The sequence below is a fragment of the Haliotis rufescens genome, unplaced genomic scaffold (genome assembly GCF_023055435.1).
Source record: "Haliotis rufescens isolate VD_foot unplaced genomic scaffold, xgHalRufe1.0.p SCAF_3, whole genome shotgun sequence".
Classification (NCBI taxonomy): Eukaryota; Metazoa; Mollusca; class Gastropoda; order Lepetellida; family Haliotidae; genus Haliotis; species Haliotis rufescens.
This window is the reverse complement of record NW_025964001.1, coordinates 2,168,904-2,240,992: the sequence shown is the minus strand read 5'-3', so window position 1 is coordinate 2,240,992 and position 72,089 is coordinate 2,168,904. Positions and strand designations below refer to the sequence as shown.

At 40.0% G+C, this 72,089-nt stretch overlaps 2 protein-coding genes and 1 long non-coding RNA gene across 5 annotated transcripts; 2 read left to right on the top strand and 1 right to left on the bottom strand.

Annotated features, from left to right (window-relative positions):
- Positions 1–2,892: 2,892 nt before the first annotated feature.
- LOC124148492 lies at positions 2,893–16,277 on the bottom strand. The gene is made up of 2 exons (XR_006862971.2): positions 16,136–16,277; positions 2,893–3,171 (listed from the first exon to the last, which is right to left on the bottom strand). It is a non-coding gene; the product is annotated as an uncharacterized LOC124148492 (long non-coding RNA).
- Positions 16,278–33,578: 17,301 nt separating this feature from the next.
- Positions 33,579–37,335, top strand: LOC124148490 (transcription factor kayak-like). Of its 3 annotated transcripts, none has more exons than XM_046519597.2 (4): positions 33,579–33,845; positions 34,889–35,218; positions 35,749–35,859; positions 36,312–37,335. In XM_046519597.2, exons 1-4 carry the CDS (start codon positions 33,711–33,713, stop codon positions 36,768–36,770), a joined length of 1,035 nt encoding a protein of 344 aa, XP_046375553.1. In that variant the 5' UTR covers positions 33,579–33,710; the 3' UTR covers positions 36,771–37,335. The 3 variants fall into 3 exon arrangements, with proteins under 3 accessions (XP_046375553.1, XP_046375554.1, XP_046375556.1); XM_046519598.2 differs by lacking the exon at positions 33,579–33,845 and adding an exon at positions 33,900–34,167; XM_046519600.2 differs by lacking the exon at positions 33,579–33,845 and adding an exon at positions 34,221–34,678.
- Positions 37,336–58,963: 21,628 nt separating this feature from the next.
- Positions 58,964–70,940, top strand: LOC124148491 (activating transcription factor 3-like). Its single transcript, XM_046519601.2, has 4 exons — positions 58,964–59,095; positions 67,401–67,831; positions 68,413–68,520; positions 69,052–70,940. The coding sequence occupies exons 2-4, from the start codon at positions 67,403–67,405 to the stop codon at positions 69,190–69,192; spliced, it is 678 nt and encodes a 225-aa protein (XP_046375557.2). The 5' UTR covers positions 58,964–59,095; positions 67,401–67,402; the 3' UTR covers positions 69,193–70,940.
- The last annotated feature ends 1,149 nt before the right edge of the window (positions 70,941–72,089 follow it).

Genomic DNA, 72,089 nt, shown 5'->3' with positions numbered 1-72,089 from the left:
AAACTAAAATGTTTTTAAATATTTGACCTCTACGTTTTGACGACAATACAGCGTCTGCGACTATTGCCTGGCCCCCGACATCAGGTTCTCTATAACATGTATACGTGATCAACAGGCGGATCTAAACATGCAAACACATTATCTTGTATAGCGGTTACATTGACTGTATCGGAGAGTCAGTATATTTAACCCCCCACCCACTAGCCCATCGCACGTACGCACGCACACATACACACATCACATACACACACCACACATAAACACTCACACGCAACATACACACACCACACATAAACACTCACACGAAACATACACACATACACACATGCGCACACCACAACTAAACACTCACACAAAACATACACACACCACACATAAACACTCACACACAACATACACACACCACACATAAACACTCACACGAAACATACACACATACACACATGCACACACTACACCTAAACACTCACTCACAACATACACACACTACACCTAAACACTCACACACAACATACACACACAACACATAAGCACTCACACGCAACATACACACACCACACATAAACACTCACACGAAACATACACACATACACACATGCACACACCACACCTAAACACTCACACATAACATACACACATGCACACACCACACCTAAACACTCACACATAACATACACACATGCACACACCACACATAAGCACTCACACATAACATACACACATGTACACACCACACATAAACACTCACACATAACATACACACCACACACACATGACATACACACACCACACCCAAACACTCACACACAACATACACACACATACACGCATGTACACACACATACATACACTTTCTGACAGTGCAATTTCAGCCAAGTTCATCATTTTGCAAATCTGGAACACTATTTACTTGCACTGAAATTGAAGAAGGGTGTCAATCTGTAGACTGTAGATTACAAACAAACTAGACGATGACGTCAGCAGCAAAATAGGCTTACGCCGTCTCAACATCAGACCGATTAGACGCCGGTGTGTAATCTATCACTGGGCCATGAACTACAGTCTTTTGCTTCGAAAAAGACATAAGCTTTATACCATTTTGATGTTTTTAGTGAATAAATGGCATCTCTTCAGTGACCCGCGAACAAGGAAGATTCAGGTAGCCTCGCAACTTACTTTACATCACCATGTACGACGTTATCGTTTGGAAGAGATTGACGAGGATCTTGTCAAACACACAAAATGTGCTCTTCTCGTCTACTTCTTCTTCTTCTGGATTGTCTGGTCCAGACGCGATTATTTACAGACCCCCATCATAGTCCTGGTGTGTTGCTGAGTGCGGCGTTAAACAACAAACAAACAAACATTGTAATTGTCTACAACCTGCGTACCTTTGGCCTGTGCTCCAACATTAACGGACACGCCGTGATATAACTGAAAAACTAATCAAATTGACCTTAAACCTCATTCATTAACTCTGGTGAAAGTTGGCCTTCAGCAACATTTGTTGATCGAGTTGATCAGGAGAGCGAGACAACCTCGCAGATTTAACGATAAGCATTGACCCCATAAACAGCAAAGTAATGATCGCTTGTCGCCTGTAGTTATTGTCATCTGTTGTCGGTGGTGCCATTAACACTACCGTTTAAACCAACTATCTTTACACCTGCAATCATTGCAGTTTCGTGATGCATTAACCCTTCAAAAGCTAATGAATACAGTCTTGGAAATGACTTTTCCGACGTAAAGTATTTCATCGTTCTGTAACTTTGTAAGATATGAAATGTAAGACTTTCATTCGGTAGGTTTCTATCAAACTTAATATGAAAGCTCGACGAATAATTTATGTGATGTGCAATATGTCAAGCAATACCCAGTTTGTATCATTGTTTGGGGGAAAACCAGAGGTGGGCGACATACAGTGTACTCATTGGGGAATAGAACCCTATATTCGACTTTGACTACTGGGCTATTCCACTCTATATTTGTTTGTTTGTTTGTTTGTTTGTTTGTTTGTTGTTTAACAACTATGCACTATGCAATATTCCAGCTATATGACAGCGGCCTATAAATAATCAAGTCTGGACCAGACAGTCCAGTGATTGACATCATGAGCATCGATCAAAGCAATTTGGATACGATGACATGATGACCAGATCCCGCCAGTGAAATCGTTCGGATCAACACACTTCTGGAGAAAGTAACATCTTCACTGAGCAATGAATATATGTTCCTGAAAGTAATCGACAGGACAGCGGGGTTCCTGATTAAAAGGGCTTCACTGTACATGTTACAGGTATGACAACATCTGTATATTGCTTATATAAATACATACTATTCAAACAAAGTTAAAGGTCACCCGATATTTTTATATGACTATAGTTAATATTTCACAACAGGTGGATAGTGCAACACACAGTCTTCCAATTGTGGACGTTTTAACTTGTTTTGAGTGGTATATTTTGAAACTACAAGTATAACACATAAACTAAAACATAACTCTGGAATTAAAATAACTCTGTACACAAACATAACCATTCAGTAGGATGAAAAACGCCGGAAATCTATCGAGGAAATATTTTTATTGACTAGTCTTGTCACCGTGACATATATTAAGGTGACTACGTACGTGGCCTGACATTGTGAAAGCAGAAACTAGAATGTCACTTGGCGTACATGGAACTGAAGCCTCGTGCTTCTCCAAGTGTTTGATAGGTGGCGCAGGTCGTGAATAAGTATATATTTTGATATGCCTGTCTTAAAAATTTACAGATCGCATGGTAAGGCTGCGTTCCTCCCTTAAAGGATTTTTCTATAAATATTTCATGTGACAGATATAATAATTTTAAGGAAATGACAGTTTATTCAATCGGGTGAATATTCTGGGGGGGGGGGGGGGGGGGGATGTGTCATAAATATAAAACATGGTTTATATGAAAACTTCAAAGCTGAACATACCACATTAAAATAACGAAAGCGTAAAGGTTTCATAATGTGTGAATACTGAATACCAGTTCTGCACAACACGATTGTTCAAAGCGGCTTTAACTCATTTACTCAAAAGGAAAGTTTCACAAACTGTGGAGAACCTTTTCATCACGTTGGTCTAGAATACTGACTTCTTTGGAGTTCTTGGCGATTAATCCAGCTTCCTTGAGCGGCATAAAACCTCTGAAAGATAGAATAAGATCTTTAGATAGAGAAACATATATGTCACATTTATATATGTAAACTGAAATTTGCACAAACATATACAACACTATACACTAAAGAAAGTCATATCCGAGGTTCACTCAGAACAATCACAGACCAACGCAGTCAAGTCTGTTGTGGGTAAATGTCTCCATGTGTTTATCTGGAGTTCCTCCTACATCAGCGTACATGGCAAACATACAACATTTCAGTAGCCACGAACACCTTCAGACTGTCACCATATGGACATATCTAGACCACTCCAGTAGCCACGGGTACCTCAAGACTGTCACACTCTGGACATATCTAGACTACTCCAGTAGCCACGGGCACCTTCAGACTGTCACCATCTGGACATATCTAGACTACTCAAGTAGCCACGGGCACCTTCAGACTGTCACCATCTGGACATATCTAGACTACTCAAGTAGCCACGGGCACCTTCAGATTGTCACCATCTGGACATATCTAGACTACTCCAGTAGCCACGGGCACCTTCAGACTGTCACCATCTGGACGTATCTAGACTACTCCAGTAGCCACTGGCACCTTCAGATTGTCACCATCTGGACGTATCTAGACTACTCAAGTAGCCACGGGCACCTTCAGACTGTCACCATCTGGACGTATTTAGACTACTCCAGTAGCCACGGGCACCTTCAGATTGTCACCATCTGGACGTATCTAGACTACTCCAGTAGCCACGGGCACCTTCAGACTGTCACCATCTGGACATATCTAGACTACTCAAGTAGCCACGGGCACCTTCAGATTGTCACCATCTGGACGTATCTAGACTACTCCAGTAGCCACGGGCACCTTCAGACTGTCACCATCTGGACATATCTAGACTACTCAAGTAGCCACGGGCACCTTCAGATTGTCACCATCTGGACGTATCTAGACTACTCCAGTAGCCACGGGCACCTTCAGACTGTCACCATCTTGACGTATCTAGACTACTCCAGTAGCCACGGGCACCTTCAGACTGTCACCATCTTGACGTATCTAGACTACTCCAGTAGCCACGGGCACCTTCAAATTGTCACCATCTGGACGTATCTAGACTACTCCAGTAGCCACGGGCACCTTCAGACTGTCACCATCTGGACATATCTAGACTACTCAAGTAGCCACGGGCACCTTCAGATTGTCACCATCTGGACGTATCTAGACTACTCCAGTAGCCACGGGCACCTTCAGACTGTCACCATCTGGACGTATCTAGACTACTCCAGTAGCCACGGGCACCTTCAGATTGTCACCATCTGGACGTATCTAGACTACTCCAGTAGCCACGGGCACCTTCAGATTGTCACCATCTGGACATATCTAGACTACTCAAGTAGCCACGGGCACCTTCAGATTGTCACCATCTGGACATATCTAATGATGATCAAGCAGCCACCATCAGGTTGAGGTATCTATGAATGCATTGATGGTATCCCATTTTCCAGATCTCATATGCCAAACGGGCAATATATGTTATCACCGTTACATGAACTGCCTTAAAGATCTAATGCTTCCTGACAAAGTGATTGCGTGGAGATCCATTGCGTGCACTCTACCATTGAACATGCATTCGTCTCGCGCCGAACAGTCATTTCCGATACATTTACAGGAAAGTATACCTGCTGAATTGAAACTAAACAACATATTCACAGGCAGAACATGGTCATACAATTGTTCCTGTGTACCAGTAATCTGTTTAGTTGACGATATGCTCACGGGTCCCGGGTTCTGGTTGAATTTCATATCGGCTTTGACTTTTTACAAATGGCGTTAATATTGTAAAATGTGTATATAAAAACAGATTCCATTGGGCGTAAAAGACAAAATAGCATTGAAAATAATATGAATATGGATCACTGAAAAAGCGTTTTGACACCAGGTGTTCGCGAAAAGAAATGATGCAGTCGATTAATAAGGCACATCTCTACCAGGTTTTTTTAATAATCGACACTCTTTTATGTCTAAAATGGATTCACCGATCACTAAAGTATTGTTTTGTACAGTTTTTACATCTAGCGATAATCCATTGTTACATTCTCCCAAGAGCAATTTGTATAAGTGCATGCCCCAATAGAGTAAGTACTCAATAAGAATTCAATAAGAATTTTCATTATGTATTCTTATTCATTATTCTTCACTGATCACAATGCACAGTTTATGGCCGACCATCGAATTATCTGCTCGAGTGTTTCGCGTATGTGAGAAATAACCATCTTCCAAAACCATAACTTCATATCTATTTTCCGATCAGAAAAACACTTAAATACAAAATGCACTCCAAACAAACCTGTCAATACAGTCGTCTATGTTTATGTGCTGTTAGTGCATACACAACGCAGACAATCACAACAAACAGTCTCTCAGTGGGGAAAATTACAGGAACACATTTAAACGTAAATGTCGCCATTAGTTCCACTAAATGGCACAGGTCACATGCCAGGCTAGTGTGTGTTGACAATGGTGACAGATGACAGCGTGTAGGTTGCATGTTGGAAGTCATATGGTATCAGCTACCTCTACCCTGCAATCACAGTAGCTATCCGGCTGGTCCGACCCCCCGGGGTCCGAGTCTGACCCTAATGACTCACCCCAAAGGCATGTGTAACCCTTTTTACTGCACACGGTCATATAGTGGACTTTACACTTGGAATATCTCTTACATTGTACACGGAAACATGACAGTGGTCCAGGCCCCAGAAGAGAGAACGCCCATTGCGTGTGAAGTTAAACCAGAGTGAGACCATTTTATATGTAACGCTACTGCACTGGGTGCATTCATGAGCATACACACGTACACTAAACACAGTGTAACACGAATCAACAGCAAGATCAGAATTATCAATGACATTGTTTACATTGCACACTTTAGCTGTTTAAACTCATTGTGTAGCATAGTCGTTTAAGTGTTCGCTCGGGCAAATGACAGGTTCGCTTCATATAAGGGTGCAATACATGAGGGCGACCTTGTGTTAATGAAACGACTACATTTTAAATAATCCTCAGCGAGACAGTTGTCCGCGTTGCTTCATAACGGTGTTAAGCTGACTACAGGATGACCATGATCAAACTGATCGTTTAGCTGCTTCTTGTAAGATGTGAGAATGCTTTTCTGAACATTCAGTACAAACAGTTTCGTTAATGGTGTCTGGCTGCTTATGTCGGCCGCCCAGCGTCAATGCCACTAAGGCTGGGCTCTGTATAATAACGGCAATTATTTAATTACTACAAATATACAACGAGCAGCAACTCTAGCAGAAGTCTTTGTTGAAGAGTGACGTTTCCTACTGAAGTTGATGCTAATAATTTCCCCCACCCCCGTCTGCACTTTTCATATGTAGAGTTAATGCATTTTGAAATATCAAAGTGCAGACCAGCATGTGCGCATTATTCAAATTATCGTCCCACGCAATTAAAATCGGCTGTGATAAAGCTCAAGAGAGAACCTATGAAAGGTCAGCTGCGATATGAGAACACACGATACAATGACAACAAATAATTGTCCTTGGTCATGACGAACAGAATTCGTGACTGCGCTAAAATTAAAGACATTAATTCCATATCATTGAGACAGTCATTATCAATTCATTTTAAATGTTGTATTTTGTTATTGAAAAAAAATATAACCATGGGGGCTAGTGTTATCATTTGAATATATTGATGATATAAATTTACCTTTTCTAAAGTTATGTTGGGAATTAAACGAAGGTGGAATGATTAAAAATAAAACCGCTTGAATGAAGTGTCTTGTTCTCATCCCGCTATCCCCTAAAGATGTCAACGTCTTGAAATATTAGTAATCATACCAACACTTACGACAACAATAAAGGCGGTTTAAGGCAGTTAGTTTTTGCAAATGTTAATAATAGGTATAAACGAAGTTTGTACAATTCAACTCTTATATAGTTTACAGATAAAACATTCAACTTGGATTAAATTAATCCTTTTTAAGCTCCAAAGAACCTCAGCTCGTATCAAAGGAGTAATTAACTCCAAATTTATATATGAATATAAATTAAAAAAATATATCTTACAATACCATGACTAGATATTACAACTAGTTAGTAAGAGGGTGAGAACCATTACAAGATACGACTACAGGTGACTTACAAATGATCTTTAAGCAGACATTTCTTGTGGCTATGGCAAGGGTTTTGTCCCTTTTATTTACATATTATCTCCAATATAACTTCCAGTGATACAAACGAAACATATGCAAGTTTTAGCATATAAACATTTCGTACACAGCTTCAGTTTGTTTTTCAGCAACGCTGCTACTTTACATCCGTCATTCATAATGTAGGGCGGCACTTCATGAAACAAGGCAATGGGCTCTGACTGGATTCCTGAACAGTGAGCTGTAAAGTATAAGACTAATTCCGCTCATTCTGATGCGATGACAGTTTAATCTTACGAATGACCCTTGCAACAGAATAACAGAAAGGGTTAGGACAAAACATTTCTCTTTTCCACATGCGACGCAATATAATTGATGTGTTTAATTCGTTGATTGATTGACTCACATTTAACAACAGCAAACCCTTGTTAAATCAAAGTCCTTCACAGTTTTCCAAAGTTTGAAACAAAAGTAGTGTCAATCCACCCAAACGTCCATGATGTTTTATATGTTTTCACTGGATTCCACCCAAAAGTACATCGATGGAGGTGTTTTATCCATGATGTTTTATTTGTTTTCACTGGATTCCACCCAAAAGTACATCGATGGAGGTGTTTTATCCATGATGTTTTATTTGTTTTCACTGGATTCCACCCAAACGTACATCGATGGAAGTGTTTTATCCATGATGTTTTATTTGTTTTCACTGTATTCCACCCAAAAGTACATCGATGGAAGTGTTTTATCCATGATGTTTTATTTGTTTTCACTGGATTCCACCCAAAAGTACATCGATTGAAATGTTTTATTCATAATGTTTTATTTGTTTTCACTGGATCTTCCATCGATTGAGTTAATAGAGTGTGGTTTAACTGCATTCGTAGTAAGATTACTTCTGTAGATCCGTTACAAACGGAAAAACTGTTTTAGAGACTGTTGATGCAATGAAACATGTTTATATTTGATGGTAGATACACCATCTGCAATTAGAGGTAGATCTCCACACACCCAGTGCCATAACATATGGAGAATACTGCCCTCTGTTTAATGTGTAAATGCCTTGTGGACATGTAGATCAATGAAATATCGGTTACACAACACATAGAAATGATCCGTTGTTTATGTTATAATGTTGAAAACAATTTTCAGGCCGATATCGGCTATAAATTCAAAAATCGTTTCTATCACAGCGATAAAATTGTGAGGCATGGGAGGCCAAGGGCCGAAAGTGAATATTTGATGACAAGTTGGTTATTGAAACAGGGGTGCTACAATTTTGTTCTTGGCTGGTTATCTGCCGGTTAAACCATGTATTTTTAAAATCAAGTGGAATCTATAGTGTTTTTCTGTGAATATATCAAAACTAAATGAATTGAAAAGCGGTATAAGTAGTCCGAAGACCCCTTTTATGAACGATTACTGTTGCGAGCGTCTCAAATATACAAAGTGTCTCTACTCCGTACCGATACAGAGATCGTACTGACGTGTCCACTATGGGCGATGTCGTCGACATTTAGGAGCTTTCCCAGTACACATTGCTACAACACTGTGACACTTTGATACTCCAGCATATTGTATAACACATGATGTATAATTTGAATGATTCATTGAATCATCAGCCTCGCTACAACACAGCCGCATGAAACTTTTGTCAAGGATTGCTTGTATGAGTTTGTAGCGAGGATATCCCCGATGAACACAAAGCCACAAGAGGATAAGCCCCACAAATCCTTTATGATAGACCCACAGCAATATTTCATCGACGACTTTCATTATGATTGTTGAAATATGGATCGATGCGATGGTTATCTTGACAATAATTCAGTCTTGTATGGGCCTCCTCGGTCTGGTGTTTAAGATTCAGGAGAGTATAAAAAATGTTGTCAGCGCAAAAAAGTATCATCTTTCTTTGAATTTTGACAGGTCTGTACCAGGAATGGTCTTTTGTTGCATTGCGTTATGGTCCTTTAAAATACAGTGGCGTGTAATTTCATTGCCATTGTCACCAAGGATAGGGAGCCATAAATAAACTGAAATAAATCAACTAGTCATTTTAAGTGGTACAGAATATCCTGCAAACTAAGTTTCAATTACAACATTCAAGGTTATATATTGTCACAGTTGGACTGTTGGTAGATCATGCAAATATAACTGCCACAATTAGACCGCGGGTTGATCATGAAAATATAACTACCACAATTAGACCGTGGGTAGAACATGAAAATATAACTTCCACCATTAGACTGTGGGTAGACCATGAAAATATAACTACCGCAGTTTGACCGTGGGTAGACCATGCAAATAGAACTTCCAACATTAGACTGTGGGTTGATCATGGAAATATAACTACCACAATTAGACCGTTGGTAGAACATGAAAATATAATTACCACAGTTTGACAGTTGGTAGAACATGAAAATATAACTACCACAGTTTGACAGTAGGTAGAACATGAAAATATAACTACCGCAGTTTGACAGTGGGTAGAACATGAAAATATAACAACCGCAGTTTGACAGTGGGTAGACCATAAAAATATAACTACTACAGTTTGACAGTTGGTAGAACATGAAAATATAACTACTACAGTTTGACAGTGGGTAGACCATAAAAATATAACTACCGCAGTTTGACAGTGGGTAGAACATGAAATATATACTACCACTATTAGACCGTGGGTAGAACATGCAAATATAACTGCCACAATTAGACCGTGGAAAGAACATGCAAATATAACTGCCACAATTAGACGGTGGAAAGAACATGCAAATATAACTGCCACAATTAGACCGTGGAAAGGCCATGCAAATATAACTGCCACAATTAGACCGTGGAAAGGCCATGCAAATATAACTGCCATAGTAAACTGTGGGTAAATCAAACAAATATAACTGTGGCGGATGGATCTTGTTTTTGATAAATCAGATATAAGGATCAAGAAGAAAAGACATTTTTTAACCAGACAAGATAAATGTAGGGGTGACTGTTTTCATCATATACACACCCATGTCACACAACAAGTAAATCTTCCACACATGTTGTATGAAATATTTTCAAAAGGTACCCATGATTTCACTTTTCACATAAATTTCTCTTTGTCACTTTTCGCAAACTAAATTATTTCCATCCATCGAAATACTGGCCAAAGAATACCACCTTCTATTCTTATTTGTATTTTGCATGCATGACATAACCTACAGAGTTGTTGTGTGAGAGTGGATTATCTGCCACATGATACTATACAGTTATATGATACTACTATTCAAGCTTTCCTATACAGTGTATATGCAAGTGTATAACTGTGTCAATACAGCCCCTACCTCAACGACAGGGGTATGATATATTAGAAATGTAATCGATCTAGGTATTCATATCCCATGATTGGGATATTCTTGTACCAGGAGTCTACCCGTATATGCCACCCGAGGAGACCTAGTTCCCACACTTCGGGTTTACATCTGCATCCTCTGACCCGCATCATTACCAGGTCACGTGTTACCGTATCATAAACACCAGGCAAAGCCGACATTTTGTATAACATAGGTGGTATATCAGGTCACCTGTAGATGCTTGAACGATGACTCATAGTACAGGGTTACTTCAGCCTATCTACCTGCGGCGTTCTCTCACCTGGCGCGCACTGATTGTTATTCACCTGAGCGTTGAGGGCATGACCTATCGGCTCTAATGCTAGGTGAAATATTGAACCATTATAAAACGAAATATCATATTTACGTTGTGAGCACACGTGGATAATTTTCATGCATTTTCATGCATTTTCATGTATTCTGATTCTTAGTGGAGCGATGTAGAATATATATTATATCAAGTCATGTAGGTTGTATGCATTGCATTAATGATTATGTCTTAAGAAATATTCAACTGCATGCATGATGCATTTACGTAATGCATGCACGTGGGGGGTATGCATTTATTCATCACGCATGTTGCATTTTGAATTTGTTTTGTAGTCAGTGGATGAGATGCATCTTATATAACTGTAACAATGTGCACATAGACGTCTTTAGAATGACAAACATATACTGGATTGAACACTTGACTTGCCTGTGCATGTGTTTGTGACGGGTGCCACCTGTGGGGCAGGATACGCTCACCTTTTCGTTAACACCTGGTATCATCAGTATTTGACAGTAATTCACAAACACGTGCTTTAGATGTGCTCGGAATCGTACAATCGTTTTCGTATGACTTTTAGAACTGTCGACCGTGACTTTAGGATGAAAATAATTTGAGCGATGATTGTTCAAATGATATACATTATGTGCAAGACAAGTTTATGCACCATGCATTTATTTATTGTGCATTTCCAAATGAAATTCGACCGCCTCCGTGGTCTAGTGGTAGAGCGTCCGCCCGGAGAGCGGAAGGTCCGGGGTTCGATCCCCGGCCGCGTCATACCAAAAGACGTTAAAAGATGGCACTTGTTGTTACCCTGTCTGGCGCTCGGCATTAAGGGGCTAAAGCAAGGACTGGTCTGCTCAGAGTCAGTATACTGTGTCTGAGTTGGGTATTCATGTTAAACTGCGGCATGGTATCTCAGTGAGCTAGCACTATATATCGGCATCAGTCCGGACTAGTACAAGCAGCCACACAAACACACACACGTACATGCACGTCGCTATATAAGTGCAATAATCTTGGACGCGACGTTCAACCCAATTTTTTACCTCACCTCACTTCAAATGAAATTATGAGTGACGTACAATAAATGATGTCATTTGACATGCGTCCTCTGCATTACACAGTGTGCGACAGTGTGGCTCGTTATCAAAATATGTCACCTACGTCATATGATCTGTTTGAACCTTTGTACACATGGATGTTCGCTGCTGCATAGTTGGGCGGGATAACGTACAGCCACTTCGAACTTTGAATACTACGTACTACGTATGTCTCCGCAGTGCTACGCATCGTTAAGTGAGTGAGTGAGTGAGTATGGTTTTACGCCGCTTTTAGCAATATTCCAGCAATATCACGGCCACCAGAAATGGGCTTCACACATTGTACCCATATGGGGAATCGAACCCGGGTATTCGGCTTGAGCGAACGCTTAAACCACTAGGCTACCCCACCGCCCCTATCGTTAAGTAACATAACCAGATGATATGTACTTTGTGCATGTTGCTTTTTACCAGAAATAAAATATATTTCGGCGCCATGTTTTACGAATTAACTGCTTGCAAATAAAATTAAAAAACGTGAAAACATTTTGGACATAAAACCTCTTATACCCAAAATGTAAAATCGCAAAGATGTATAAAATATATTTCTAAAAATCACAATATTACATTTAATAATATATTATTGAAGGATACAAATGAATTAAGTTATGTCGTTATATGCCGGATGAGAATTACATGTTTCTATTTAATATAAACGTCAACACCAAAGAATAATCAGTCTCGAATATCCACCGAAACAGATTCCACTGGGCGTAAAATGCAAAACAGTGGTGAAACTTATATGAATGGATCAGTGAAAATCACTGACACCAGGTGTTCGCGAAAGGGGTAAACATGTCCTGTTTTACCGTTAGCACCAGCTACTCACACAATGTGCTTAAAAACGTACGTGTATGTTTGTTGCCTGCAGCCGCACACAGATACTGAAGCCACGCGACAGCGGCATGTAGACAAACACGACAATCAGGTATTGGGCCAGAAAATCCAGTGACACGATTGCGCATTAGCTGATCTTGTTAAAAATAAAAACCGTATGTTAATTTTGAATTTGGTCTGCTGGTACAAGTGAAGAGATTCTGCCGCTTAAAAATTCAACGTTTTAGTAATATGTTCATCTTTCAACACAGTGTGTGTACATGTAGGTATGTGTGTGTAGGTGGATGGGGGATGGGAGATTTGTATTTCCTTAATCGCAGTTGATGTTTCATTCAAATATAATGAGCATAATGACAATATTGCCCCTAAGTATACTATGACAAGTATGTTACAGGAAAGCCGATGATTTCAATGTTTATCAGACTATGTGCATCATTGAAATTCGACTGCTCTCTGCTAACCCACTGCTTTTATGTGGCTAAGTTCTGCAGTGGAAGACAATAATGACATTATTACCCCTATGTATACTGTGACAAGTATGTAACAGGAAAGCCGATGATTTCACTGTTTATCAGACTATGTGCATCATTAAAATTCGACTGCTCTCTGCTAACCCACTGCTTTTATGTGGCTAAGTTCTGCAGTGGAAGAGGAGACATTGATGTGGTGAGTGTTTGTCATTTCCTATGAGAGGAACTACTTCCCCAACAGCCTGACACTGATCTCATGCACAATGACACATTGGTAGATGTTTGACCATATTAAGCTATTTTATTTTTGCTTATTTCATTATTAAATATGTTTGATAACCGTGAGATTGAGACATGGCAAACAATTGTGTTACACTCCCAACTATATATTCTCAACAATAGGGAAATGCAATGCCAGTCACAAATGTTCTTTCAAAACTTATTTAAACGAAAGCAACTAAAACATTTCCATGATCATAAGAAGTGTAGAATGGAAGAGCCCATTGTACGATTCCGACTATATCATGTGGTTATGAATCAGTATCTAATAGACATATATTCTGTGGAGGAGATGCTGGGATTGCTCTGGAGACTATGGCGACAATGATGGTATTACCAAAGACAGGTGTACATTGAAACCATAGTGATCTTTTTAAGACTCTTCGTGATTATTCTTTCTTGTGTTAACTGTATTAAGCAATCGATGACAACTACAACATACAACGTCTTTACAGAAACAGTTTTTGTGTGACATAGACTCCCATCTTTTGACTGTCAGTACATCAAATATAATATTCTAAATATAAAACGTCAATGCCAGAGGATAACCAGTCTCGATTATCCGACTAAACAGATTCCCATGACCGTAAATGTAAAATAGCGGTATATAAATGGATCACTGAATATCCACAGCATATTCTGCACAAATAATTAGACTTGTAAATATAAATTGTCAGTGCAAGAGATTAGATTGCCCGTCGAGACATATTTCATTTGGCCTTAAAACATAAAGAGAAATTTTACATGATCAGATTCAGATTCACTCTTCCACACAGCCAAATGTTACACACTTCCACACAGCCTAATATTACACCCTTCCACACAGCCTGATATCACACTCTTCCACACAACCTTATATTACACACTTCCACACAGCCTAATATTACACACTTCCACACAGCCTGATATCACACTCTTCCACACAGCCTAATATTACAAACTTCCACACAGCCTAATATTACACCCTTCCACACAGCCTAATATTACACACTTCCACACAGCCTTATATTACACACTTCCACACAGCCTAATATTACACACTTCAACACAGCCTGATATCAAACTCTTCCACACAGCTAAATATTACAAACTTCCACACAGCCTAATATTACACACTTCCACACAACCTAATATTATACTCTTCCACACAACCTAATATTACAAACTTCCACACAGCCTTATATTACACACTTCCACACAGCCAAATATTACACCCTTCCACACAGCCATATATTACACTCTTCCACACACCCTAATATTACACACTTCAAACTGGCTAAATATTACACACTTCCACCCAGCTAAATATTACACACTTCCATACAACCTAATATAACCCACTTCCACACAGCTAAATATTACACACTTCCACATACCCTAATATTACACACTTCCATACAACCTAATATAACACACTTCCACACAGCTAAATATTACACACTTCCACACAGCTAAATATAGCACTCTTCCACATACCCTATTATTACAACCTTCGACACAACCTAATATTACACACTTCCAAACAGCCTAATATTATACATTTCCACCCAGCTAAATATTACACACTTCCACATCCCCTAATATTACACACTTCCATACAACCTAATATAACACACTTCCACACAGCTAAATATTACACACTTCCACACAGCTAAATATTACACACTTCCACATACCCTATTATTACAACCTTCGTCACAACCTAATATTACACACTTCCAAACAGCCTTATATTATACATTTCCACCCAGCTAAATATAACACACTTCCACTTCCCCTCATATTACACACTTCCACATAGCCTAATATTACACACTTCCATACAACCTAATATTACATACTTCCACGCAGCCTTACATTACACACTTCCACACAGCCAAATATTACACTCTTCCACACAGCCTGATATTACACACTTCCAAACAGCATAATATAACACACTTCCACACAACCTAACATTACACATTTCAAACTGGCTAAATATTACACACTTCCGAAACGAAATATTACACACTTCCACACAACTTAGCTAATATTACACACTTCCACACAGCTAAATATTACACACTTCCACACAGCCTGATATTACACTCTTCCACACAGCCTAATATTACACACTTCAACACAGCCTATTATTACACACTTCCACATACCCTAATATTACACACTTCCACATAGCCTATAACATTCTTCCACACATCCTCATATTGCACACTTCCACACATCCTAATATTACACACTTCCACATAGCCTATTGCATTTTTCCACACAGCCAAATATTGCACACTTCAACACAACCTAATAGAAGACTCTTCCACGAAGCCTAATAGTACAAACTTCCCACACAGTCCAATAGTACACTCATCGACACAGCCTCTACTATTAATTCGGAGGATCTACTAAGTGGCTATCATTCAATTGTTCTCTAAGTTCCAATACCATTACATCACAACTGCAAGATCAAGAACAAATCTGATTTTGGGCTTTACTGGTATTTGTCTTGTTGACATCGACAACTTCGAACTTTTTCTATTGTAATTTTATCCTGCTCCAAATTCCAGGCAGTTCTTGAATTCCCCAGTTGGCACCTGATGCGGGAGTGCACCCACAGAGTCGGTCACTGCACTCTCGGAGCAGCCCAGGGGGTCACCATCACTCCACTGTTGTTGTATTGTTTACTTGACCTGAAGCAGGTCAAGTTCACATTCAGACAACACAATAACAAACATCCAGCTGGAAATAGTCTAAATCCTGGTGTATCGATCACAATGCCGCCAACCGCCTGCTCAACACAAGGACATAGCAAGTCTGTCGGTGTATGCAGGTGCGCCCTCATTACTTAATATTATACAAACTCAGATAGCAACTGTAGTAAACTGGATATTGCATTATTATGTCGTAGTGTAATCTACATGAAATTGTGACACTGTATCATATTTTGCAGTCAATTATTAAACTTAATCATGTTTTCATTACTTCACGCGACCATTGTATTTTTGTTCTCTTACTCAATACAAACATTACTTCTCGGCAAACAAACTATTCCTGTTTTAATCCATGTGGAAAAAAACATCTCTGTGTATCATAGTCTCTCGGGTTATACAAATCGTTAATACACTGTAACTGTCCTCATTTGTAATATTGATATCAGTATCACACATTAGAACGAGTTCCAATATAAATATATACTATTTTCTTATCAACTGTTTATTTATGAACTTTGAAAATATCCTAATTTTGAGGTGTAAACTACATGTGCATGTGTGAACCATGAATGAATAAATGAATGTTTTTATTTCCTCCAGATAAATCCGAAGATTCTCAAAACATCAAGATTATGTAATTAAATAATTAAATAACACAATAATCAAACATATATACATATATGAATATATATAGAAAGTGCATGCTTACTTTAGCCGGCAAATGTTAAATATACCTTTTACATGAAAATACACTTGATAAATAGTTGATGTTCACATTGTTCATAATCATATTCCATGTTTGTTGAATATCGGCGTTAATTTAATGTTATCTTGAACTGTAGGTAAATAAAAGAATTAGTTTCTAATAAACCAGCATCATAACAAACTGATCTCCATTAATAACTTAATAACGGACCTGACCGGTGCATTACACTCGACACAGAGACGTCTACAGGCACGCCTAGCTAGCTGTATTTATTTGTTTTTAAATAAGAACACGATACATTTTATTTAAACAGAGAAATGAATTGTGTTATCAACGATTTCAAATGTTTAATCTTCGTCTGAGTATTAAGGTCTCTTTCCAATTTTATTCGTATTATTATGTGATATAAATGCGACAAAACCCTTAAATATTCATAATAAATATCTGCCATAAGCAGAGTCGATTCCACGATTCCTACTTTATCATGAGCATGTGTTTATGAATAACTGACAAATAATTCAATATTTAATATGTATTTTAAAAATCAATATTGAACAGACAGGAAACGTTGTTCGTTACATATATGTGAATACATTCCATTGAAATTGGATTACGAATAAACAGGTATTTTATCAAACCATTGACGAACATTTTTGTTTTTCCAGTGGCAAAACTGTTTTACAATGAAGAAAATATAATGTAGAATAATTGTCGTTATCTGAAATCAGTCTGTACAACGAGGCTAGACAGGGAGCGAAGGGTAGGGTTGGCTGTTAATCTAAAAGCTTCTCTACTCGCTGTATAGTTTCCTCCCCTTGTTGTGTCAGGATCGGATGATTGTGGTTCGCATACTACATTCGAACTGATTATAATCCTTGGCGTATCAGCACCATTGGTTTCACCAAAATGGTAAATGTCAACAACTTGCAACGTTTACCCTAGTACGTTAAGCTGACACGTCGTGATATGACTGAAATGTTTAAAGCGGCGTTAATCCAGAATGACTCACTCACTCTCTCTTGGTAGGCGTTATAGGTTTCCTACACGGGGAACCATAGAATGAGATACCTATGAGTACATACACTTGTTTGACTTGTCACTCGTAAAACACGTTTACATGCGCGAAGACGTAAATAGAGTATTACATCAGACAAAATGACGTGAGACGGTAGTGTGACAACTGTTGTCTGTATAAAGACGAGTGTTCGTGTTTTAAGAAAGGGATCGGTGGGCGGGTGAGCTCATAGCAGCCGCGTACCACATTTAAGGTGGTCAATAAGGACGTACAATAGTTCGGATCGAAAAAGCGGAAATATTTAACAGTTGACACGACGACAGGATCGTGACGTGATGAGATGTAACTAGGTCGAACGCTTTAACCACAAGGCTACCTAACCGCCATCATGTCGCGATTGATTGTGTGAGTGAGTGTTGTATTCACCAAAACTCAGAATACATGTACAGTCCAGCGTATTGTCGACATTGTTTGTCACACCCACGAAGTACCTTCAATTCGGCTCAAATGGTCTTCCAACTGCCTTCATCATGGAACCACACCTTGGAACCTGTTTTCTAAGAGGGGCACGGGAGGCCCAGTCGTCTAAGGTTGCGTCCCTTGGGCACGCCAGAAACCTATGATTGTGGGTTCGAATCCTGGTTAACCCCGATTATGTTTCTAGGTTTGTCAGCACATACCCGTGCTCGTGGGTTTCACCAAGTGGTAAACGTCTGAGACCTTCATCACATCGGGCTTTCCTCCCACATTAAGCTGACACGCCGTTATATAACTGGAATACTGTTAAAAGCGGCGTTAAACACAACGCACTCACTGTTCTCTGAGAAACAGTGCCCTTATAGACTACCGAGCTACAGTACAAAAAGGAACCCTATACACCAACACCTAACGTTGGCATACGGTGTAAAGCCGATGATATATCTGATACATGTACACCGAGAGCATTGCTACAGTAAACTACGGTTATAACGAACTCAAAGGGACCACTAATTTTAGTTCGTTATAACCGGAATTTATTATACACATATGTGCAGCATACATGTATGTACAGCATATGGCCTAGAACAAAAAGAACAGTTCGTAATATCCGACAGTTCATTGTAAGTGTGTTCGTTATAAACGTAGTTTCCTGTATATGTTTCTTTAAGGCGTTAAGCTTGCGGGGCACTTCCCTCTGTCGAGATTACACGTCTATGCTTGTCGTAAAAGTCGACTAACGGGATTAGGTGGTCAGGGTCGCTGACTTGGTTGATGCATACCAAATGCTCATGATATCAATCACTGGATTGTCTTTTCCAGACTCGATTATTTACAGACCGCCGTCATGTAGCTGGAATAATGCTAAGTGCGGCGTAAAACAACAAACCAGCCAACCGACGTATACAGTAAGGAAGTCTAGTTTCAGTCTTCATATCATTCTATAAATCAATGATTTTTTATCTTAAAATGCACATACTTTAGTATGAAACACGAATATACCGCATATCCTTCTCCGCCTTATATTCCGAATAGCGACATAGTTGGACTCCATTGTGTGTCTCCCCGACCCTGAGCCAGCTGTTGCAATGTACCACGCGACTGACGTTTATTTCAATATCCACCAGGTCAGGTTCTAATTTTACCTAGAATCGTGAGTTTGCTCGCCATCACATGCCTGTTGTACATTACTGCAATAATGGTCTCGTTTCAATGTTCCGTGATATATACTGAAAGTGGTCACGATCATACTTGTGTCTACCTGTAAATTGCGTGTTGTAAAATTGTTCCCAGTTACCGACGACAAAGCCATTACTGACATAAGTGATTTAACATCTAACATATTCGAAATTAATTAAATTATGTCTTCACCACGAGTATATGACGATTCAACATACGTATACACTATAGATCATAGAGAGGTTTGAGTCTTTTAACTCTGAACGTAGTCTTAGTAATTAGAATGACATTTAGTCTACGAAATCTTATACTACACAATACCCTTAAACATATAATTTTAGAGCTAGCTAGAGCTTCCGAGATTGCTTTTATGTTCCACAGTCATGGTGCAGGACTAGCTTAGGAATGAATATAAAGTTACCCTATTTGCACTTATTTTCACGTATTCTTTATATGTATGTATAATAATAAAATTAACGATGACGTCCTTGTGGTGACTGTCGTTGCTGTGTTGATTTCTGGGGAAACCTGTGAATCACTGTTGAGAACCTCTTACAGTAACAGGGGCTGTGGGTAGCCTAGTGGTTCAAACGGTCGCTCGTGACGTCGAGGGCTGGGTTCGATTCCCACATGGGTACAGTGTGTGAAGCCCATTTCTGGTGTCCCCCGCAGTGATATTGCTGGAATATTGCTACAAGCGGCCTAAAACCACACTCACTCACTCATTATCATAGTACCAATAATATTGTACAAATAAAAGCGACAAAACCTTTTTCATATTCATAAGAAAATATTGCTTAAAGCATAGTCGATAAAGAGTGAAAAGTTGCTTTCATTATATTCTAGGTTTTCGTTCCTTTACAATTTTAGGTGCCTTACATAAATTCTTCGACGTAATTGTCGTATGTGTGTACATGCAGTGCATATGTAATATATATTTCTAACATCAGCTGTTCAGAAATCTCCTGACTCCGACAGCCAATCAGGTGATTGGATAAGATAGATATCGATCGCCAAGGTAACACAGCTGTTCTGTTTACAAGAAATAAGCTGATGTAGCATTTTGTGAGTTATGTTTGTGCATGGAGGTGTGGTCCATGTGTTTAGTTTACCGTTAATTGCTGTGCATGTTAACAGTTGGTTTGTAGCCAAAACTAATCCTGATGAAAATCGAGAATATGTTACTCTTGTTGACATGTTTGTGAGAGAATATTTTGGTGGAATGTTTGAAAGTAAATGTTTTACTATTGGTGACATGTTTGTAAGATAATGCTTTTAGTGTCACGTTTGTAAGACAATGATTTTGGTGACACGTTTGTAAGACAATGCTTTTGGTGTCACATTTGTATGACAATGTTTTTGACGTCACGTTTGTGAGTGAGTGAGTTGGGTTTAACGCCGCTTTTAACCGTATTCGAGTTATATCACGGAGTGTCAGCTTAATGTGGGAGGAAAGCCCGATGTCATGCAGGTCTCAGACGTTTACCACTTCGGGTATGAGCACGGGTATGTGCTGACAAACCTAGAAACATAATCGGGGCGAACCGGGATTCGAACCCACAATCATAGGTTTCTGGCGTGCCCAATGGACGCAACTCTGCACAACGAATCGCGGCGCCTTGGACGACTGGGCCACACGTGTCCCCGTCACGTTTGTGAGATATAGCTTTTGGTGTCACGTTTGTAAGACAATATTTTGGTGTCACATTTGTATGATAATGCTTTCGGTGTCACGTTTGCAAGACAATGCTTTTGGTGACATGTCTGCAAGACAATGCTTTTGGTGACATCTCTGCAAGACAATGCTTTTGGTGACATGTCTGCAAGACAATACTTTTTGTGACATGTCTGAAAGACAATGCTTTTGGTGACATGTCTGCAAGACAATGCTTTTGGTGACATCTCTGCAAGACAATGCTTTTGGTGACATGTCTGAAAAACAATGCTTTTGGTGACATGTCTGCAAGACAATGCTTTTGGTGACATCTCTGCAAGACAATGCTTTTGGTGACATGTCTGAAAGACACTGCTTTTGGTGACATGTCTGAAAGACACTGCTTTTGGTGATATGTCTGCAAGACACTGCTTTTGGTGACATGTCTGCAAGACAATGCTTTTGGTGACATGTCTGAAAGACACTGCTTTTGGTGACATGTCTGCAAGACACTGCTTTTGGTGATATGTCTGCAAGACAATGCTTTTGGTGACATGTCTGAAAGACACTGCTTTTGGTGACATGTCTGAAAGACACTGCTTTTGGTGATATGTCTGCAAGACACTGCTTTTGGTGACATGTCTGAAAGACACTGCTTTTGGTGATATGTCTGCAAGCGCTGCTTTTGGTGACATGTCTGAAAGACACTGCTTTTGGTGATATGTCTGCAAGACACTGCTTTTGGTGATATGTCTGCAAGACACTGCTTTTGGTGACATGTCTGAAAGACACTGCTTTTGGTGATATGTCTGCAAGACACTGCTTTTGGTGATATGTCTGCAAGACAATGCTTTTGGTGACATGTCTGAAAGACACTGCTTTTGGTGACATGTCTGAAAGACACTGCTCTTGGTGATATGTCTGAAAGACACTGCTTTTGGTGATATGTCTGCAAGACACTGCTTTTGGTGTCACGTTTGCAAGACAATGCTTTTGGTGACATGTCTGCAAGACAATACTTTTGGTGACATGTCTGAAAGACACTGCTTTTGGTGATATGTCTGAAAGACAATGCTTTTGGTGACACGTTTGGAAGACAATGCTATTGGTAACATGTCTGCGAGACAATACTTTTGGTAACATGTCTGCAAGACAATACTTTTGGTGACACGTCTGCAAGACAATGCTTTTGGAGTCACGTTTGAAAAAAAATAAGAGCGACAAATCCATTTCCACAATCCTAAGAAATCTCAGCTAAAAGCAGAGCCCGTGGTACGATTACGACTATATCATAAATGTGCTTTTGGTGACACAGTTCTAAGGCAAGGCTTTTAGAGACATGTTTGTAAGCCAATGCTTTTTTCGACATTCAGCAATGTTAGTATCATCTATAGTGCATATGGGGCGGTCAGGTAGCCTAGTGGTTAAAGCGTTCGCTTCTCGCACCGAATACCAGGGTTCGATTCCCCACATGGGTACAGTGTGTGAAGCCCATTTCTGGTGTCCCCGGCCATGATATTGCTGGAATATTGCTAAAAGCGGCGTAAAACCATACTCACTCACTCACTCACAATCGTCCATATAGTCTAAATAGAACTGTACAGACGTAGGTCAAGTCAAAACAACCCCAGAGCTCCAGATAAGCTTTTGGTGTTGTGGGTATTTTACCCATGCATTTTAAAATCACTGCGTATCAGCTTTTCTATCTGGGTATTCAAATTTCTTTTATCCACTAGTTTTTACACATGTGGGTATTTAAATTAAATATTTAAAAACACTATTCATCTAGTCCCTGCAAACTAGTGTTGTGTGGGTTCGAGAGCTTTATAGGACTCAAAAATACCACGATACTTCCACAAGAAAGTGTGATGGCAAATGATCATGATGTAACTGTGGAGTTTGGCAAGGTTGACGGAATGCCCGTTTATAATTTCAAAATAAGTTGCTGATTTGCCAATCGAATACGCAGGGTTACTTCACAATATTTTGAATATACGCACAAGTTTTATTTTTGTAGCGTATCTCTTATGTTCGTTGCGTATTTGATACGCTTGGATATTATTTTACTGCGTATTTCTGCATTTCTGATGCGTATTTTACGCAGATACGCAGCTTATCTGGAGCTCTGCAACCCTACCTACCACTGTAGCACACATATAACGTTTAAGGACCCGTGAAATGAGTGAGTGAGTGAGTATGGTTTTACGCCGCTTTTAGCAATATTCCAGCAATATCACGGCGGGGGACACCAGAAATGGGCTTCACACATTGTACCCATGTCGGGAATCGAACCCGGGTCTTCGGCGTGACGAGCCAACGCTTTAACCACTAGGCCCTGGACCCGTGAAGATTCCGGGGTAGAATAGGTCTTCAGCAACCCATGCTTGCCGTAAAAGGTGGCTATGCTTGTCGTAAAATGCGACTAACGGGATCGGGTGGTCAGGCTCGCTGACTTGGTTGATGCATGTCATCGATCCCAATTGCGTGGATCGATGCTCATGATATTAATCACTGGATTGTCTGGTCCGATTATTTACAAACCGCCGTCATATAGCTGGAATATTGCTGAGTGCGGCGTTAAACAACAAACAAACCAACCAACCATATACCGTTTAAAGGTTTTGACGATATGAGTGTGATGAAAGCTAATATCTTGGGTACTTGTATTCATATTCCTATTTCTAGTCTTTACGGCAGAACAATGCTATTTTGAGGTAATACTATTCAATTGTAAATTAAAGTCTAAATATTCAATCCCATGAAACCATGTCAGCGGTGCGGATAATGACGCTACCCTCCCTCACGCGCGTGAAAAACCCCGCCTACACGAGGTTTCGACTTGAGCTAGTGTTACCAAACGTCCTGGTCATAACATCTATGAAAAGCATTCTGTGTTTTTTTGCCAGCGAGCATAGGAGAAATAGGATGTCAAATCGAATAGTAAAGAAGGTCAAATTGAAGTCTGTTGCGGACATATACTGTCTCGGAAGGATATGGCCTTCCATTGTGCACTATAAATAGACATGACATAGAAACCCAGAGAATGCTGGAGGAGAGAATTTCCGCCCGTGCACGTGTTTGTGCCCAATATGCCGTAATGGGTGTGAGCGTGGGCGGGAGAGTGTGTCGGGGGGGGGGGGGGGGGGGGGGGGGGTCAGTTGTATCTTAGTTTAATTCAAGAATCGACGCTAAAAATACGTAATACTCAACATGGCAACTTTTTTAAAAGGTGCTCCCTAAATCACGTATGTCCCTATTGAAACTAAGGAAGCCCCAATACACACACCAACACTTTGAACACAATTTATCTATTTGCCCATGCCAGTACATATGTCTGCGGGTGTCTGTCTGTGTAAAACGAAACACTACATTGGGTATAAAAGCCAAAATAGTGATGAAAATGATATGGATGGATCAATGAAAATCGGTGATGACACCAGGTGTTCTCGAAACAAAGAAAATAATTTAGACACATTTTACCTAAGGGCACCAACAAATTGATTTTGATGCAAAAAAAACGTGAGCCGAGTTTTACGCAAAGACAGAGAACGTGTTAATAACCACGCTGCCCAACTGTTTTATTACCGCGTACCAACCGTGAAGATTCCGGGTAGAATAGGTCTTCAGCAACCCATGCTTGCCGTAAAAGGCGACTATGCTTGTCGTAAGAGGCGACTAACGGGATCGGGTTGTCAGGCCCGCTGACTTGGTTGATGCCGTCATCGTATCCCAATTGCGTGGATCGATGCTCACGATGTCAATCACTGGATTGTCTGGTCCACACTCGATTATTTACAGACCGCCGTCATAACGCTTGAATATTGCTGAGTGTTAAACGACAAACCAACCAACCAACAAACAAACATTACCGCGACAATCCAGTGATTGACATCATGAATATTGATCCACGCAATTGGGATCGATGACATGTATCAACCAAGTCAGCGAGCCTGACCACCTGATCCCGTTAGTCGCCTCTTACGACAAGCATAGTTGCCTTTTACGGCAAGCATGGGTTGCTGAAGGCCTATTCTACCTCGGACCTTCACGGGTGAGACACACTTTGACTTAGATAGGCTCTGATGTAAGTAACTCGTATTAAAAGTATTATTGCACAAGAAAACCTGCGTCCTTGAAAACTTTAGACGTAAGCTCCAAAACATACCTGCAAACTGCTATAACAGAGTTTAAAACGTCATTTCTTGCTCATTTTGTATCAACTCATACACAACTTCAATGCATATTTTTACATATTCGTTTCGTCATTCGTCTTTGCAGAGCTTTTAGCAGTCATTATCGTCTGGATTAAGTGCAATATATGTGAACATTATTATTACATAATTTTTAATGTGAGTTCCCTATTTAAGAAGATGCACTATAAAATGAATATTTTCTCCTTATAAGGCATTTCGTATCCTCGTGATGCACAGGTCATGCCTACAACATAGTTGTCGCCATCAGAGATATATATAGATGGACGGCTGCACCACGTGACCATGTCCCGCCTAGCCCGGACATACAGTATCGAGGATGTACACGACATTCTCAACAGGAGATGAGTTTTATATATCTTAAAATGCTGTTCTCACGACACATGCTTTTATACCGTTACTCACTATTTTTATATTATAAACATAGGTCAGTAGGTCAAGTCAAATGACACCATACTGTGGTATCTCATTAAATCTTCGCGCGTGTGTGTGTGTGTGTGTGTGTGTGTGTGTGTGTGTGTGTGTGTGTGTGTGTGTGTGTGTGTGTGTGTGTGTGTGTGTGTGTGTGTGTGTGTGTGTGTGTGTGTGTGTGTGTGTGTGTGTGTGTGTGTGCCATATATATCACACCCTGTTCGTAGCTTTGATAGTTGTCCATGTGTTGCCACTGAGGAATAATGTGCAATCATGTGTGTGTGTTTTTACCAGGCTTAACAGAATGTGTTTCTTCACACAATGATAATCGAAAGGTGTTTGTGATTGATTACTACGTGAGCTCAAAAGCATGTGTTCAGGAAATTACGTCATGGTGGAAGGCTGTGACAACATCAAACATGTTTGATTTTTATATTTCTCTTCTCGGATTGAGGAACAGAAGAGACAATCCAGTAATGAAAAACGCATATACGTTTGTGCCAACAGATCTCAAATAGGGGTATTATCATACTCCCGCCCTTTGTCATGACACTTGTCGCGGAAACGAGGACCTTTTTTGTTGTGAGAATAGAGCCATGAATAAAGACCAAAAAACATCACTTAAACAATGGCCACCAGTCAGCACATTGCAGTCAGAAAAATCAACTACTAGTATATATTTCCAAGATTTAACATTTCCAAGACAAGATTAAAACAGTATAATTTCGAAAAAAGTATTAAGTTTGAATTTTGTTCTTTAAAATTCACACATTCACACACTCCCAACTTTGCAATGGTTTTAATCGATGTATTTTTTTTATATTTCCGTAACGTACAACACTCCTATTAGGACCACCACCTGTAACCAAAAAAAATAATCTCAGTCCTTCCTAATGCTAACGCTAAGTAAATACAAACAAAATCCAGGATATGTCCATTTCCGTACTCCCCCTATTGCCTTGATGATATGCTAATTCTCAAACAGCCTTAATAGCTACGGTGAAAGTGTGTACAAATATGTTTGTTTATGTCATGCTTGTGTGCTGCAGTACAACTACTGAAGCGGTTGAGCAGAGACTAGCATGTCTTCAAGGGCTACACGCCGCCATGGTAGAGACAGCTCAAAGTCCATAAGCGTCACTACCGACAGAAATAAACTTTATACAAACTGCGGTGAATGCAAATTGAATGAAATCCTGTATTGACGTCAATACACACGTTCCGCTGACGTCAAGCGCAACCTCGTGTCACGTGATAAGCCTCTTAGTTGAATGGGTGTGTGGCCACCCGTTCATTCATGACGCTGACATTGCTACAAGTCGGTGGATGAGATTATATTATCATTTAGATAACAACTTTAGCACTATATTTGGAAAAGATATATAGTATGAACGGTATGTTTCATTGACAGAATGATTATCATATAGTATGTTATAAAAATACATATAGTAGTATATAAACATTTAATCTGTGATGACATGTTTCTAAAAATAAACAATGTCATGTTACAAATTCACGAACTTCATTCTGCATGGCTTGCCAAAACATCATTTACTGTTTAGCCAGTTTCTAAGTCCAGCAAGTTGTCATTTTCAAATCTTATATTATCTGACAGGTATTAACTGTCATCTGGTTCCATAAAGAATATTGATAAAATCGGCGTAAAACCATACTCACGCCATAAACACGAAGACCCGTGAGGGTCTTCAGCAACCTATGCTTGTCGTCAAAGGCGACTAACGGGATTGGTAGGTCAGGCTCTCTGACTTGGTTGATGCATGTCATCCCCATTGCGTAGGTGGATGCTCATAATAGAAATCACTGTGGTCCAGACTCGATTAATTACAGACCGCCGTCATATAGCTGGAATATTTCTGAGTGCGGCGTTAAACAACAAACAAACACATAAACACGAAGAGAATCTTATTAATGCTATTGTGTATTAAAATGTTGTTTTGTCAGAAGGGCAACACATTTGTATTCACAACTTCATTAAAATCAGATCTTAGTTCTCGCTACCGCAAAATTAAGATCTTAGGACATAACGTGTCGCGTCAGAACGACCTTTCTTCTGACCAATCAGAGCGTCGCTTCGAGCCTCAATCATGCAACCTCGAAAAGGTTGACACGGGGTATTCTGAAACAGTCTCTCGCTACAATGGGGATAAACAGTTGAAACGGTTAAAATTAAGATACTTTTCCACAGCCCGATGGAAGTATTTCAATATAATACTGGCCATCTGTTAGACATTCCATAATTTTCTTTAGGTCATTTTTCAAATTTTGAAGCAATATTGTTTCAAAGAGTTGTCTGAAATGAAAATGGCCAGTTTGAAACTAGTGCCGTAAAGCTCGAGAAAGCTGCTTTCTGACTGGCTAACGTCTGTCAAAGTACTCAAACGTCGTTCTGATGTGACCCGTATGAAGGTCCTCAGGTCATTGTTTAGCGCTAGCGAGAACTAAGGTCTAATGAGACTGTAATATTCATGACCTCAACACCGGAAGTTGGATTTCGTAACAAGTATCTTATGCAAGGGTAAAGACATGTACAGACTTCTATTTCACATGTGACAATAGTTTGATTTGCAAGTTGACCCACTGAAATTGCCTTGTGTCTTCTTGATCTACAGTTCCCAAAATTAACATCTTGAAGAGTTACGAGATTTAATAAAATTGTTGTGGTGTACATATAAATGATATGATTTAATCCTTGAAGAATAATTTTATTGTACACGGTAACGGATACATAGGATCAAGGCTAAAAACCTTCGTATCTATTTATGAGGTTTATATAACATCCTGAACGCATGTCAACAGCCGATCCTGTGTCGGCGCTATTTCTTGGTGTTCCAATTTTGTCAGCTTTTTGCATAATATGATACATGTGGACATAGAAACACCAGCTTTCATATAGTCAAAATAGTCAAACATCTAGATACCCACACACAAAATATATATATATATATATATATATCCTGTCCACATGTATCATATTATGCAAAAGCTGACAAGATTGGAACGCCAAGAATTAGCGCGGACACAGGATCGGCTATTGACTTGCGTTCAGGATGTTATATAAACATATAAACATATAAATATATATAATCACATTTTCAGAACATTACCTAACATCCTGAAAGACAAAACAACCATGCTGAGATGATATATGGTCTTGTCAAGGTCGGGAGGCTATTCTCAGCGATATATCCTAGTGTGGGTGTACCATGGCGTTACTTTGAAAGTAACCTTTTCTCTAGCGCTGTTTGCTCGAAGGAAAAGACGCATGTGTAATCGCGAATGTGTAACATGCAGCATTTGATCCCAACACAGCCGAGAGATGTGAAATTGAGATTATAATACCCCCGTAGGAAGGGGTCTCTGATACCAGATGGTTTGGGAAAATCGATTGACAAATCCTTGTTATGTTTTGTTGGAAAATACTTCTCATCAGTACGGAGTCAGTGGCCTGACATGGCGTGACACACTCATGCCATACTGGCCACGGCGAACAACGTTAATTACCCCTACAAATAGGAACAAGTAGTCTAAATGTGGCACTAATATACATATTTACGGTAATTGCGTTATTAACTAGTTCTGTTTAGGTCAGTTTGAATAAACACGTGACCGCAAAATCCTACAATCATTTATAAAAGCATGTGCGTGTGTACGAGGGGTTTGCTTTTAGAATACAAATGTTGCATTTTGCATAATTGCCTGTGGCAGCAGTTTCTGCATCCCAGCATCAGCAAGTGCATGGAGGAGGCGGTCACATTCCACGACCCCCTGCGTTGGCGGAACACGGCCTAAATACAAGTCAAATCTGCCGGAAAGGCGTAGATGACTTGGAGAATGTGTCATTTGGCGGTATAATGTGCACAGCGTCAACCTCGGCTATCTGCAGCAACAGTGACGTCCGTGACAAAACACTTCAGCAACCACATCGTATCTGACGTATGTCAAGGTCACACTGACCACATGTACTGATATTATTAATCTTTGAACTGTTCATTTAAAAAGTATAACCACAACGCAATACGCACACTAAATAACGACTGCTCGGTGGGGATAATACATGAATAACCACAACGCAATACGCACACTAAATTACAACCGCTCGGTGGGGATAATACATGAATAACCACAACGCAATACGCACACTAAATTACAACCGCTCGGTGGGGATAATACATGAATAACCACAACGCAATACGCACACTAAATAACGACCATACCAGCAGACCATACACTTCATTGTTCGTGAGATGGCACATTATTCCTCAGTGGCAACACGTGGATAACTATCAAAGCTACGAACAGGGTGTTTCCATGATTATTGAATATAGCGTATTATAACTATGATGATGGATGTGATATATATGGCACACACACACACACACACACACACACACACACACACTCACACACACACTCACACCACACAGGCTCACAACACACACACGATAACACACACACACGCTCACCACACCACACACACTCATAACACACACGATCACAACACACACACACCACACACACACACACACACACACACACACACACACGATAACAACACACACACGATAACACACACACACGCTCACCACACCACACACACTCATAACACACACTTACACACACGATCACAACACACACACGCTCACCACAACACACAAACTCACACCACACCACACACACACGCTCACAACACACACACACGCTCACCACACCACACAAACTCACACCACACCACACACACACACGTTCACAACACACACACACGCTCACCACACCACACAAACTCACACCACACCACACACACACGCTCACATCACACACACGCTCACCACACCACACAAACTCACACCACACCACATACACACGCTCACAACACACACATCAAACTCACAGCACACACACCCACACTCACAACAAACACACGCTTACCACACACACACAAGCTCAAAACACACACGGTCGTCACACCATACACACGTACAATACACACACGATAACAACACACACCACACACACACGCTTACAACACACACACGCTCACAACACACACACTCGCCATACCACACAAACCCACACTCACAACACGCACACGCTCACCACACACACACACACACGCTCAAAGCACACACACGCTCACCACACAACACACACACACACTCACAACACACGCACACACACACACGCTCACAACACACACACACCAAACGCTCGCAGAACACACACACGCTCACAACAGACACACACGCGCTCTCAACACACACGCGCTCACATCACACACTCACACCACACACGCTCTCGAAACACACACACGTACAACACACACGATATCAACACACACGCTCACAACACACACATGATAACAACACACACACACACGTTCACCACACCACACACACTCATAACACACACATACACACACGATCACAACACCCACACGATAACAACAACACACACACACACGCTCAAAACACACACGCTCACCAACCCACACACTCATAACACACACATATACACATGATCACAACACATACACACGATCACAACACACACACATAACGCACACACACGCTCACAACACATACATACAACACACGCTCAAAACATACACACGCTCACCACACACACGCTCACAACACCACACCAACCCACACTCACAACACCACACAAACCCACACTCACAACACACACACGCTCACCACACACACACACGCTCACAACAAACACATACACACACGATCACAACACCACACAAACCCACACTCACAACACCACACAAACCCACACTCACAACACACACACGCTCACCACACACACACACGCTCACAACAAACACATACGCACACGATCACAACACACACACACGATAACAACACCACACACACACACACACACAACACACACACGCTCACACACACACACACACACACACACACACACACACACGCTCCAGTGACTGGAGGCCCGTTAGTTCTTGGTTCAAAACACATTGCCATATACGATTTTCATTTCAACACATGCCATACTGTGAAACCTGTATGAGAGTTTAAGAGAGACCCTGTCCTCATCACTGACATAAACGCAATGGCACCGTGGTCGCTGCTGGTGCACCGGCCATCAGTATTTTGGTTCGGAGGGACCAAAGGTGACTGGACAGCGCCATGGTCTTGTGAGTGGCCAGGTGTGTGATTCTGCATGTCCACGCCGTGTAACATTCATCAACAAACTTTGTCATGATATTACGTCTGTAAATTGACTTACTACGTAGTATACACATGTGTAAGAATCTAGAGAGACTGTTGGATAACATGTTACATTAGCGTACTCTGGTCTTCAGAGAAACATACTCACCATCTCTACCTACAATGACTGGCACCACTATTACCAATCAGAGATAGTCACCGCTACGTCACAGCCAAAAATAGATACGCGCTGCGTAGAACGGTGAGACCGGTGCCAATGAAGAATATGATGAATGTCTCACATATTAGTCACACCATTTTTATAACGATCGATACCTTTGTATAATGATATCACTGATTACTTGGGGGTATTTAAAAAAAAAAATTATTAGAATATACAAGAATACGAATGTGAAATTATTTACAAAACACGGTTTTATGTTGGTTTTCGGGTTAGTTTGTGTTTATTTTACGTTTTAAGATTGCATCACATTTCATGGTACCGAAAATGACGTTTTTTTTAGATACAATGCAACATTGTTGACCTAGATTAAAATAAATTGTGTTGACCTAATTAAAAGAATATCTTTACTACACATTGGAACAAATTGATGAAGATATGTCTTTCTACCACAGGACTGAGGAAGTTTGTCTTTTTTATACAGTAATGCCCATGTCATTTTTTTAAATGATAATATTCGTCACACATGTAGAACATTTTTGCGATCAATACCATTTCTCTCCCCAGTATTTTGACAAGTACGACCATCGATGCCGTTGTTTTGTTGTTGTTGTTGATCTTGTAAATATAAACAACGTTTAATTATTGAAATAGCCGTTGCAGACAGAGAGTTGAGCGAGTGCGGGGATTATTGGCGAGACCGCCAGCACAACAGATCAATATAACAATATTAGCTCATTAGCTATTTATAGTCCACAAACGGCTAATAATATACAAGCACATGGCTCTAGACTGATACGATATTTGCCAATCTAGAAACTTCTATGCAATAAATCTTGTAACATATGACCTATAAGATCTATGACCTCAATCTGTTGCGAATGTCCAGCCAGCGATGTACATATTACACAGTTTAGGCAGCTTCCCTGAGCCGACACTCGTGGCCCGTAGAACTAGATCACGAATGAACATAATGAGGAAATATACTAATATATTCAGCCTTCATAGTAGTGGAATCTCCGGGGTTGCCCTCTCATGCTTGGAGAATAGCCAAACATCACGTCACACCTTATCGTAAACACCTGTGACGTCACAAACAACACCCAAATAAGGCAGAGTAGACCACGCGTCACGTGACAGGGTGAGATCATTGTGCTATTTTTAGCGAATGACTAACAGTGAGTCACGCCAGTATAAAGCACGGTAGAGGTATTCCCTGCACAGAATATAACCTGACTCATAGCGAGAATCTCCAGTTAAACCACGGAAGTAACGGTCTACCCGAGTAACTACGAAATATAAGTGACAACTTCACAGGAATTGACTGTATGTCTCACGAAATCGTCAAACTGGCTACCAAAATGTTTACGTCTCGCGAGGAAGACTCAAGCTACACGACCGAGTCGAAATACGTGGCTGACATTCTATCGTCCATGGCAAATGGCGAGCCTGTAACCCCAAATGTACGTATTGTTTTCTCTCATATTTGTTCTAAGAACACAATTGTTGTTAGTTTTGGCGCAGGCACTGGCTAGGGCTTAGGTTGTGCACCGTGTGGCCTAACTCGCTAACCTCGCTATATTGACAGAGTAAATTTTTGTCGTGAATAAAACTGCCGGTCGGTCGTGAACTTGACATTGCGAAGTTCAGCCCCGGACCTGTCGGTTGTGTTTTGTATTGGGAGTTGAGAGAGAACCAGTTACTATGCTGTACGTAGATACACCACCCTATCCGCCTCACCTACCGCCATGCTATATGGCATCATCTTGTGCCAAAATGGCCAGGGTAAGTGGACAAAGGAATTCTTACATAACATATACCGTTAACTATTTGATTTTTGCTTACGATGTTCAAAAAGTACCGAGAACTTTGTAATTCAACGATTTCAGTTTCAAATTTCAAATTCGTATCGCAATAGTATGTTGTTATCAGACGCGGTTAGTTTTGCTTCTGAACAAAGCGAGCCTGCGTTAGTTCAGATCTAGTGACAGCAAGTCTCGCCTCCAGCCACAGCGCGTGGGGTCCTCGTTGATTGGCTGGTGGAGCGGGGTCGTGACCTGACCCAGGCAACACAGGCTCCTCATGATTTAGGTTCCGTTCTGAACGCTTGGTTAAATCCGTGACGATGACATTTGACAGATATAAAAGATAGGAGCTCGACAGGCCGCGAGTTGTTGCACTTGCATTCTCACGCTAAGGGAGAGCGCCTGTCAGTTTTGTACACTCGCGAGTTCTGTACCTACCAACAATGTCGGATTATTATCGAATGGATTATAACTGTAACCCGTACCCATGGGTAGGTAAACGCCTGAGCGAAACTTTCAAACTTTTTAAAGTATTTCACATTCGATTTGAATATACTATTATACTAGAAATGTGAAAATCGTATTGATTTTTACGGTTTCATTGATTTTAAGAAAATGTATTTTAAATGCGCACTTTGAGTTAAGTGTGAAAATATGTTTGCTCTATACAAAATTAGTATATATTTGTGTTATTTTTTCAGTACTCATTGCCTGGGTACCTGAGCGGGGTTACAACTGCCACGACCCCTACCCTAACCCCAACAACCCTTGCCAGCATTGAGCGCACTTTCATCGAACTTCAGTCGGTGCCCGTCAGCTCGGCAAGCCAGGACCCCCTCACCCAGAGCGGCTTCGTCCCCCCCATCGTCGACCCCGTGTCCCAGGAGCACTCTAGGGACGGCTACGACTACAGCGATTCCAACTCCGACCAAGAATGGATCTCCTCAGCCAAACGACCCTACTCAGACGTGGACGGAAATACACCGTCCTACCAAGGATCCGGACGCAAAAGAAGACGTTATGATGATAAGGTAAATAAAACCGTCCATTCAATATTACAAATATTTTGCTGTTTCAAAATCAGCCGCTAAAGTGTTTGCCAATTATCAAGTATAGGTGTAGCCCGCGGCTGTTGAAATAAAAGCATTCACTGAGTGACCTGTCATGGTATTTTGATGATCACTGTCTTGTCACGGCTGATTAGAAAAGGCATTTAGTCGCGACTGAAAATACATCCTCGGGCACTGTTCTTTAAAACATTGACTACAGCAGACACTTCCTACTGACACTGCCTGGGGGTATCGCCTTCATAGAGCACCCATTGAGATATACGTCTTTATCGCCTGGGGAATACCATCTGTGTTAGCCTAATATCTTACGGGTAAAATCATTGTTATAAAAAGGACACATCAATATGTCTTTGTTCTGACACTAATGGCCGATCAGAGATTAACGATTCCTGTTAAGTTCCCCAGAAAATAATGAATCCGGTTGCGCTTTATGAGAAAAGTTTGTTGGTGTTATTGTCACAATCGCTAATGGGCTTATTCTATTTTTTAAGGATTTAACTCCGGAAGAGTGCGAGCGTCGGCGAGTTCGCCGAGAGAGAAACAAGGTTGCGGCTGCTAAGTGCCGACAGCGACGTGTGGACCACACAAACCAACTTGTGGACGTAAGTGCTGTTCAGTCTAATGCTAAAATATCTCTCTCCATACATGTTGTTCTCAAGTGTAACATAATTTAACAGAGGGATATGTTGGGGACTGTCCCATTGCCGATAGTGTCTTAATAAATATATAACTGACTTAAACAACTTCATTGAGTAGTGTTAACACTAAGTTCATTAAGACTTATCAATTCCAATTATTTTGATGCTGACTTGATCGGAGTTGCAGCGTTAGAAATTGGCACTCGTCCTGTAGACCTTGCCAAACTGCCCGGTGGTTTAGGTATCATGAGGAATAATTTACCATTTCTAAGGGTTTGCTAAAAGTTATCGATTTAAGAACTAGTGGACTCGAAATGTTCGTTTCTACCGCTGAATTGTGTTCAGTTCATGTTGTATATTGTATCCGTATGTTGTATCGCTGTGCTTGTACTTATGTGCTGTGTGTTGTATTGCAGGAAACCGACAAGCTTGAGAGCGAGAGAAGCAACCTGGAGAGTGAGATCCAGAGTCTGCAACAGCAGAAGGATCAGCTCGAGTTCATCCTGCAGGCTCATCAGCCTCTCTGCAAGGTCGAGTCCGCCATCAACATGAAAGTGGATACGATCAAAGTGAAGACCGAGCCCCGTTCTCACGTCGCCTGTGCGGCCAACCATTCAGACTCTAAGTTCTCAACGCCCAACAGCCACAGGCCCAATTCTCTGTCCCTCGTCAAGCAGGAAAAGCAGAAATCTGTTGCCGGAGTTCCAATAAGTACGCCTTCCAATGGGCTGTTCTCCTTCAACGGATTAGATAGTTTAGTGGATGGAGGCACGGGTTTAACGCCCGTCTCTACATCGTGCGCCAGCCAAGCTCATCGCAGCTCCAGCGAGAGCGGCTCAGAAGCAGTAGGTTCTCCTACCCTCATTTCATTGTAAGGACTTCCCTTGTCTTAATTTTACCTCATCATTGAGCCAGTATGACTTTGCCTTTACCCCACCCGAGGCTTTCCCGGGGGGGTACTGCTGACTGGAGTCTGTGTCCTTGTGTCGGTGTGGCGGACGTATGCATGGAGAGAGACGGAAGTGCCTCCGCACAGCCTCTCCACACCCAGCCTTGCCGTATTCATACGCTTTTGTACGGATTTCTAATACATTTTGTACGACTCTTACATGTGGACAATGCTTCATGTTTCCTGGCTGACCTTTTATGGCAGCCTCACTGGACTTTATACGTATGTCATGGACAGATATTTATTTTCCACGTTGACCTCGCGGTTTCTGTGAAGATCGGGTGCATGTGTAATACAAAGACTGAGAAAGAGAGACTCAATTATATATTTCTGTGAACATGGAAACAGATTCGTGCTGGTCACGTGACAATTTGGTGCTGCGCATGTTTTTTATATGAATATGAAGTATCATGTCTAGGGCTTTATTATGTTCTTTTCATCTTTGTTTATAGAAAAAATGAGACAATTAAATTATTGTCATACGCTGAAAATGAGTTTGTTTTCTTCATAATAGTACATAGTTTGGGGTAGGGTGGTGTAACACACATCCGCCGTTCGCCATGTTAACACTGGTCACACCCGCCATCCCACACATATTGCCACTCTCCGTCGCCACACATATATAATATATACACATCGTCACACATATACACATACGTCAAGGGCACACACATACCTGTAGCGCTGACGATTAATAATTGTGTGAGTATGGTTTTAAGCCGCGTTTAGCAATATTCCAGCAATATCACGGCGGGGGACACCAGAAATGGGCTTCACACATTGTACCCATGTGTGGAATCGAACCTGGGTTTTCATCCAAAAAACATAGCCAAGTGACCGAAACATCATTAAAATAGGTTGACACAAACAAAACAAAAATATACAGCAAATAATATCAAGAAGCAGAATAATAATGTCATATTTTACAAGACTCGGCTCTCGATGGCTTTCACGAAACTATATTTGATTCTACAGTTTGAAACACAATCCCAAGTCACATGGTGTATATGCACATGACTCGTGACTACACAGCTGCAGTCCACGTTACGATGATGAAGTCGCAAATACAAGGTCTTGGGTCAGCATTCTGGGTCAACCGCGCGACGTCATGTGACTCGATTTAATTTCCGACACCTGGTGGTGGACAAGTATCCGTTTTCAACCCAACCAGGACAGGAGAAGTGACTGACGTGTGTGTGCACGTGGAGGTCAACCTATTTTATTACATAATACTTTTCTCTCTACTATTTTTTTACTCTGAATCTCATCGACAAGATAAGTAATGGCTGTAGATAACACAACTACAAAACACGCAGTTACCTTTTTACACGCTAATGAAATATTTCATATTGAACGTTATGGAAATATATGCAGTTGGATTTGCTATCGATACCTACATAGTACATAGATCACGTAGTCTGCTTGAAACAGCTGTCCGTGAAGACACACGTTCCAAGCCACACTCCCCAGGCACAAACTAGGCAACATGAAATTAACAACACTTGGCCGACATCCAAGTAACTGCAGGTTGAGCGAGTATATAATACTCACGGTGCAAAAGAGGCAAACCTCGCAGCATCAGTAGCACCATATACTCACAGTACTAGTAATATACCACAGGTGTAATATATACTCGCCATGCCGCATTGTCAGTACAGATACGATATATACTCACAGTACTAGTAATATACCACAGGTGTAATATATACTCGCCATGCCGCATTGTCATGTGTAACGGTATCAGTACAGATACGATATATACTCACAGTACTAGTAATATACCACAGGTGTAATATATACTCGCCATGCCGCATTGTCATGTGTAACGGTATCAGTACAGATACGATATATACTCACAGTACTAGTAATATACCACAGTTGTAATATATACTCGCCATGCCGCATTGTCATGTGTAACGGTATCAGTACAGATACGATATATACTCACAGTACTAGTAATATACCACAGGTGTAATATATACTCGCCATGCCGCATTGTCATGTGTAACGGTATCAGTACAGATACGATATATACTCACAGTACTAGTAATATACCACAGGTGTAATATATACTAGCCATGCCGCATTGTCATGTGTAACGGTATCAGTACAGATACGATATATACTCACAGTACTAGTAATATACCACAGATGTAATATATACTCGCCGTACCGCATTGTCATGTGTAACGGTATCAGTACAGATACGATATATACTCACATTACAAGTAATATACCACAGATGTAATCTATACTCGCCGTGCTACATTGTCATGTGTAACGGTATCAGTACAGATACGATATATACTCACATTACTAGTTATATACCACAGATGTAATCTATACTCGCCGTGCTGCATTGTCATGTGTAACGGTATCAGTACAGATACGATATATACTCACATTACTAGTTATATACCACAGATGTAATCTATACTCGCCTTGCTACATTGTCATGTGTAACGGTATCAGTACAGATACGATATATACTCACATTACTAGTAATATACCACAGATGTAATCTATACTCGCCGTGCTGCATTGTCATGTGTAACGGTATCAGTACAGATACGATATATACTCACAGTACTAGTAATATACCACAGATGTAATCTATACTCGCCGTGCTGCATTGTCATGTGTAACGGTATCAGTACAGATACGATATATACTCACAGTACTAGTAATATACCACAGATGTAATCTATACTCGCCGTGCCGCATTGTCATGTGTAACGGTATCAGTACAGATACGATATATACTCACATTACTAGTAATATACCACAGATGTAATCTATACTCGCCGTGCTGCATTGTCATGTGTAACGGTATCAGTAAAGATACGATATATACTCAGGATGAATATGCTAAAACGTTATGGTTCTGTGACAAAAATATTTGCGCATCACGCATTGACATATAAAAGGAAAAAACACGCGTGATTAGACTAATACCATACAAATATACCTGCGAGTAGGCTTGGTAAAGGTATGTATCCTCAAAGAAAATGACAAAATGTCTCAAATACGGATTTAACATAAAACAAAATTGCATATCGAAAATGCTCGCATTTTGAAAACTTAATATGATTATTTTTGCTCAAAGTTAAACAGTTATTCGATAATTACTTCATTCCGATTTATACAGACGCCGGAACACCGCGTTTTCAAAGTATTGTGTAAACATCAATATTTTATTTGTAGATTACCTCTGGAATATATTCCATCCAGGCCCAGCGTCTATATATACCCTTAGAATATAGTTAAGAGCATGACAGATTTTGAAATGTCCAGTCCAAAGAAACAAAACAAAATGCGGTATTTAATACTCTGAATATATTACTAAAATGTTTATTTGCTTTGTAAATAGTTGTTTATGTGTATTTAGGGACGAATCGAAAAGTCAACAATCAAATGAGACAAATACAATCAAGGATCTTATCTTCAATGCAACAACTGAAAGTGATTTATAAATAAACACGTCACAAATGATTTGAAATAGAGATATTCAATTTTGAATTATTCGTTACATTTTGTGGAATACAGAATGTACATGGGTTGACCCGCGGATACTGTGGCGACCCCCTCTCATGTAGGTCAGGAAATGTATGGAAACCTGTACGGGATGTGATTACTCACATGGTTAGTCATAGGTCGGGCACATTTACTTCCTATTGTTTTCAGCACCGTTCTACACGTTGCCATGGCAGCAGGTCATACTAATGGCAACTACGTTCGAAGTTATCGCTTTACGTACAAGTGAAAAAAACTCATGTAAATCCATGATAAACAATGGACTGTTGCCATGGTGAATCTGTCGCATATCGAATGATTACGCGACTTTTCGTATGTACTGGCTCAGTTTAGATAATAAGAAAGATGGTTTTAGTTTGCAATAGTTATGATAACCGAAATTTAACAATCCAACGCCTGGGCTCAGGAGTAATGTAATTGACGTTGATTAGAGATAATTGATATGCCATTCATTTCTGAAGCGGGTGAACGTATGCAACAACATACAACACAATCAGATGTGACAGTTTGCCTTCACCATATAAGATATACAACGTACAATAAAGTTGACATCTATCGTTTCACTACATTTTACTTCTCACGAAGTGAGGAACTGCAATTGAAAGATGCTGTCATAACATATATACTCTTTCAACAACAAAAATACAATTTTGTAATAGGTTTTATATACTTCAGTTGCTACCATACAGACGATTGTACATACAAAACATTGCAACAATCTGAGATATGTTACTTTCCAAGAATATTCTGTTATTATTGGTAACGTGATGCGCCCCTTTGCCGTTTAAGGATCGGTTGGTTGATTCCAGTCACGAACTGAATATGGTGCGGTAGAACTATATCCGTGTTCGCTGGCTTCAACAATGTGGAAACTTCTTCTGATTCCATCCCTCATTCCCCGTGGGAATTCTGAGTTAGAATTGATCCCTAGCAACCTATGCTGCTCACAATATCAACCACCGGTTTGTCTGGACAAAACTCTATTCATCACGGGCCGTCGTCATATAGCTGAAATAATGCCGAGCAGGGTGATAAGAAAACACCATATACACACACACCGCGTACACACACACGCCAATACACACACACACACACACGCACGCACGCACACACACACACACACCGCGTACACACACACGCCAATACACGCACACACACACACACACCGCGTACACACACACGCCAATACACGCACGCACACGCGCGCGCGCACACACACACACACACACACACACACACCGCGTACACACACACGCCAATACACTTACGCACAAACACACACACACACACACACGCCAATACACGCACAAACACACACCTTCAAATACACCTTCACACACACACACACACACACACACACACACACACACACACACACACACACACACACACACACACACACACACACACACACACACACACACACACACACACACCATCATCCCACATTTAGATGACATGGCGTGATATAACTGAAATATAATGTGTGAATCGGCGTTAAACAACTGATTCAGTTATTCACTCCATATAAATGCATATTTGAAGTTATAAAGGACTGTTTGACATGTTTACACAGCACTGGAGCATCCATTATTATTTACGTTTGATATGACAATAAAACAATCTGAAATATGTCGGTATTCGATAGAAACTTGATACAATGATGAAGAGGCAAGGATGCAATATTCATTTGCTGACGATTTCTTAAAAACATGTAAGTAATAAGTGAATGAGTATGATTTTACGCTGATGTTCACAATTTTCCAGCAATACCACGCCAGGGTGATACCATAAATGGGCTTCACACATTGTAACCGCGTGGGGAATCGAACCCGGGCCTTCGGCGAGACGAGCGAACGCATCAACAACAGGACTACCCATCGCCCCACGACAGCAATACACTGGCAACAGACTCTCTCCGACTCGAGTGATGTTGAGGACGGGAAATCATGTGTCGTACACGTGGTTGACGGGAAGGAAGCCACGAAACTACGTAGGTCGCTGACGGGGGAGGGGGTCAAACGCAGCAGTATTACCGTCATGGGGCAGGGGGGCACGGGGGTAGGGGAGGTGGTTATCGGTCGGCTTCTATTTCGGTACTATTGTTAACTCAGCAACACACACAATCCTGTTTTTCTCCTGCAATCTGAGCTTGGATGCGGATCTATTTATTTGTGTAATGTTGTTAAAAAAGTAGTACATACACGACATGAAACCGTAACATGGTCACATCAAAGCTGGAAGTTGTATCGTATACCACATAAAGCAGGTCACTGATACTTTGATACTTCAACACGTCCTGGCAACTATCAACAAAGTAGCTGAAAAGTTTAATAGGTCACATCAGTTCCTGAGTAACTGTAACTTCAATAAGTCACAGCAGCTATCAACTAGTTAACTAAAATATATTTTGTTAATACTTCACACCAGCTGCTACGTAACTGTAACTTCAATACGTCTTATCAGCTACCAAGAAACTGAAACTTCAATTCACCATGGCAGCTATATCGTAACTGTAACTTGAATACGTCACATCAGCTACCAAGAAACTGTAACTTCGATACGTCTTATCAGCTACAAAGAAACTGTACCTTCGATACACCATGGAAAATACTAGGTAACTGTAACATCGATACGTCTTATCAACTACTAAGTAACTGTAACATCAATACGTCTTATCAGATACTAAGTAAGTGTAACATCAATACGTCTTATCAGCTACCAAGAAACTGAAACTTTAATACGCAATGGCAGCTACTAAGTAACTGTAACATCGATACGTCTTATCAACTACTAAGTAACTGTAACCTCAATACGTCTTATCAGGTACTAAGTGGACATAACTTCAATACGTCTTATCAGGTAGTAAGTGACTGTAACATCAATACGTCTTATCAGCTACCAAGAAACTGAAACTTCAATACGCAATGGCAGCTACTTAGTAACTGTAACATCAGTACGTCTTATCAGCTACCAAGAAACTGAAACTTCAATACACAATGGCAGCTACTAGGTAACTGTAACATCGATACGTCTTATCAGCTACTTAGTAACTGTAACATCAATACGTCTGATCAGCTACCAAGAAACTGAAACTTTAATACGCAATGGCAGCTACTAAGTAACTGTAACATCGATGCATCTTATCAACTACTAAGTAACTGTAACATCAATACGTCTTAGCAGCTACTAAGAAACCGAAACTTCAATACGCCACTTCAGTAACTAAGTAACTGTAACATCGATACATCTTATCAACTACTAAGTAACTGTAACTTCAATACGTCTTATCAGCTACCAAGAAACTGAAACTTCAATACGCAATGGCAGCTACTAAGTAACTGTAACATCAATACGTCTTATCAGCTACCTAGAAACTGAAACTTCAATACGCAATGGCAGCTTCTAGGTAACTGTAACATCGATACGTCTTATCAGCTACTAAGTAACTGTTACGTCAATACGTCTTATCGGCTACTAAGTAACTGTAACATCAATACGTCTTTAAGCTACTAAGTAACTGTAACATCAAAACGTCTTATCAGCTACCTAGAAACGGAAGCTTTAATACGCAATGGAAGCTACTAAGTAACTGTAGCATCAATACGAATACGTCTTACCAGCTACCAAGAAACTGAAACTTCAATACGCAATGGCAGCTACTAGGTATCTGTAACATCGATACGTCTTATCAGCTACTAAGTAACTGTTACGTCAATACGTCTTATCGGCTACTAAGTAACTGTAACATCAATACGTTTTTAAGCTGCTAAGTAACTGTAACATCAAAACGTCTTATCAGCCTCCAAGAAACCGAAACTTCAATAGGCCACTTCAGTTACTAGGTAACTGTACCTTCGATACGTCAAACAGCTACAAAGAAACTGTAACTTCAATACGCCTTATCAGCTACTAAGTAACTGTAACATTAATACGACTTATCAGCTACTAAGTAACTGTAATATCAATACGTCTTATCAGCTACCAAGAAACTGAAACTTCAATACGCAATGGCAGGTACTAAGTAACTGTAACATCGATACGTCTTATCAGCTACTAAGTAACTGTAATTTCATTACGTCTTATCAGCTACCAAGAAACTGTAACTTCAATACGTCTTATCAGCTGCTAAGTAACTGTACCTTCGATACGTCAAACAGCTACAAAGAAACTGTAACTTCAATAAGTCTTATCAGCTACTAAGTAACTGTAAAATTAATACGACTTATCAGCTACCAAGGAACTGTAACTTCAATACGTCTTATCAGCTACTAAGAAACTGAGTCTTCAAAACGTCTTATCAGCTACTAAGAAACTGCAACATAAATACGTCTTATCAGCTACTATGAAACTCTAACATCAATACGTCTTATCAGGTAGTAAGTGGCTGATACTTCAATACGTCTTATCAGCTACTAAGTAACTGTAACTTCAACACATCTCATCAGCTACTAAGTAACTGTAACATCGATACGCCATGGCAGCTACTAAGTAACTGTAACATCAATACGTTACATCAGCTACTACGTTACTGTAACATCAATACGTCTTATCAATTACTCAGTAACTGTTACTTCAATACGTCTTATCAGCTACTAAGTAACTGTAATTTGAATACGTGTTATCCGCTACAAAGTGACTGTAACGTCAGTTGTTTGTGGTATTGAAACTCCAGTGACATGGCTGTGTGGATGCCAGAGCAGGAATTCCTAACGGCACATACCGAAGCTGTCTGTGGATGACACAGCTGTCATACCAGACCATAAACCTCCGACAAAGTGTCGGCAGATTGAAATTACTGGTATATACTCCACATACTTAAATCTCAAATACTTAATGCATGTGCATGTAACTACATTCAAAAGCTAATGAATAATGGAAGGTAACCCATGAATTATACTCGTGTAGAACTGACAGATGCATGTGATGTCTCAACTCATAAACTTTCATCCATGCAACTGAAATAGTGAGTGAGTGACTGTGTTGGATAAATGCCGCTTTTAACAGTATTCCAGTTATATCACGGAGGAATGTGGGAGGAAAGCCCAAAGTGATGCAGGTTTCAGACCGTTACCACTTTGATGAAACCCACGAGTACGGGTATGGTGCTGACAAACCTACAAACATAATCGGGGCGAACCGGGATTCGAACAATCATAGGATTCTGGCGTGCCTAAGGGACGCAACTCTGCACAGCGAACTGCGGCGCCTTAGACGACTGGGCCACCCGTGTCCCTTGTAACTGAAATAGAGTCTGTACCAAAGTACTGTGTTTATAATATACTTGGAAAGTATAACAATTAACATGGATACCCAACCCAGTGTACTCCGATCCAACCTGTCCTTGGCTTATCCCCTCAACACCAAGAGCCAGGCAGAGAAACAATAAGTTCCACTTTTTCATGTCTATCGTATGAAGTGGGTGGGGATCGAACCACAAACCTTACTAATATATCTGGTGTATCATATTACCAGAGAGAGAAGCGTGATAATGTTTGGCTAATACCTAATCAATAACATCAAGGTTTTATCAAATCGACCGATTTTCTGAAAACACCTCATGCAGATACTGAATCAGGTGATCGGTGTGCGCTCCGTGTATATGCAAGAGGGTAATGAGACCTGTTGTCTGGAAGTGTCCCAAGGCTGGTGCCAGGTTCGTATTAGGTCTGATTCACAGCCATGACTAATTTTGACTAATTCCGTTTTAACAGCCTCAACTCAAAATAGGGTTAATGATGATGAGAATAGCGATCTATGTCAGGTCAATACATATCGATGACTGACTCAGTGAGCGCGGTAGTAGTAAATATTGCCACTTGACAGCGGGTTAATTAGTTTCGCAATGCTCGCTCGGAATAGGGTAACTAGAGTTATCTCCCTTTCGTAATCTTTATAACATGATAACCGTGTTTGAATTGTGTAAAATTGGTAGTTTGTTTTTTCGCCGTTGTTTTGTCGAGCCGACTTACATAGTAAGTATCAGGGCTTGTTGCACTCCTTGACCCTAGTTTTTAAAGGTTAAATGAGCTTGATGCGATCTAGTGCAGACACGGATGTAGGAGTGGTGGCTGACAGAAGTTATGTCGCAGCAGATGCTGCAGTTAGAAGTTGAGATGCATACAAATGATATGAGATGTACTGCCTAGAGAACAACAGTACCGACACTCCCTGCCCGTGCAGCACGTGAAACACGTGCACGATACGACAGGCTGGTACTGCACTGAAAGCTCTTTACATTCTCCACACAACGTTACTGCAATACAACGCAAGGGTGGAGTCCCATGTAGTGAACCAGACCTCGTTTGTCGGTGTGGCGAACGAACGCTGTATCCACCTAACTACCCCACCGCTATGCCTCATTAAGAATGTGTTTGTTTGTTTGTTCGTTTGTGTGTTTGTTTAACGCCACACTCAGCAATACGCCAGGACATGACGACGGCCTTTAAATAATCGAGCCTGACCAGACAATTCAGTGATTGACATCATGAGTATCAATCTACGCAGCTGAGATACAATAACCTGCAATCAACCACGTCAACGATTGTGACCACCTGATCCATTTCGTCACCTGTTAAGACCGCTGTGGTTGCTGTGGCCCTATATCCCTACCCGGAATCCCATTAAGGAACTGCGCAGTTTTGTTTGTTTGTTGTTTAACGCCGCATTCAGCAATACTCCAGCTATATGACGGCGGTCTGTAAAAAATCGAGTCTGGACCAGACAATCCAGTGATCGATATCATGAGCATCGGTCCACGCATTTAGGATACGCTGATATCCTTCAACTAAGTAGGCAAGCCTGACCACCCGATCCCGTTAGTCGCCTCTACAGACAAGCATGGTCGCCTTAACGGCAAGCATGGGTTGCTGAATACCTATTCTAACCCGTATCTAACGCGGAGCGCGAGAAGACGAACATCTGACCATCTGGAAATGTCCTTTATTTAATTATCTCACGGAGGTTCATGAAAACCGAACAATAACAGTACTACACAAGAGTTGAGTTTGGGTATTAGATGATATAGTGCAGCAATCTTTATTAAATGCACTTCTTGCTTTAATATTGGAGATGTATTGAAATATTGCATTCCTCACATCGTCATAGAGTCTATGATGTATGACACTGATGTCGTAATATGTGTATGTGGAATTTCACGAAGGGATCACCACGTCATCCATACGTTACAAGGGACATTAGTTAAGTTAGCTTGGCCCCTAATGGTCAAAACACGATTGCGTCCCTTGGTCGTTGCAGGATCGACTCCATGGTCGTATTATGTGTTCGAATCACATTCTTCTAGATTATCCTCCTTGTGTGTGTGTGTGTGCGCGCGCGCGCGCGTGCGTGCGTGCGTGCGTGCGTGCGTGTGTATGTGTGAATGTGTGTGTTTGTGTGTGTGCGTGCGTGAGTGTGATATTCTTTTAACATGGCGCTGTGTCTGCACAGTCCAAAAACTTCTCGTAATGTGTGACTCCACTAAGACTGACTAACTGTGTTGTGAAGCGTTCACACGGCCATACAATACACATTTAGTCGGTAGCAGCGCATGATATCAATCACTGCCTTGTCCGTTATTTACAGACCGGCGTCATGTTGTTGATATATTGATGAGAGCTGTTAGCTGCGTACAGTTGGATTGGCAATCTTTTCGAGGTCTAATTAACTATTTGGAAAATATGGAACTTGATTTCTATGCAATCCCGAATCAAACATGGTTCTTCCATTGATCATGTCTTGAAATAAATCCTTATAACCATCAATGTTGTTTGTTTTGGAAGCAGCCATATGATCCAGTTCAAGATACTTTTACGTGCGCTTCACACATTTGCTCCGCTGCCGTTAAAATGTGAAGTCATTAATTAAGGGTGTGATTTATCTAGTTTGATGCACGCAATTACCGGTATATCACGACTATAAATGACGTATACATGCGTAACAGGCAATATGGGGATATAGGAAGCGTGCTTAATTTGTAAAGTTGATAATTCAAAATGGTAGTTTTTAGTGTGGCTTGCAGAAGATTCAGTCAAGAAACAACTCAGAGTTGTCGCCCCTGCTGTGCCCCTGAATTGTCCAATCCCATGTTACTGGTGTTCCGTTTTACGTGTTACCGTTTTCTGTTTGATAACAAATACCCTTCATAAACCGACTTGAACAGAACGGTATTCCGTCTAGTATTACTAACTTATATCGTGTATTGTTACAAAACGGTATATTTGTTGCAACCAATTGGACACTGGCAGAAGCAATGTAATCTAAATTAACATACTTAGTCACGTGTACAATGGCAGAAACCTGTTTGTGTTCTCAACTTACATGCTTACAGTCACGTGTACAATGACAGAATCATGTTTGTATTCTCAACTTACATGCTTACAGCCACGTGTACAATGACAGAGTCATGTTTGTATTCTCAACTTACATGCTTACAGCCACGTGTACAATGACAGAATCATGTATATATTATCAACTTACATGCTTACAGTCACGTGTACAATGACAGAATCATGTATATATTATCAACTTACATGCTTACAGCCACGTGTACAATGACAGAATCATGTATATATTATCAACTTACATGCTTACAGTCACGTGTACAATGACAGATTCATGTATGTATTATCAACTTACATACTTACAGCCACGTGTACAATGACAGAATCATGTATATATTATCAACTTACATGCTTACAGTCACGTGTACAATGACAGAATCATGTATATATTATCAACTTACATGCTTACAGCCACGTGTACAATGACAGAATCATGTATATATTATCAACTTACATGCTTACAGCCACGTGTACAATGACAGAATCATGTATATATTATCAACTTACATGCTTACAGTCACGTGTACAATGACAGATTCATGTATGTATTATCAACTTACATACTTACAGCCACGTGTACAATGACAGAATCATGTATATATTATCAACTTAGATGCTTACAGTCACGTGTACAATGACAGAATCATGTATATATTATCAACTTACATGCTTACAGCCACGTGTACAATGACAGAATCATGTATATATTATCAACTTACATGCTTACAGTCACGTGTACAATGACAGATTCATGTATGTATTATCAACTTACATACTGACAGCCACGTGTACAATGACAGAATCATGTATATATTATCAACTTACATGCTTACAGTCACGTGTACAATGACAGAATCATGTATATATTATCAACTTACATGCTTACAGCCACGTGTACAATGACAGAATCATGTATATATTATCAACTTACATGCTTACAGCCACGTGTACAATGACAGAATCATGTATATATTATCAACTTACATGCTTACAGTCACGTGTACAATGACAGATTCATGTATGTATTATCAACTTACATACTTACAGCCACGTGTACAATGACAGAATCATGTATATATTATCAACTTACATGCTTACAGTCACGTGTACAATGACAGAATCATGTATATATTATCAACTTACATGCTTACAGCCACGTGTACAATGACAGAATCATGTATATATTATCAACTTACAAGCTTACAGTCACGTGTACAATGACAGAATCATGTATGTGTTCTCAACTTACATGCTTACAGCCACGTGTACAATGACAGAATCACGTATGTATTATCAACTCACATGCTTACAGTCACGTGTACAATGACAGAATCATGTATGTATTCTCAACTTACATGCTTACAGCCACGTGTACAATGACAGAATCATGTATATATTATCAACTTACATGCTTACAGCCACGTGTACAATGACAGATTCATGTATGAATTATCAACTTACATGCTTACAGCCACGTGTACAATGACAGAATCATGTATATATTATCAACTTACATGCTTACAGTCACGTGTACAATGACAGATTCATGTATGTATTATCAACTTACATACTTACAGCCACGTGTACAATGACAGAATCATGTATATATTATCAACTTACATGCTTACAGTCACGTGTACAATGACAGAATCATGTATATATTATCAACTTACATGCTTACAGCCACGTGTACAATGACAGAATCATGTATATATTATCAACTTACATGCTTACAGTCACGTGTACAATGACAGAATCATGTATGTGTTCTCAACTTACATGCTTACAGCCACGTGTACAATGACAGAATCACGTATGTATTATCAACTCACATGCTTACAGTCACGTGTACAATGACAGAATACTGTATGTATTCTCAACTTACATGCTTACAGCCACGCGTACAATGACAGAATCATGTTTGTATTCTCAACTTACATAATAATTTCATCAAAGAACAGCTACACTTGGTATTGGTATTGCAAACGACATAGACACATAATGAATGAACCTATATGTGTGAACCTCCCTCTGTCACGAAATAGCAGATGTAAGATTGGTGTAAATACTTTCATTGTGTCCATTTGAATACTGTTAAATGCGTTGCCTTAACTAAATGAAGCGGCTGTAAAATATAACCCAGTTCTCCATGTGTTCGCCAAGAATGTTGACAATAACCGAGGTGTTCAGGTACACGTCACGGGGGTGCATCTTCAAGTTACATTGTCTCCAGGTCAAGTGTAGTCTGTTTCAGGTCTGTATGTTGTTGGTGTCACTTGTGTCTTTGTGGGTGTATGCATCCAGTAAGATGTGCGTCCACGTGTATGCATCCAGTAAGATGTGCGTCCACGTGTATGCATCCAGTCAGATGTGTGTGTATGCATCCAGTAAGATGTGCGTCCACGTGTATGCATCCAGTCAGATGTGTGTGTATGCATCCAGTAAGATGTCCGTCCACGTGTATGCATCCAGTAAGATGTGTGTCCACGTGTATGCATCCAGTCAGATGTGTGTGTATGCATCCAGTAAGATGTCTGTACACGTGTATGCATCCAGTCAGATGTGTGTGTATGCATCCAGTCAGATGTGTGTGTATGCATCCAGTAAGATGTGCGTCCACGTGTATGCATCCAGTCAGATGTGTGTGTATGCATCCAGTAAGATGTCTGTACACGTGTATGCATCCAGTCAGATGTGTGTGTATGCATCCAGTAAGATGTGTGTCCACGTGTATGCATCCAGTCAGATGTGTGTGTATGCATCCAGTAAGATGTCTGTACACGTGTATGCATCCAGTCAGATGTGTGTGTATGCATCCAGTCAGATGTGTGTGTATGCATCCAGTAAGATGTGCGTCCACGTGTATGCATCCAGTCAGATGTGTGTGTATGCATCCAGTCAGATGTGTGTGTATGCATCCAGTAAGATGTGCGTCCACGTGTATGCATCCAGTAAGATGTGTGTCCACGTGTATACATCCAGTAAGATGTGTGTGTATGCATCCAGTAAGATGTGTGTGTATGCATCCAGTAAGATGTCTGTACACGTGTATGCATCCAGTCAGATGTGTGTGTATGCATCCAGTCAGATGTGTGTGTATGCATCCAGTAAGATGTCTGTACACGTGTATGCATCCAGTCAGATGTGTGTGTATGCATCCAGTAAGATGTGTGTGTATGCATCCAGTAAGATGTGCGTCCACGTGTATACATCCAGTAAGATGTGTGTGTATGCATCCAGTAAGATGTGTGTCCACGTGTATGCATCCAGTAAGATGTGTGTGTATGCATCCAGTCAGATGTGTGTGTATGCATCCAGTAAGATGTGTGTCCACGTGTATACATCCAGTCAGATGTGTGTGTATGCATCCAGTAAGATGTGCGTCCACGTGTATGCATCCAGTAAGATGTGCGTCCACGTGTATACATCCAGTAAGATGTGCGTCCACGTGTATGCATCCAGTCAGATGTGTGTGTATGTATCCAGTAAAATGCGCGTGTATGCATCTAGTAAGACGTGCGTGTATGCATCCAGTATGCATCAAGTAAGATGTGCGTCCACGTGTATGCATCCAGTCAGATGTGTATGTATGTATCCAGTAAAATGCGCGTTTATGCATCCAGTAAGATGTGCGTCCACGTGTATGCATCCAGTAAGATGTGCGTGTATGCATCCAGTAAAATGCGCGTGTATGCATCTAGTAAGATGTGCGTCCACGTGTATGCATCCAGTAAGATGTGTGTGTATGCATCCAGTCAGATGTGTGTGTATGCATCCAGTAAGATGTGCGTCCACGTGTATGCATCCAGTCAGATGTGTGTGTATGTATCCAGTAAAATGCGCGTGTATGCATCCAGTAAGATGTGCGTCCACGTGTATGCATCCAGTCAGATGTGTGTGTATGTATCCAGTAAAATGCGCGTGTATGCATCCAGTAAGATGTGCGTCCACGTGTATGCATCCAGTCAGATGTGTGTGTGTATGTATCTAGTAAAATGCGCGTGTATGCATCCAGTAAGATGTGCGTCCACGTGTATGCATCCAGTCAGATGTGTGTGTATGCATCCAGTAAAATGCGCGTGTATGCATCCAGTAAGGTGTGCATGTATGCATCCAGTAAGATGTGCGTCCACCTGTATGCATCCAGTAAGATGTGTGTGTATACATCCAGTAAAATGCGCGTGTATGCATCCAGTAAGATGTCCGTCCACGTGTATGCATCCAGTAAGATGTGCGTCCACGTGTATGCATCCAGTCAGATGTGTGTGTATGCATCCAGTAAGATGTGCGTCCACTTGTATGCATCCAATCAGATGTGCGTGTATGAATCCAGTAAAATGCGCGTGTGTGCATCCAGTTAGATGTGCGTCCACGTGTATGCATCCAGTCGGATGGGTGTGTATGCGTTCAGCTAGAAATAAGTTATGCATCCAGTCAGATGTGCGTGTGTGTATGCATCCTGTCAGATGTGCGTGTGTGTATGCATCCAGTAAAATTTGTGTGTATGCATCCAGTCAGATGGACGAGTATGCATTCAGCTAGAAATACGTGTATGCATCCAGTCAGATGTGCGTGTGTGTGTATGCATAAAGTTAGATGTGTGTGTATGCATCAAATTAAAACATGTCGTATTATGACATCGTTTCAACATGGGTGCGATTCAAAATCTCAAACCACACACCCCAGTGAAAGGATATTTTTACATATCTTGAAAATCGAAATAGTCACTTTTGAAGCCTTCGCGAACTTGTGAAATGTTTGTGATATTGCATAAGGCAAAGTTCTCTCCTTGCTTTGACACAGCAATGAAGTGATGTGACAGGTGTATATGAAGATGGGTGAGCGAGACAGTATTTCCGTGGGTATGTTCGTCTCCTGGGGACCCCAAGGTCGGTCCACCTGCGCAGACCCTGGATCCGAAGACTGTCGTGTTGACTGTCGAAATGACGGAACAAGAAACTGCTGATTCTGCGGTTCTTTTGAAAACGAGTGTAAATTTCATGTTGCGCATATAATTATATGTTATAGAAGTCATGTTTGTTTTTTAAATGCATATCATGCTGATATCAAAACACTAATTTAAAAGATGAAAAGGAAATATGAAGGTGTGTTGAGCTATGGTGAAAAGGTTTGGTGTTTTTAACTTTCCATATGCATGTTTCACAGTTATTAAAATATTGAAAAAGGAAATTGTATACCAAATAAGGTATTTGTCATTACATTCCATGTCATACGGCGAGGAAATTCGCTGGGAATTCCAACATATTGGTTGTGTCATTCACATTGGCGGAAGGAAAATGCTATTGGGTAATCGATATAAGCATTCTTCCCCTACATTATCCGATTGGTCAGTATTTCAAAAGCAACTCTGTGATTGGTTGATAGCGCTGTGGTGTTCACGTAAAATCCACGACAATGTTTTACAGAATGAATACACAGTCAGTGGTACATGCTTGCACGGGTGTAATGCTGGCGCCATCATCACTGCAGCTGTGACACAGGTGCCAGGTAACACGGGTAAGTGACATTAAGGGTGGCCTCCGTAAACATCAATGCTGCGTGTCAGTATAATCCTACATTGGTTCCTGGTCACCCGCTTGAGAATGTGAAGCTTATAACGGCGGGGTTGATGTTATCAGTCATAATTATTAGTCTATTCAGCGCGTGGTGTCTGAGGCATTTGCAAAACGACTGTATCCTTTTCTTGCAATGGAAATTAGTTGCAGCCTGTTTAACTTGGTAGGGATAGTCACAAGCCCCACTTCAGTATATATAAGACATCTAGTCTAATCTAGACTTGCGAATACGCACCCCGTACCATAACGTGTACGTCGTGTAACTCGACTCCCATTGTAAAAAGATAATCAATAAATAAGAAGTAGACAGGAAATAAAATCCGGATTAATTGATATTCTCACTATATTAAGCACACAATTGGATAAAAATGGTTTAAGCGAATGATCAATCTCTTGACAGAATAAAACAAGTAATAGCGACAAAATAAAAGTTTCCATAATCATAAAAAAATTCTGCTAAAGCAGAGTGGGTTGTACAATTCCGAATATGACATGAGCATGGGTGTATGAATAGCTGTGAAACAGTGATGATATACCAAGTGTTCGCGAAAAGGTGAGCGTATCCTGCAACCGTCACAAAAACATCCCAAGGCAAGTCAATTGTTAACCTGAAAAAAACACGTGAACATATGGAACAAGTCAAAACAGGGAATTGCATGGGACATATTTTGGTCACTGATGCTTCAAATTTGGAATTGTCCTCCACATGTCCACCATAAAACTTTTTGAAAGCTTTGCTGAGACCTTGAATGTCGTAACCTTGATCAAACAACTTTGGTGCAAGAGTCTCATGACGCTTTGAAATCGTCATAGAAAGAACATGCCCAATTGTACCTCAAAAGTTGTGAAATGCGGATACCAAATGTCACGTTTCCAAACTACAGCTCGGTTTTTCACTGGACAAAGTATTCTCGTGTTTTACATACATCAGGTGTTGTGGGTGCTCAAATATCATCGTCAGCGGTTTATAAGAAATATGATTTGTTATCAATTTAAGAACAATAATCGTAGCTCATGTTTACAAATCAAAGGAATCTCTAGTCATAATCATACGCTTCTCAGCTAAGATTTGATATGAAATTAATATATATTTTGATGACCTACATATTAAAATACTGACTATTAGATTATATGGTTCTTATCAAGCATGTTGCGCACTTTTGACATATTTTGTCTCTTTATCTTTATTTGTTATGTAGCGTTATTTAGACCACTTGCATATGAAGTACGTGATTTGAATTTGATGAAGTACGTGAAGAAAAGAGCATACAAACGTATGTAAAGCATACTTGTATAGTTCGGTCGTATTTAATTCTGTTTGCAATGATTGAATAAATGGAAATGCAAGTCTTTAAGAAGTATTCCAAAAATCAGTAAGTATAACGTGGAAAATTCCAGATGATATGATTACATATTTATATCAAAATTAACATTTACGTTGTTCATCACCAAATGCATGTAAATATACACGTTAAAAGTACTCATAACATCATAGTACATATACTTAAGCCTACATGGTACGAAAGACTGTTGGTGCCACTTTGGATGCATAATTTCATTTTTTAAATCGAAATTTCGAAAAAAAAAAAAATTCAAGAAAATAGAAGTTATGACAAAACAATCGAAATAAGGAGAAAGAAAAGTCGTAACTTCTAATTAAAATTAAATAATTGAAACAAGAAACAACAACTTGCTGAAATAACGAGAAAATAATTGAAATTACAAGAAAAAAGTCGGAATTTCGATATATACTGATGGTTACGAATAAGGGAACAATGAAAAATATAGAGAAATTAGCTTTAATGTCAGTACATTTGAAATAACGCGCATACAAATTCAACAAGTCAGAATTCAGTGAGATGTTTCCAACGCGCATTTGGTAGAGAAGGATAGGAACCCATGATAGCATATCATTTCACTGTGTCTACAACGTCTTCCCTTATTCATTTCCAGCAGTATATCTATTTAAATAACCGACACAACGAGAACTACTAGAAATTATGCTACCAAAGTGGCACCATTAGGCTTTCGTAATAATGCATCAGGATAACTATGAAATAAACACAAGTGATTGACAGGTCCTTGCGTATGTCGTTACCGACTAACCTAAAGAAATTGTGTATGGACCACACTAAACTCTCTTCATATTCAGCCGAAAGAAATGTATAGATACCATAACGTGTGTCTTATCCCATGTATATCATCAGTTTATTGATATCAAACTTATCAACATGTTGTCATTAAAGGCTGTCATTTCAGAAATGAAATTTTGTTCCTTCGTATATCAGGGCAGATAAGAATGTTTCTCATAGTGGTGAAGGCGTCGATCGCATATCAAACTGGGGTTATGGTTAATAGTTATTACGTCAAGACTGTTTATTTCGGATTTGGGGTAGCCCAGTAGCTAATGCGTTGGCTTGTTACGTATAACTCTCGGGTTCGATTCCACCCATGGAAGATGCCCGTGCTTGTTGTTCCGGCTAGCAGTAACTTGTGTCTTGCTTTCTCCCACTCCGGCATCCTGGGTACAGTTTATCAGAGGCCACATGGTCTCTGAGTTTATGTGAGGTCTAAAGTAATATTGTCTCTGTTCTACTAAATATTTTATCGTGTTTTATAATAATTATATGGATTATGAAACAATAATTGATAGATGGGCTTATAAGGTAAAATAGACGCGTCGGCAGTTTATGTTGGAAACAGACTGAAGACCCCACAACAGGTTCGCGGGAAAAATCGCTTACAGTATTGTCCGAAGCGCCAGTAAAAGTATATGAAGAATTATAGTCGTTATGTTGGTTAATGTCCTAGCAGTGACTCAGATACGGCTACCAAGTACATACAAAAGGCTTAATGTTCTAATCTGTAGAATGCCATCCTGTCCCCAATAAGGGTTATCTCCCCTTATGAACCTACGCTTAATGGATATATAAGTCAAGCGTTAAAAATGCATCCATTTTACCTCTGATTCGGTTGGGTCTCCGTGGTCCGTAAGTTCCTAAGATAACGTTCGACTTATCCGCGTGTTGGACACATCCGAAAACAGATTCTAAACGTCATCCCCAACATCAACAGCTGCGGATCCGTCATACTTCGTTTGAGATGATTTCTGACAACTTCTTTTTTTGAAAGTGTAGAAGCATGACCCACTACTTTCATTTGTCATTTTCGACACAAAATATGTTCGAGACAACCGACCTTTTACACATAATATTCGACAGATTCTAAGTTAAATAATGATAATTATTTAAAGGAATTCCCGGAGCCGGAAAATTACTTCGTTAACTCGATACGTCAGTGTTTGGCGTTTAAGGAGTTGTGTATGAATGTGTACTTGACTATAAATCAACAGGAATAAACAACGAAACAACGCTTAACAAACAGTACACGTGTATAAATAAACACGCCTTAATTGTATTAAAATATGAATTCATGAAATCTTAAACAATCCGAGTCGTCAAATTATTATAGCAGCTTCTCATCATAAAATGTGTCCACTACTTTGAAAAAAAGTACTGTTACGTTTATCACGAAAATGTATTTATTTTTATAACCATATGTTTCCTTCCTCTCATCAACCCACAGTGTTTTCTGTACAGAATGAGTGAGTCAGTACAAGTCTGGTTCGGCAATGTCCCGGCAATTATATAGCGGTTCTGTATAGTATCGATTTTGTATTGTGCAGACTGTATAGCGATTTGGCAAAGTACAGAATGTATATAGCGACTCTGTATAATACAGATTTTATACTGAGGGGCAAAAGAAAGGATACGGAGTTGTTGTTTTTTATGTAAATAAAAAAGGAAAGAACTGAAGTTAAATGTGACTATGTCTATGACAATGACCCCTACCATGTCTTATATGTAAGTTTGAGCTGAAAAAAGCAAATATTTTTATTTTTAAAGATAAGATTTCTAAGATACCCATCAGCAGTTGTGTATTATGCGAATAGTTTGTTTTTTTATTTTTAAATGTTTTAAATCAAATTATGTTCTATAATATTTATACCAAGAAGAAGTATTCTGTGAATTCTGACTAATCGCCAGCACAGTTCATACGACATCGCTAATATAAGATATATATTTAATTATGATTATGATAAAATTAAACTAAGAGGTAAAAATTATTTTGTTGTTAGTTTATTATACCTATTTTATGTTGTACCGATTTTGGCGATTCTGAATGGTACAGATTCTATACCGATTCTATATGGTACAGATTATATAACGATTCCTTATAATGCATGTAGTACTATAGATCTATATAGTACCAATTCTGGGCAGTATTACCCAGAGCTCATATATGCTGACAAACATTTAGACACGAGTTTTGGTTATTATTGTAAAACACCATTAATGTCTTGAAAATGACTGACTGAATATCAAGCCATATTACTTTTTTTCTAAACCAGTATTCTCTTAAGTGCTTTTCCCCTCTACTCTTACATAAATTCACAAGTGTATTATTCTAATGAACACAATAACATAAAGAGGCAGGGATAAGGTTTATTAAACCTGTATCAGAAAACCACCATTAATATGTAGCAGAACTTGTATGCTATAGCACTTCCCTCGAAACCGGAATATTTAAACTTGTAAAGAGAATTTACATTTTCAAACACGAAATATTTCCGCAATCTTTTTATCTTGACCGTCGTTCTAAACGTATATGCACCCCAACAGCTTCCAAACGTGCAGTCCCCTTGGCAAGTCACGTGATTCCTAAAGGGGCCAGAGCGCCCAACACAACCCAGTTTCACTGTTGGCGGTACCCGACCTTGGCGACACGAGATGTACAAGGTAACGTGTATTCACTGTCATATGTGTGTAGTGTGTAGTGTGCCCGCGACGAACACCTGGCGTCAGTACACCCGTCAAATAGACACCCAATGCGTGTATATTCACAACTACATGCATCCGGTAATAAATGTCATGCTTGATTGCGTGGTTGGGGGATAATGATACTTTGTCTTGTACAAATACACGAGTAAATGTGACAAACAGAATGCTATAAAAAGCTGTGTGATAACAGACAGCGGCCATATACGAGGTCTCTGTAATACACAACAATAAACTAGGAGGTCGTGAAAGCAGCCCTCGTGTGTTTCGGTAACATTATCATAGCGACAGGAACGAGTTCGGGGTCAAACCGATTGCTTAGATAGCTCTATCTCTAAAGGTGATATGTTTCGTACTATATTATATGAATATTTATAGGACAATTAAAGGATTTTGTTAAGTTATAAATTTTGAGTTAGAAACTGAGGTAAGCGTGTGAAAAGTCAACCCTGTTGTGGTGCTGCACCCATTGTTTAGATAACACAATGTTATCAATCTGTGACTTCATGAACACTTGTTATCGTCATATCGTGATGTAATCAAATCTGTGACTTCATGAACATTTGTTAACGTCATTTCGTAATGTTATCAATCTGTGACTTCATGAACACTTGTTATCGTCATATCGTGATGTTATCAAATCTGTGACATCATGAACATTTGTTAACGTCATTTCGTAATGTTATCAATCTGTGACTTCATGAACACTTGTTAACGTCATATCGTAATGTTATCAATCTATGACTTCATGAACACCTGTTCACGTCATATCGTAATGTTATCAATCTGTGACTTCATGAACACTTGTCAACGTCATATCGTAATGTTATCAATCTGGGACTTCATGAACACTTGTTAACGTCATATCGTAATGTTATCAATCTGTGACTTCATGAACACTTGTCAACGTCATATCGTAATGTTATCATTCTGTGACTTCATGAACATTTGTTAACGTCATATCGTAATGTTATCAAAAATGTGACTTCATGAACACTTGCTAACGTCATATCGTAATGTTATCAATCTGCGACGTCATTAACACTTGTTAACGTCATATCGTAATTGTATCAATCTGGGACTTCATGAACACTTGTTAACGTCATATCGTAATGTTATCAATCTGTGACTTCATGAACATTTGTTAAGGTCATATCGTAATGTTATCAATCTGTGACTTCATGAACACTTGTTAACGTCATATCGTAACGTTATCAATCTGTGACTTCATGAACATTTGTTAACGTCATATCGTAATGTTATCAATCTGTGATTTCATGAACACTTGTTAGCGTCATATCGTAATGTTATTAATCTGTGACTTCATTAACACTTGTTAACGTCATATCGTAATGTTATCAATCTGTGACTTCATGAACACTTGTTAACGTCATATCGTAATGTTATCAATCTGTGGCTTCATGAATACTTGTTAGCGTCATATCGTGATGTTATCAATCTGTGGCTTCATGAATACTTGTTAGCGTCATATCGTGATGTTATCAAATCTGTGACTTTATGAATACTTGTTAACGTCATATCGTAATGTTATCAATTTGTGACTACATGAATACTTGTTAACGTCATATCGTAATGTTATCAATCTGTGACTTCATGAATACTTGTTAACGTCATATCGTAATGTTATCAATTTGTGACTTCATGAATACTTGTTAACGTCATATCGTGATGTTATCAATTTGTGACTTCATGAACACTTGTTTACGTCATATCGTAATGTCATGAGGGGTGGTCGGGTTGCCTAGTGGTTAAAGCGTTCGCTCGTCACGCCGAAGACCTGGGTGCGAATCCCGACATGGGTACAATGTGTGAAGCCCATTTCTGGTGTCCCCCTCCGTGATATTGCTGGAATATTGCTAAAAGCGGCGTAAAACCAAACTCACTCACTCACTCGTAATGTCATGAATATTGAAGCAATGTGACTTCATATCTGACCAATCAGATTTGAGATTCGCTGACATGCAGATGTGCAAATATCGGTATAAGTGATTGTTCTCGGTTTCTGAATACTTTATTCACAGTAGCGTCTATACAAGGCTGAATTGTTTTACTTATTGATATAATAGTAACCTTATATTAGGCGCAGCTCTGCAATACATTGCTATAAGTGTTCTGTAAAGTATGAAAGAATATAACAAATCATAAGTAATGCATTGATTTGTGCGTTGTGTTTGTATACCAGAGAGAGAGAGAGAGAGAGAGAGAGAGAGAGAGAGAGAGAGAGAGAGAGAGAATGAGAGAGCGATGATCTTTTGATAGTATTATTGACAAATATATGACGAATATGTGACGAAAATGAAATGAGAGATTGATATTTGAAATTGAAAATATATTAATAGAAAAGTTAGGTTGACATTAAAAGAAATACTTACAAGTGTCATGTCCACATCTCCAACACCAGACAACCCATAAACAACACATTTGCAGCTATCAATGATACCATAGTACATCACGTGACACCAGTCACCGACAGCAACAATCAATAGTCCACCTGACGGAGCACTGCCAAATAAGGCAGATCCTGGTTGCCTTACAAGGGCATCCATGGAGAGGTTCGGACGGTGTGGACCAGACCGTACGGCGTGTATGTACGGACAGACCCGATGTTGTGATCACAAACCCATTTATGGAAATATCAGCTGGGTAAATAGCGCACTATGGGATAAGACGTGTCTCGATTATGACCCAGTTTAAATGCCCCAACCTTATATGGCTATGCACCGCCAGAACGTATTTCATGCACATCGACATATAATTTCACGAACATGAATGTGTAGTCTGCAAAACGGGACTTTCCCACAGTCAACACATATGGCTTCCCGTGTACACCAAGGTACGTCCGTTTAAACTCTTGCATCTACAGTTAACAAAACTATAAGTTCAGATTAGATCCACAATTCTGAAAACCAGAGGGGCTCGAGGGGTTGGAGGTAGATTTGTAGAGTTGTTGGGGGTAGATTTTGGGGAGGTGGACTGTTTTGATTAAACGTAAAAAAATTAAAATTGACCTTAAAGTCACGTCAAGTATGCTGTCGTGGACTGGGTAATATATATATATATATATATATATATATATATATATATATATATATATATATATATATATATATACGCAATTGTTAGAAGTATCCTAATTCTTAAAATTTACTTCTTAATTGCATCTAGTTATCTGGGAAAGATTGTGTAGACGTGTAAATGAAAGTTATAAAATGCATTGAAATGAACGGGTTTTTTTATTTTATATTTAATTAAAAGTTGATTAAAAAGCCAATGACATTATTGTGTTTTCAGTTTATGAATTCCATACTACATGTAGTCGTGATCAGAAAGATTAGGGATATTATGTGACATTTATATGTCACCAAGGACAAGTTTAAACTGCAGTTGTATTGAACAACTTTAAGATGTCAAAGGTCAGGTAAAATTCCCATGGAAATACGTGTTTTAAAGTTCAAATAAACCATCGCAAATTGACGCCATGTAACGTCAAAATTATTACCATATTGCAAAAGAACACATTGAGAGATATAAAACAACTGTTACGTTAATATTACCAAGGCTACAAAAAGTTGCACTTGTTGAAACACTTCCAACCAAAGAAACTGTAAGGGGGGTAACTCTTGAGATCTTGTCGAGCACATACAGTGCATCGGCAGGGCTGACGTATCACAACTTCGAAGCGTACGTACAATCTAAGATATTTACTCTCTTCTTAACAAGAAAGAATCGATAACATATATTTTAAATTACAACACAGACGAGGAACACTGACGATGATGTAATATAATTACCTCTTTGTGCAACCACAAGCATATTTATAAATGTATCCATCGTGCATATGATAAAGTGTATTAAACACAGACACAACACTGCCACCCCACGAGAAAGAACGAAATGCATTGCTATGACCCCACCACAGAGCAAGCACACGACATGCAGAAACATGAAAGCTCACACAACGTCCGAGAACAAACCTGTATGGCCTTCCGCAGCTCAAACACAAGAGAAGACATCGTCAATGTTGCGATAAGAAAGAAATATCACCAAAAAGATGATGCTCTCAGTTCAATAAAACACTGGTCCTAACAAGGCTTTGGTTAATCGCTGACACATAAATACATCACAGTTGTACACAGATTGATATTTGTGAATTTGTGAAGACATCGTAAATGTTGAGATAAGAAAGCAATATCACCAAAAAGATGATGCTCTCAGTTCAATAAAACACTGGTCCTAACAAGGCTTTGGTTAATCGCTGACACATAAATACATCACAGTTGTACACAGATTGATATTTGTGAATTTGTGAAGACATCGTAAATGTTGCGATAAGAAAGCAATATCACCAAAAAGATGATGCTCTCAGTTCAATAAAACACTGGTCCTAATAAGGCTTTGGTTAATCGCTGACACATAAATACATCACAGTTGTACACAGTCGGTGCTCAACCCGAAAAGAAATATTAGCATAATATTTTCGGGTTATTTTATATATATTTGTCCAATCTGCCAACAGAGGGCGCTGGCATAACCGGGCTTGGCGGAAATAGCCGAACATGAGATTGATGTTTGTCTTGAGGTAGACCATTTAATTCGACCGATTCCACACATTGAAAAATAAAACATTTTACAATTTATTTCGTTCCGCTGCTATTTCCGAGTGTTGGTCATACGTTTTTATTTCATAGATGAAAATAAGAGGCAACAGTTCGCAAAGGAGAAAATTGGTTAAACTATTTTTTTAGTTCGATAATGATAAATAAAAAAAATATATAAATCTACCCCCTCTACCTACAATGAATTATGAGAAACAAGAGTCTCGTGTATGTTCTGATGACACAACATAGAAAACTAACATCTAGCTCACGGAAACGGAAATAACGAAAATTCTCTTTTATCACGAAAATCAATTTTTCATATTTCCTCTACCTTCATTCTGCCTTCTACTATCAAACTGACACTTTCCTTTAAAACATCAATTGATAATAAACACTATTTACTGCATGGTACACGCAAAATGAAAGACATATTTCGTCATAATCCTTTTGTCAGAGCTTTCCTTGAATGCGCAGTATGTGTGTTGATGGTGAGATTATGTACTATGCCATATGATATGTGGACACCGTTCAAAATATCGGCCAGCGCTGTACTTATCAATTATATTACCATGTAGTAATATACTACACATATTAAATTTGCTTCGAAAGCCGACAGCGTTATATGCATAACAAGCTGCACTGAACAAAAGCCGGTTCGGGCGGTGTCTTATCACGTGATCAGGTAACTGGCACAAGGGGAATCCCCTGTCAAGAGCCGCGGGACACTGAGCATGCGCGAAGATAGGATGTGAGTCAGCAAATGTTCATAGTTATTTATAACGTATTACAAATTACACGTGGAATGCCGTCATCCTTGAACACTGTGTACAGTGTCTCATCATCAGCTTTCATTCCGACCTGATTCCAAGAGCTTAGTAGTCATGGTAACATTGATTATCAGAATGTGCTTCACGTGCCTATTACACCGATGTCTATGTTTACAAACAATCAGGTTACTATAGATACAAAGAAATACACATATCAACAAACAGAATACCATGTCTTGCTTAGCATGACCGTCACAACAATAACACTAACAAGAGATCATGCAGTAGAGATCATCACAACCATGAAATAAACAAGAGATCATATGGTACACATACCATACCAGTACACCATGTTTTTAAAGACGATCACAACAAACCTAAACACGCACATGAAAAAAACACATTTTGTAGGACTTCATAATAATTCACACACAACATGCACAATTGATAAAGGATAGTGTACGTTATATATAAACTACCTGAAATAAAGGAATAACGGTTAATCCTAATCCGAGTTCACTAAATAATCAATATCACAAATCTACTTTTAAAACGACAGAGCAAAGCCATGCGGGCAAGACCGATAACCAGACATTTAGGTTTTGTCTGGTGGTATTCGACAATAAATATGAAACATCGAACTGCATATTGTCAAACACAAAATCAACTATAAATCATCATGGATGGAAGTAGATGGTGATATGTAAAAATATTACCTCGCCATCCTGCCTTTAGTAAAGGTATCCACCTAATGCTGTGGGATATCTACTGTTGGGGACGGGGCGTCAATATAACGTGCATTAGTCATCCGATCCCTGTGTGTCATGCTAAATTTCCCTAAACATTGCCCAGAGCGGGACTGTCAACAGTGACGGAATCACAGTACACGTGGCTCGTTGTTATCCCAGGAATTGGGATATCTGAATTTGAAAATTACTCACTCTTTCCTTCAGCATTTGGGATTGAAGAAGCATGAGTTAATATTATTATTACCCTGCAGCGGTGTAGCGGACGACCCCCTTTTACCTGCGCTATGACTAATTCATTCATGACTGTGAGTCACTTCGGCCATCATGACATTGACAAGCCGGCCGCTAAATACAAACATGCCCGCCACAGCGATGAAAAAGCTAGTTTCAATTTCCCTCAATAAATCAAGATCGTGTTTCGTTGTGATTCGAAAGAGTTGACCGTCGGTTAGAAGATACGAAATTCTTTGCATATAATTTGGGGTGTATTTACTATTATTCAGGTACGAATACATGACCTAGATTGTGACGTCATATCGCCAGTTTGGTCACGTGGGGTATGGCTCTGTTACTGAAAATAGCAACGTGTTCCCCGAGTATAAAACCGCAGGCCGCGTCGTTTGGTGTTTAGATTGAACTCATATCCTCGTCCTGTTGTCCATGTCAGCTGTATTTTACTAACTTCTCTCAATCTTTATTCCTCCCAAAGCAACTGGACAGGATTTACTGTGCTAATTGTAGACGTTTAACGCAAGCGAATGTTCTAGACGATCACAGGTGAGTGTTGTTTATGCATGGCACGTGATTTAACGTAGGCGGCTTGACACAACTGCAGCAGGAATGCCACTGACGAAATAGTAAAGTTACTCGATAACCTTTAAATTTAATTAAATCTGCTTCAAATGTAGTTGACATGGAATGGCTTTGGATAAGGGCATCCACGCCATGGCTATAAGTCCTCGATCTACATTGAATGCTATCAAAGCGAGTAAAATTGGATTGCGAAATACTACAACTCAGCATGATATCGCCGTTGTTTTGACTACCATTGCTTAGTGTATGAAATTGTTAGCCGTTAGACACATATTGGTACCCCAGTTGTAGAGTCTGACTACACGGTGTTCATCGTTTATTGATGTTGCAATAAAATATTGTTTAATATGATGTTATACGGTGACGAAACATGTTCATTCATACATCGTGGTATGTCGACGTCAGCACGTTTGATTGCGCAACCCTCTACCCTGTCACGAAGGCATGCGACCCCTACCAATCCCACTCCCAGTTACTGGACCGCGTATGCTCAGGAGGGGCACTTGTCAGACCACCGTCACGTGCTGTGGGGTCGGGGTCAGCATGAATGAATCCCCCCCCCGACACACACACACACACACACATCAATACTTTCATTCATTGTTGGTTAACGCTGCGATATTATCGACTGTGTTCCACTTGTAATGTTGTACCCTTTGGAGTTTTTTTCGACAGAGATGTTTTTTTGTTTTTTTTGTTAAGTCTTAAATATCATGGTTCATGAACTCATTCAAAGTCAATTGTATTTTTTACGATTACTATTTTGTCAAAATAGTTGTTCTTACTCCTTCTCTCAGATGTTGGGCGGTCGGGTAGCCTAGTGGTTTAAGCGTTCGCTCGTCTCGCCGAAGAGCCTGGATCGATTCCCTACATGGGTACAATGTGTGAAGCCCATTTCTGGTGTCCCCCGCCGTGATATTGCTGGAATATTGCTACAAGCGGCGTAAAACCATACTCACTCACTCACTCAGATGTCGGGACAACATGGGAGGGGTGGGAATCTGACCCTAGGGTCCTGTTGAAAAAAACCGTTCTTAACCCACCATGCCTCTTGACCAATTTTTATTATATTTTTCTTTTAAATATAGAACCAATGGGTTAGTGTGAGTATTGTTTTTCGCTGCTTTCAGAATAATACAGTGATTTCACGGCTGAGGTCACGAGTACGGGGCTTTTTCCTAGTTGGGAGCCGAACCTGGGTCTTGGGTATAACGAGCGTATGCTTCCTCATTATTAGGCTCCTGACCGCCCTGCGCGGCTAGGTATCAAACATTCAATCGAGATTTCGGGCATTACTGTCTAGTTTTTCTGTCAACAGTTATGAGGGAAACATTGGCGTTTGAGCTGCTCACATCCATGATGAACGACGATTGGCGAGCTGATTCTCCCATTCCCTCAACCTCCCAGGACACCGTCGACTCTATCATCGGCTTCAGCAACGACGACCTGAGAGTGGACACCGGTGAAGTGACCATCGATCCCAGCTATGAAGAGACGTTACAGAGCTTATACAGTGAGGAGGATTCACAGTCAGACCCTTTGTGGAACCCGAACTCAACATCCACCGCCAGCTCAACAGTAGGGGGAGACAACTCTCTGGACTTCCTGTCTGATGACTGTTTCCTGGAAGCGTCAATGACTGATGTTGTCAAGGGGTCACTGAAGTCACGTATTCATGCAAAACGACTGGCATCTGGCCAAGAGGAGATCAGTGTGGACCTCAGTCGATCCATCTCTCCCAAAGAACCGGTACGTTTCAAATAATACATGACCCTACAATATTACGTCCCAGGAATAATATCTGTTCCGTAAATAACACAGGTTCAGAGAAATAGGCAGCAGATTAGGCAATAATGGTTTTTTTAATTTTTGTTGTTGTTGTTGTTTTTTGTATGGCAATACTTTCATAGAAATGTGAATAAAACTCACTATTCCTCCCTTGTGGTCCTATGTTGTATGGAACAAGCACCCGGACATCAAGTGTCATCGTATTTTGGTAATTTAGGTAGGGAGACGTAAGAATTAATTAAGTGATCAGTAAATCAACTATCATAATTAGATATTTCCAAAACAGATTTGTACTTATGACAAACATGTAATAATCATGTTGTGGCCTTAACGATGCAGTGCAAATTACCTCCAAATGTTCCTCACGCCTTGACCATTTCCTTTTGTCTGCGAGGAAGATGTCAACTCATCTTTGCTGACGTTTCAAACGTGCTCTGTCCAACTCTTCATCTCACAAACCGCTTCCATCAGCTTTAATCGCAGACGCCCACAGATGTTTCCAGCAAGTAGACTGTTTCCACAATGCCGCCATTTTGTTTCAGCTGACAGGGGAAGACCTCCAGTTACACATGGAACGCAAGGAGAAGAACAGGGTGGCTGCGCAGAAGTGTCGCACCAAGAAACGGGAGCGTGCAGAGCATCTGGAACATGTAGGTAGATTTAGGTATTTTGTTGATAGACTATGGCAAACGTTACTTACTAATGCGAGGAAATGGAATCATTGCTGTTGTATGGAAAATTGGGCCGAGGAGGAAATGTTTTTTTAAAACTGTATTAAGTATCAAATTGGAAAATTGGGCCATGGAGTAATGTTTTTTTAAGGCTGCAGTTAGTATTTGGAAATTGGGTCAAGGAGTAGATGTTTTAGGCTGTATTTAGTATTATAAAAGCTATATTACACAATCTATGAATAATTGAGGCCGTATCAGACAAACTAGTGGGTGATAACATTATCGATGTGGGGTACATTTTCACACAATCATCACGGTGACACAATGGTGTGCCCTTTCAGCATTATGGTTGGTTCTGAGGAGAGGCATAGTGTATACTAGGGATACCAATCCTCATTTTCCTACACAGCTGTTAAATAACTGAAAGTAGCTATAATAACTAGTATGGATCATGAATAACTTCCCATGTTCTGGTCAGATGTGCTAATGGTCAGGTGTATTTGTCCACAGGACATCAGCCGCCTGGAGAACAAACAGGATCATCTGAAGGATGAGATTCAGCGCCTGCGGGACGAAAGGGAACACCTGGAAGAGGTCATCAACATCCACAGTGTCGTCTGCCCTAAGATCAGGAAGATCTCCGACTCCTAAGATCCTGAAGGTCAAGGTTGTGACTGTTTTTAGACAATGCCCGATCTTACGATATATTGCGGTATGAACTATGGCTCAACTGGCAGCTCGTCTGTGACGTCAGAAACTGCGTCTACGATCTACTCGTATCTACGATGGTAACATGGACGAGAGAAGATTGGTACTTCCGAAGAAAGGAATTTGATAGGGAGGTGTCTCTTCTGTGACAACTGGGGCATAGGCTGCTCCACAATGGTTGCCACAAGAGGCACTATCATGAACTAACATGGTGATTTTCACAAGGAAAGTGGAGTCGTATTGTATTGATCTTATAATATGCACCCACTGTGTATTTGATAAGCCAGTATACAGTAGTATAGCAGTATGTGTTTAGAATATACCAAGTAGTCTGAGGGGCATTATTACATCGACATCCACGACAATAGCATCTCTGTCATGTATGTGTCTAGTTTTAAGGTTGTGTGCGTAGGGAAATCCGCAAACTTCACTGAAGGAGTATGGATGCTGGATTGAAGACATAAAGTGTAGAAGTACAGGATTAAAGATAGGGACACTGGATAAAATGTACGGATATATGAGGTAAAAATATATTGGATTATGGGCATATTAAGGTGTAGAAATACAAAATAAAAGACACTGGGAATTGGAATACTGTATGAAACGTAGGGACATTGGATTAAAAACATGGGAGTACTGAATTAATACTGGAATTTAGGTACCACGTGCAGGCGTACTTGATTAAAGATCCGGTGTGTGGAACAACTTGATTTCGAGTGCCAGTGGATTAAAGGTAAACCCAGAAGAATACTGGAGTAAGAGCGTGGCCTGTAGATATATTCGGTTAAGGTATAGAGTACTATAACTAAAGTCAAGTGTAGGCGTAGTGCAGAAAATACAAAGGATGGACGTCATTAGGCAATGTACTCCTGGTTGCATTTATTGCGAAATAATCCCATACGGAAATATGATGTATGGATTCTTAGACCTACAAGATTTGTGTAACCCATTGTGTTAATTAGGAATGGTTAATGTATTATACCCATTTTTGATTCAGCTCTTAAATATTACTGACATGATACAACTGTGAAGGCTGATCTTCACGTATAAGTGGTGCCTTACAATGCAAGACAAAGCCCTGCAGTTGACTTATGCAAGACCGTGGCTCCAATGTTGATGTGTTTTTTGTAAAGTCTGTGTCAGCTGTAACCAAAACCTTAATAGTACATACTTGATCTGTGTAAAACTTGCCAACTTTTTTCACCATCATCATATTTCCATTTAAAAATCGTATTTTTCTAACCTTTCAAACATTCGTCGGAATCTCTGGGTAATACTCCCTACACTGTAAGTGCCGACCCTGCTGCTGAGCTCGGAGACGGGGACGAGGGTGGAATGTCGCCATTACCCGACCCCCCACCCCTCGCCCCACCCCTCGCCCCACCCAGGCAGCTGAGAACGAGACTGAGGGAATCAGTGTGTTTGAAGAACCGCGTGGTGCGTGCTGAACGTGACATGAATGACTCCATGGTTGTGGCGACGGTGTTAGAACTTGGAAGAGGAACAGGAAGAAGAATGGGCTTCAAATGACTATGAATGAGAGACATGAGATCGACAATTGTTTTTATCTATTTATGAATGTATGTTATGATCGCTGAGCGTGTTGTCACGTAGATTGAATATGAACGGTGTTAACGGCGTGTTTATGTTGTTATATGTTTGTTTTTTAAATATAATTGTTTCTATTCCTATTTTGTCTGTTTTCGTGTGTTCATTTATATCAGATCGTTGATTCTGTTGTGAAGGAGCAACTATATGGATAAGCATACACAGTGTTGTTCATTCGCAACACGTAAAGCTAGGATATGGATAAGCATACACAGTGTTGTTCATTCTCAACACGTAAAGCTAGGATATGGATAAGCATACACAGCGTTGTTCATTCTCAACACGTAAAGCTAGGATATGGATAAGCATACACAGTGTTGTTCATTCTCAACACGTAAAGCTAGGATATGGATAAGCATACATAGTGTTGTTCATTCTCAACACGTAAAGCTAGGATATGGATAAGCATACACAGTGTTGTTCATTCCCAACACGTAAAGCTAGGATATGGATAAGCATACACAGTGTTGTTCATTCTCAACACGTAAAGCTAGGATATGGATAAGCATACACAGTGTTGTTCATTCTCAACACGTAAAGCTAGGATATGGATAAGCATACATAGTGTTGTTCATTCTCAACACGTAAAGCTAGGATATGGATAAGCATACACAGTGTTGTTCATTCTCAACACGTAAAGCTAGGATATGGATAAGCATACACAGTGTTGTTCATTCTCAACACGTAAAGCTAGGATATGGATAAGCATACACAGTGTTGTTCATTCGCAACACGTAAAGCTAGGATATGGATAAGCATACACAGTGTTGTTCATTCTCAACACGTAAAGCTAGGATATGGATAAGCATACACAGTGTTGTTCATTCCCAACACGTAAAGCTAGGATATGGATAAGCATACACAGTGTTGTTCATTCTCAACACGTAAAGCTAGGATATGGATAAGCATACATAGTGTTGTTCATTCTCAACACGTAAAGCTAGGATATGGATAAGCATACACAGTGTTGTTCATTCTCAACACGTAAAGCTAGGATATGGATAAGCATACACAGTTTTGTTCATTCTCAACACGTAAAGCTAGGATATGGATAAGCATACGCAGTGTTGTTCATTCCCAACACGTAAAGCTAGGATATGGATAAGCATACACAGTGTTGTTCATTCTCAACACGTAAAGCTAGGATATGGATAAGCATACACAGTGTTGTTCATTCCCAACACGTAAAGCTAGGATATGGATAAGCATACACAGTGTTGTTCATTCTCAAC

Bases quoted from the DNA above. Each gene is read 5' to 3' on its own strand.
- LOC124148490 (XM_046519597.2), top strand. From the start codon at position 33,711: ATGTCTCACGAAATCGTCAAACTGGCTACCAAAATGTTTACGTCTCGC. The intron at 35,219-35,748 runs GTAAATAAAACC...CTATTTTTTAAG, and splicing joins GAAGACGTTATGATGATAAG to GATTTAACTCCGGAAGAGTG. The intron at 35,860-36,311 runs GTAAGTGCTGTT...GTTGTATTGCAG, and splicing joins ACACAAACCAACTTGTGGAC to GAAACCGACAAGCTTGAGAG.
- LOC124148491 (XM_046519601.2), top strand. From the start codon at position 67,403: ATGAGGGAAACATTGGCGTTTGAGCTGCTCACATCCATGATGAACGAC. The intron at 67,832-68,412 runs GTACGTTTCAAA...ATTTTGTTTCAG, and splicing joins CCATCTCTCCCAAAGAACCG to CTGACAGGGGAAGACCTCCA. The intron at 68,521-69,051 runs GTAGGTAGATTT...ATTTGTCCACAG, and splicing joins GTGCAGAGCATCTGGAACAT to GACATCAGCCGCCTGGAGAA.